We start from the raw sequence: 71,857 nt of genomic DNA, 5'->3' as shown, positions 1-71,857 counted from the left end.
TGGCTCTGTGCCTGTTGTACCTCCACCGGTACTCACCTGGTTAGCTGCGGGCTCATCAGCCAGGGATCACCATTCATGGATGTTTCACCCCTGAACCCAGAACATCTCCTGGTGGTGGGGCAGTGAAAGCTAACCTGTCTCAGGAGTTGCTGCCTCCCCACGTCTTGTCCCATCTTCTTAGCCTTCTCAGCCTCTTTGGAGAGTTCTGGCTTTGTGTAGCTCATTACCCCGTAGCCCTAACTCTTGGAGTAGATATATTGTTGAACTTCGTACAAAACCCCTTGTGCCACTGGTCAAAGCCTTGTGCTCCATCCGCCTTCCCTGCACTCTGCCACCAAGTCTCCATACTTTGCTTTCTTCCTTTAATGGATCTCAAGTTATCAGAAAAACAAGCTGAGCAAACATTGATGATTTTTAACATGAAACTGCTTTATTCAGTATTTTCGCCATATTTAATCACCAGGTCCATTTGTTTTGAAGAGGAGGAGACAGGAGGTCATTTGGCTCTCAGGAGAAACCTCCTGAACAATTACAGGAATCCTAATCAGGAGAAGCTGACTGCAGCAACAGCAACAACAACTCCCATGAACCCCACACTACTTCACAACTTCACCAAACTCCTTTTTTTTTGTTTTGTTTTTTTGTTTTGAATGAGAGACTCATACCGTCAGAAAATTGCATAATGTAACTTTAAACTGTCTGAGAAGTTTAGAGGAAGAATGTCTCTGGTGGAATTGTTTTTTTGTTTGTTTTACTTTTTCATTGTGCTGTTAGGGTGGTATTGGACAATTATAAAGTTGTAAAAATGGAAATAAGCAAGTAAATAACAAGTATCTCAAAACCACACAGAAAACAGGATTTGACTGTTCAGGTTCACTTCACACAGACTCCTCTCATCAGTCATACAGTGCTGGCTCCCTCTAGTGATTGCTGCAGGAATTGTCAACAACAATCAGGTTTGTCACGTACACTTAATGTTAAATTTTAACTGGTATTCAAGTTTCTCTCAGAATAAAGTGAAATTGTCAAATGCCAGCTGCTGATCCTGTGAGGACACTGTGGGGAAACTAGGAGGATTCAGTGAAGCAGACATTTTATTGGATAGAAATGACTCAGAGGAAACTGCATCAGTCAGGAGGTGATTTAATGTGGAAAAACAAGATATATTACATTCACAATTTTAAAAGCACAACATAAATGGAGCAAAATGTTCCCACATGGCTCATATCATCTTAAGTTTTCCTCTTTTATTGTTTTGCAGCATTGAACAACAGTGGAGGTAATGAGGCCTTTTTGATACTGATCAACAGAAATAGAGCCTGTAACCACCTTATGTGTCCAGCTGATCCATTGTATTTTGTGTAAATAAAATTTACCACCACAAATGTCTAGCTGCTGTTCGGTGAACATTCTCTACACTGCCATGACTAACCTCTGAATCATTTATCTACAGTATTTATTTGTGTTGTTGGTTGCTAAAACGTATTAACTAACATTTCCAGACAAAATACCAAAGACATTACCTCAGCATCCTTGGTGGTTGCTGACATGTTTTTTCCTTCTAATGTGTTTCTTACAAAAAGTCTATCAAATGCAAATATTTGCCTAATTTTACTGCCTAAGGACCAGTTATTAATGTTGTAATCCTGTTGAAAACCAGGATTGTAACTTTTTCTCTCCAAAATGTAAACTTTAGGACCAGTACTTGACTTTAAAGTAAACCTCTGTGGGTTTGAACAATGCTTTGGTTTCACTGTGCGGGTCATTTCCCAAGAACTACAACTGCAACATGTCTGATCTGGCCACTGTGACTCAAGATTACCAGAAATCAGCAGCTGGATTTCCTGCATGTAAATCTGCATGGATTTCACAATTACTGAACTCAATCACTGATGGATTTCCAAAGTATACTATCAGACAGTGGCATGAATGAAAGCTTTAGTTTTATAAAGGTATCATGTTGTATCCCACACACCAGCTGCAAGGGCACAAAAACAGCAGTCAAGTTATAAGTCACAGTGTATGTTACTTTATCAGTGTACACTTACAAAACAAAGCTATGCTTCAAATAACACCGTGTGCACATTCACCAACTTATCACCACCAGCATTATCTTAGTGACATATTACATTCAACAACTATTTGGAGGATGGTAACAAAATGTAAGTGGAGACACAGGACATAGGACTGATTGGATCCTCTTCTGTCTGGTTTAGGGTGAAGGTTTCTGTGTGACTCTGAGGCTGGTATCCACTAGAGTCTGTCTCTAAATGTGCCCCCAACTGAGGCTCAGGCCCTGGGTTACACTGCTGATCATCAGTCTGCATGACCAGGTTATATGATGGGTTAGGAAATACACCTTTGAATGGAGAAGATGGTAAACCTGACTGAGGTGGCATTGTTGTAGTGGGTAAAATGAGGGGTGGAGGGGTGCACTTTTTCAGGGGCTGGTTGTAGTAACCCTTTGGAGTTGGAGCAAAAACAAAAGGTGTGTTCTCATTGCTGACATAACCAGTCATCGGTGCTCCTGATTTACAGTACAGCTCTGCAATATCCAGGATATCTGCTTCACTGTGGTGACACTCAGCCACGTGAAGAGGACGACAACTATGCTCACCCTGGAAAACAGAGAAAATTACCTCACATTTCTAGAAAAGATAGGTGGTAGATGCATGTACAAAAATGATGATAACGGATGAACCAACATTGCAACATAGTATGAACCAATCAGAAACTAAATTTCCACTAAATTTTAATCCATTTTGTGTTGTACTTACACGAAACTGGAGGACTCACAACGGATGGAGTAAAACAAAAAGTAAAAAATCTACAGCCATGCTAGTGGCACTGTGAAGCTGTAGTAATGCTAATGCTGGCATGCTAATATCCTCACAATGACACTGCTAACATGCTGATGTTAAACATGTATAATGTTTATCATATTTACAGCATTAGTTTAGCATGTTAGCATATTTGCAATACTTGCTAAAAAGCTCTAAACACAACGTGCATCTGAGGCTGAGGAGAATGTTTTTGGTTCTGCAGGTATTTGGTCATAAACCAAAGCCCTGGACAAACTGACATTTCAAAGGATCATTAATGTACAATTCATCCTCTCAAAACTTCATGGTGCTGATAAAGAAAAGTGATGGGATAACCAAAGTTATGAGGATTCATCCTCTGGGGACCAAGCTAAAACCAAACATCTGTACAAAATCTTATGACAACTAATCCAGCTGTTGAGTTCTTTCAGTCTGAATCAAAGTCTGACAGTCAAACTGACAGACTGCCACAGAGCCACACTGCTATTGTGTGTAAAAAGAATGGTCAAAATCAAATCATTAGACGCAAAAGTATCATGTAACATGAGTGGAGATCAGTTATGGCATTGCAGCATTACACACATTTGTGTGAGGAAACTAAACTTGTGCATTAAGAGGCAGCTGTAGCGAGTAAAGAAGCAGTTACACATGTCCAAGTCTTTCAAACTCCACACCCCAAATTTCTAACAAAGCCCTCTGTCAAAAAGCTTCATAAAAATCTCAAACCCAATGTTATTTTTGAGCCACAGTGGACAGTATACAACTGCTAATGCTCCTGGTGATGCGTAAACTCATTTTTATGTGTATAATTAGTGGAGCACCTCTTAAGACACGGTTTTGAGAACATACCGGTGATGTCAACCACTTGTCCGTCAACATCGGCTTTGGGATTGGAGGATACACCGTCTGTTTGATGCTATTGGAGGTGAGAATACATGAAAATAAATCACAAACAAAGATGATAACAATATTTCACTCAGAGTAGCATCAGAAGCAAATTGCATAGAAAATCAATGTGCTGCTTTGCTTACCAAGCCCAGTTTCTGTAGCAAACCAAAGTGATGAGGGACAGGAGAGTAAAAACGGTGACCAGGGAGACGAAGACTGCCTTGATCAAGTTATCAGCTGGTGAGTGAAGACAAACAGCTCAGATGAGGAACAGGGGTTTACCAAATAAACTAAAAGTTCCTTTGTTTAAAAAAAGAAACAACATACTCTGCGAATTCAAGGTTCTAGTGGTGGATGTGGTGCCACACTCTCCCACCGCAGTCAGTGCCTTCACTGTGAATGAATAGGAACTGATCATCAAGTTTCCTGCTGTGAGGCTGGTGGCCTCAGGATTGCCTAAAACAAGAGAAACAGACTGCCATTACGACTGCACAAATAAATGTTGACAAACCTTTCAGGTCACCATGTAAAAGCAGAGAGGGCTTTTCTAAACCCTCAAAAATGTTCATTGGCATCAGCCTTAAACATCCTGTATTTATCCAGCTCAGATCTTTCATAGTATAACTTGTAGCCTATTATCTTGAAATAAGATGTCACAATACCTGTGCTCACATTGAAGACTTTGTTTTCGTTGTTGCTGTCTGACCAATACAGAATATAGCCATGGATGAAAGCACTCTGTTCTGTTAGAGGTATTGGATCCCAAGATACCTCAACATTTGAATCCTGGTGTTTCGTTTTCAATGGATTAAAGAGGTTGTCTTGTATTTCTGGAAAAGCAGAACATTGTTAAAACACCCCCCAAAAAATGCTATTTTGTGGTATTTATTAAAGAAACTGTATCCCACAGGATGTCTTACTTTTCTCTCTGATGTAGCCCTCTCTTCTTTCTAGCAGCACAGGAGCTCCCTGGGTGCAGGCATATACAGACAATGTGTATCTCAGTCCATCTTTGAAGTGTGCTGAGGTGGAGAAATAACAAGAGATGTACTGAAATACAAGGAGATGTAACGTTACATAGGCCCAACTGTTTTGCAGGCAAAGAATAAAACATACCTGAAAATATGCTGGCATTAGTTTGATGGGGAGGCACTTTGAGCCACTCCACACGGCAATGACCTGAGCTGGGACACCAGTCCACTATGTAGCCACAGCTAGCTGTGGGACTGGCAGACCAGGACAGGCTGAAGCCGCCGTTGCTGCCACTGATCCAAGAAGTGTTCACTCCGGTTGTTTCTGAAATGAAGGCAGGTAGATTTAACATAAACATATAACAGACAGGTGAGAAATTAAAGGGAAAAACCTGTAAAATGAGCAGAGGAAAAGGATGACAGTGAGTGATGAGCTGCTGTAGATGGAGTCAGCAGAACCACTTAAAAAAAAAACAACAAAAAAAAAACTAATATCAGTTTGCTATATTTTGAATATTTCCACAGCTTTATTTCAGCATCAACCAGCCCTTTCCTTTGGAGCTAAATTTTTTCAGCCATTGAACTACCGTATTCCCATGAACAAAAGCACCTACACTGACTCAAACAGCTGATCTGCGGAGTGACACGTAATATGATTTGCCTGTGTGCAGGAACATGGTAGTTCAACGAATCACAATCTTCCAAAGAAATAGAGTTTTTACTCTGGGTATTTTTTTTGAAGTGGCTAATATACCGTACATTTTTCTGCTGACTCCATCCACAGCAGTACATTGCTCAGCTTCTGTGCTGCACCAAAAATGGCTTTTCTAGCCAGATATGCCAGGTGGAGATTAAAACACAGCTGAAAGGAGTCGCAGCACACTGGTCTGAATCTACTGCAAGTAATACACTGACTATAGATAAGTACCTCACACAACCCCACGTCAAAGAACCCCAACTATCACTTTAACCACACCTCTAAAACCCACTAATTAGAACATTAGATTTTATTTGTTTACAAAAACCAAAGTGTAAAAATTACAACTCACTATTTCTCTTTTTTTCACCCCAGGACTGATACAATTGCACCAAAAATGGCTTTTCTAGCCAGACACTACAGGTGGAGAAGAAAACACCTCTAAAAGGAGTATTATGAGTGTAATAAATAAATTCATCAGGTGGCCAGACACATGACTTAAATTGAACACTAATGCTAGCAAGTTTTTCTTCTTGTAATCATTCTTCCTGCTCATATTAACCTTAACAACATCTCTTTCTATTGTGCTTCCAGTGTATGTAATGTTTTGTCCCCGATCGCTTACACTGGAAGCACAATCAAAAGGGTCTTTGCACAGCTAATATGAACAGGAGGAATGATGATGGCAAGAAAACCCTGTTTCAGTGTTTATATGGCCACTTGATTATTATTATAAATCAAACTTGAAAAACTGTGAACCTATCCTTTAAGGCCTGGATTCCTCCCTCAGTGTAATGTATACAGCTTTATCAGCTTCATACTTTGATTGAAACGGGGGATGGTGATGGTGGATGAAGATGAGCTGCCGTTTATATTCCTAGCTGTGACTGAGACAAGATACTCTTCAGTGGGGTCCAGACTGAGTGAGAGTTGGTGCTCGGTGTTAGCCACTGTGCTTCTGTTAAGTGCTTGCGTCTCTGTGGTCTTTGCCCAGGTCACTGTATAGTTTGTGATGTGTCCATGACTCTGGTTAGCCAGCAGCACCTGCAAAGGTAACACCATGGCTTTAGCTTACCTGGCACAGTGCACCAAAGGAGACCATGCCAGTTTGAAAGTTGTAATTAATGACTTCATTCATGGTTAATAAAATCATTTATTAATGCTTTGTAGATTACTTGCAAGTCATTAATTAGAGCAACTTTCTGTTTGCTGTGTTGTGAAAAATCCATCAGGCTCATGAGTTATTAACAGAGGGCAGAGAACGTCTTATTGTATAATGATAAAATGACAATGTAAACTTAAAAATGAAAATGCAATTCCACATTATTATTATAATTTTCCACATACAGTATGTATGTGTTATTTGACAAAAAATAAATGCAATAATCAAATTCGTTTTCATTTTCACATACTTCTATGGGCGTTCTGTGACCATGTTAAAATGAAAATGAAACAGCTGTTTGACACTTAATTTTGAAATGCCACTGTACAGTGGAAAATATTAAATTGTTAATTCACATTTGAAAATTAAAATGCAATATCAGCAATGTAATATAATTTTCAATTTTTGCAAACAATATTTAAGTCACAATTACAATGAAAATGCATTTTTTTTTAACAATCTGAAAATGAAAATGAAAACGGCATTTAATTTTCAAGGCTTCAACCTGCTCTACAGTAGAAAATATTCAAATGCAATAATCAAAACTCCAGTCTATTGCACATTTACATATCACCATGTTTTGTTTTGGGTTTTTTTTTAATGAAAATTAAAATGCAATCTGTCAGTTCTCTAGTAAAGGCAGGTCTTCAGTTTGCATGTTTATTATGACACCAAATAAGCTGTTACTGACTTACTTTCCATGTGATTAGAATCTGATTATCCTTCTTCTGCATCCACACATCAAGAGCATCTGGAACTGTGGGGCAAACAGACAATCAGTGTCCAGAAAATGTAAACACAATCTATTCAATTCTCACTATCAGTTGCCATTTTGGGTGACACATTATAATACAGTCTGCAATTCACAGTGTAACTTTGTTATATGAATCAGGTACCAATAAAATACTTAGTACTAACTTACCGGTTCCAACTGCTATTTCAATGAAGGTACAGTGGAAGAAAAGAGGAGCGTGGGGAACAAGGGAGTAGCAACTGGATGTTCATGAGAACTAATATTCTTGTAAATGCTCTACACCTACAGGGTATAGTACTGGGAAACAAAATGGGAAACTGGGAAACGAAACTCAATTAGGGGTAACTGGTGTTAACAACCTGGTTCTAATTGTGTATTCAAAGAGTAGAAAGAGTAGAAGGCCTCTTCCTGTCCACTCTCATTCCTGATGCGGTCCGGTTGTCTTAATAAAGTTAAAATATGCGACAGGAGGAGTATCCCACACTCCTCCTTCGCAGAGTAAATATGCCCCAACAACACAAGGCATCCAGACCACTCATACTGCTTGCCAATGATATTGGGACAGGACAAAAAAAAAAAAAAAAGAGTAGAAGGCAGAGAACATCCATGCACGATACTACAGCCCACCTCCCTAATTCTTAGGCTGCGTCCACACTGATATGTTTTCATTTTAAAACGGATACAGTCTCTGTTCATAAGAGCGTTTTAGCTCCAAATCAGAAATAATCTCTGTCCATACTCAAAACGCATGTCACATGACCATGCACACACACTGGGAACAAACAACAAGATCTGCTACTGTTCAGCTGGTTAGTTGCATAAAATACCACAAACACAAAACACCAAAGGCACTTGTAACGTGATGAAATACAGAATTTAACTGCACAACACCTGTGCCGTACATGTAGGTGTATCAAGCATAGCTAATCTTTAATGTTGGCATGTTTACAGGTGGGAGACTGAGCGTCTGGTGACCTGGTGCAGGCAGAACAACCTAGAGCTAAACGCTCTGAAGACAGTGGAAATGATAGTGGACTTCAGGAAGAGCCCAGCCCCACCCACCCCCATCACCCTGTGCGACTCCCCCGTGGCTACCGTGGAGCATTTCCGCTTCTTGGGAACCACAATCACAGAGGATCTCAAATGGGAGCTAAACATCAGCTCCCTCATCAAAAAAGCTCAGCAGAGGATGTATTTCCTGAGACAGCTGAAGAAGTTCAACCTGCCAAGGACTATGATGGTGAACTTCTACACCTCCATCATAGTCCATACTCACCTCCTCCATCACCATCTGGTACGCTGCTGCCACGGAGAGTGACAATAAACAGACTGCAGCGTATCATCCACTCTGCGGAGAAGGTGATTGGCTGCAATCTTCCGTCCCTCCAGGACCTGTACGCCTCAAGGACTCTGAGGCGTGCAAGGAAGATTGTAGCTGACTCCTCCCACCCTGGACACAAACTCTTTGAGACACTCCCCTCTGGCAGGAGGCTGCGGTCCTTCAGGACCAAAACCTCTCGCCACAAAAATATCTTCTTCCCATCTGCTATTAGCCTCATCAACAAGGCTAGAGAGCCCCACTGTAGCTGATCCCCCTGATCCCCAATTGCACCAATCACCAGAAAACATTCCTTGTATGTGAAAACATACTTGGCAATAAAACTGATTCTGATTCTGATGTTCATTGAGGAAACTGCAAATTATTCTTCTAATTCTTTTCATTACAAACTTAAATTGTGTTACTCAGTACTGTACCATGTAGGTACGGAGTATTTGCACAACTACCTATGGAATAATTTTTGTCTCCTTTCCCCAAAATGCCCAGGTGTTACTTCTTTGTTCCCCATAGTCTTGTTTTCTTCCACTGCACCCACATTTAAGCATCAAGCATCAAACTGGTAAATATTTTATTATACAAATATAGAGTGTAAATCACAGCCTGTTTTAGTGTTGCCAGAGTTTGTTGTTGGTGATTTTTAATACTTACTATCACCCTTTGTGTGGAAGTTAAATATTTTGCTCCAGTCACCCCATTTCCAGAAATGTGTTGTTCGACACCGTACTGTCACATCATACGTCCAGTTTGGTATCAAGTCAGTCAAAACTGCAGAAGTAAGGCCAACTCCATTGTTCTCACTCTGGGAACATGATATGGACAAAATGGTATCAGAGAAAGATTTTACACTAAAATCCCTGCTAGTGTCTCACCCTCCTTTCTTTGTCAACTCACTATGGTATTTTTTCCACCATGGCTAACATTTACTTGGCATGTTATAATGAGATTATTGTACTGTCGCTGCGCCCACTGCCACTCCAGGCTGACATTTCTGGCATTCACCAGAGAAGCTGTCACTCCCTCTGGAGCATACATGTGCACTGAAACACAAGACACAGGATAATCAGCTGAATTTAAGATATAGTAGAATATGTAATATACAGCAGGGCTTTCCAGTGCAGAATTTCACTTTCATACATATGCAGGTTGTTCAGTTTTTGCTTATTTCAGTTGCTGCTGATTCCATGACTATTCTTGGCTGTTTGAAATGAGACGTATTTATGAAGCACAGTGCATCTTTGTTAGGTCCCAAATACTAAAAATATTTCAAAATTCTTGATTATCTTCTAGTTGAGTCAGTTTCGCCCTGCATTGTATGCATACTGTAAGTTTAGTGTTATTTTAAATAGTAGTGTTCTTAAATTTCATCGAGTGCTGCTATAGATAAATGAAAGCGCATAAAGCTGTATAAATAGGCATATAAGCATTTCACAATTCAAAATTATTATAAAGCTGTACCTCTCTTAGTCAGGTCCGCCCAGTCTGTGAGCTCCACCTTCCCAATCTTATTTTGTGCTGTTAACGTCCACTTTCTCTCACCAGCACTGACTGGCACTTTTTGTGAGCATTTCCCCTGAAATCCATTTCCACATGGTCTGGAATACAAATTTCAAGAGAATGTAACTTTTAGTTTGAGGTATATAAATTGCTTAATTATTTCCCAGAGCATAAACTACCAGGACCACACCTCCAGTGTAGAAGCACAGAAAGGTAAAAAAAACAAAAAAAGAAAAGAATTTGTAAGGAAATGAACACTTCAATATTGGGAATTTTTAAACTGAATAACTACTGAATATTTTATTATTTATTTAAATGCCACTAAATTTATACAATTAGAATATTTTAATTTAAAAAATTAAAAAATCTTTTATCAATACGATAGCGAGCATGGTAAACATTAAACCTGCTAAACATTAGCATGTTAGCATTGTCACTGTGAGGATTTTAGCACACTGTTGTTAGCATTTAGCTCCTAAGTACAACCTCACAAAGCTGCTAGCATGGCTGTAGGTGCTTAGTGTAGTTTCAATAGTGGACAATTCATATTTTTTTGTCTAAATTCATGATCCCTTTGTTCATGCATAATTTGGAAAAAAATGTAGTTTTTTCAATGAATAGCCTGGAAATTCAGAGTAAGGTTTTTTTCAAGAAAAATATTTAAATGCTTTGAATTCAGTGATATTTAAATTTCAAAATTAAAGGAGAATTCATCACATTGTGTTTCCAGGTGTTGGGGAGCACTACTGTAACTGTGAAAACAGTTACAGTAGTTTAGTAGTTTAGTGTCTCCAGCGTGAGTGTGAAGATGACAAGTTTTAGAGAGAGGTGATCTAACCAAACCTCTGTATCCTGCTCCTCATCCTGCAATCTGCAGGCTCCAGGATACACACACCACCACTCGCATAACACACCCCAATCGGTGGTGTAGGTTCATAACAGTATACCTTCCAAGAAGCTGATAAGTTGTGGGTTTTGTCGGCATGGTTGGGTTTCCTACTGTCCAGTGACATTCAACTGATTCCAGATCCCGGGTTTCACACCGAAGATCCTTATCACGAGGGGGGTCTGAGTCATGGTGAGTATTAAAAAAAACAGTCAGTACTTATAACATTTATAGACATATTTCAAAGTCCAAAATCACAAAATTCAGCACAACGCTAAATCATACTCACAGCCAATAAAGGCACATGCCCCACCCACCAAGCCCAGCTGGACGGATTCACATTTTACATCAGTGCAGCTGTGATTTGATGGCTGGTTCAGGACGACAGTCATGGCATATGTCTGATTGGTGATCTTGGTAGTGTTCATGGTGCTTCTGCTGTACCCAGTCACATACAGTTTGTCGAAGTCTTGACCTGCTGGCAGAACACAGCAGAAGGTGGCTGTGCTGCCAACAATAAACACTCTGTCCCGTGGATAAACCTGTGCGTGTGGTGAGCTTTCTCCTCCTGTAAAGTAAAAATAATAGGATATAATAAGCATCTTAGTAAAATACCATGACTGTCAAATATGAAAGAATGATAGCCTGAATATTTCTCAAAATATGATCATCAGAAATGTAAGACAGAAGATGAATATTAACCTGGAAGCGTCTGTTCTTGTTTCCGTGGGCTTGTCTGGTTTTTGTATCGGGAGCTGAGTCTGACTGAATGGGAAGCGCACTCTAAAGCCAAATGGGACGTCCAGTTCCAGAAGTGAGTAGATCCTATCTGGTCAGGCGTCACAGCCACTTCATCCTAAAACATTTTAATAGTCAACAAATTAAAGGTGTGTCTGTTTGTCTGTTCCAGTTCAGGTTAATGTTATGGGAGTTAGCACCTGTGATGTAACACAAATCAACCCGTACATTATGTACTTGCTTGTCTGCTATGAGAACCACCAGCTCATAGATCAGCACGTCATGTACTGTGGAGCATGAAGGGTCGTCCTCCCATGTCAGCTGCATCGTCTGGTTAGAACTGGTAAGGGTCAGATTCTGAGGACCACACTGGAAAACACCTGAGGAATGAGCGCAGTGCATGTCAAAGTGTATTCCTCATCCACAGTGTTGAGGACGTCATCAGCTGCACAGCCAGAGTTACAGCAGCTACAGACCAAGACTGGTGCAGCTGATGCTCTACAGGGATGTTACCTGGCTGCATTTCATGTTTCACAGGCAGAAACTCATAGCTGGCATCAATTAACACTTTCTCTTCTTAAACCCAACCGGTTGAGGCAGACCTCAAGTGCCACTCTTTGTGGGAACTGTTGGTTTCTCTCTACAATAAAGTAAGGTCTCGACCTGACCCTGTAAAGATAATGTATATTATGATTTGGCGCTATACAAATAAAATTGAATTGAATAAGAAGTTGCCCTCAGAGGGAATGAGAATTCAGGACGAACTTTTGAACTTGACGAACCAGCACACAATAGAATTTGAGAGCTATGTTCTATTTTGAGGTGTTAACTAACAAGAAATTACTGATGAAGCACTTAAGAAATTATGTTTTAGATTGTTCTGAAAAGTAGCAGCTGTCTTTCCGCATTATTAATGTGGGTAAAAAGCAAGATAATGGCCCGGGTGTAATCAGAGGACTTTCTGTCTTTTAGCAGGAGAGGATGAGTTGATGAACAGATTCAAAAACAGGCAGTAATATGTGATTTTTAGATGTGATAGTGACATGGATTTATGGATGGCAGTGTCAGTCTGTTGGTGGGTCTGTTAGTCAGTCCAGGACTGACATATCTCTACTGGATGGACTGCCATGAAATTCTGTACAAACATGGTCCCTCTCATGTTCCCTGAGGACTTTGCCTCTCGCTCCACCAGCAAGATAACATTTACTAATGACCTTTCAAGTCTTCACTCATCCTGGATAATATCTCAACATTTATGAGATTGATTAGCACCAAATCTCATACAGGCGTTCACGGTTCCCACAGGATGTATCCTACTGACTTTGGCGATTCCCAGATATTTCCCCTACCACTATCACCACAAGGTCCACATTTGTCCTTCAGAGTGAAAAGCCTCAACACAGCCATGAGTGCGTGTGCACACATTCATGTTCCCCTCAGAAACAACTGTCATCACTCTCTGCGTCAACAATTCATCCATGCTAGCGTGCAGATGTTAGCATTTAGCTCAAAGTACTGCTATGCCTCATAGAGCTGTGAGCACAGTCAGAGGCCTCAGCTATTACTGGTGGAGATTTCTTTTTTTTTTTTTTTGGTTTGTTTAGTTTTTTGTGCTTTTTCCCATGACCTGATCTGCAGTCCTGACAATGATCAAAATGAGGTCAAATAATCTGTCCTTTATTCAACAAAGGTTGAATATCTATTGTATAGTGATATGGGGAACTTCACTTCCCTTGTACCCCCGGAAACTAATTTCTGGTTCTCAGGTGGTTTGTGATGACTGCACCTCCAGCAATTTAAGTAACATTGGATGTTGCTGCAAATTAAGCTTAAGTCTTGAAAATGAGTATGCTGTATTTATTCATATAATCAGGAGCACTTTGGCATTAGAAACAAAAAGAAACTTGTGTATAAAAAAAACAAATTATTATGACAGGAAATCGGCTGTATAAGCATTTTTACACTTACAATGTCATGTAGACAAGTTTAGAGACCACCTGTCATCTCTCAAATACACTAGGAAATACAACAACATCCTTATGCTCTTAATACAGGACAGTATCAGCTGTTCTTTCACTCTGAAGAACACCAGATAATCTTTGTATCTGACAGCTATTAGAGGTTAGTGGAGTATGTCTACTCACCAGTGTGTTGTCCATTTCCATCTTGTGTGCAGATCAGTGAGATCAGTAACAACCATGTGATCATTATAATCCTCCTTAAAATGACTGTTTGTAGTCAATTGTTGTTGTTTGTGGATGGAAAAAATGTCAGGAAGCCTTCACGGATTCAGCACATTCATCACTGAAAATACTTCGAAAAATATCTGCAAAACAGGCTGTGGAAATAAATTTCAGTCTGTTCAGTGTCACTCAAATAGTATATACTTTATCAAAGGGAGAAAGTCACAAAAAGAAATACTCACATAAGGAATCTTGATTTCTTGTTGCGGATCTTACACTGGGACAAAAAGTCAAAGTGTCAAGTTACTCCTCAGAACAACACTCCCTTCCTCGGTAGCCAATGGTAACATGCTCTGCTTGAGCTCATGATTGTGAAATCCATGTGGACCTCAGTGCAGGAAATGGAGAGTAAGCTTTCTGGTAATCATGAGTCACAGCCACAGCCAGATCGGACATGCCTGACTCTTTACAAGAACTAGTTCCAACATCTCCATGTGGTGGGCCCACAACAGGAGAGTAAAAGAATGCCCTTTGTTTGTTATGATAATGCATCATGGCTCACAGTCCCAATATTACCATGGTGAGAAATCAGGAACCTGTGCAACTTCCAGAAACCCTAAAAGAAAAAGGAAAATCAGTCTTTCCTCAAATTCTTTATAATACAGAAGAAGAGTTCTGTGATCCATATAGAGACAAAGCCATGTCCACATACAAACAAAACAACAAAAAGCTTTGAAAAGATTTAAAGTACACAATTTTTCCTCCTCAGTTTTTTTTTAACAGAGGGAAGTAGAAACAGAAGGGGAAGCTGAGGCCTTGCTGTTTTTAGTTTTAAATTTTGAAACAACAACTTCAAGGAAATAGAGGGTAACTCTATTTCCTTGAAGTTGTTGTTATTAATATCATCTCAAGCTGCCAGATGTTTTAATGCTAAAAGGTTCTGTGGTAAGTTGCAGAGCTGGCGAGGATGTGGCAGGTTGCAGCCAGTGAGGGTGTGGGTGGGATGGAGGAGTGGGTCAGGGACTGTTCAGGAATGGGCTGATGCTTCACACGCACAGCTGAGATCAGGGTGAGTTCTTCTGAAGCTGGCAGGCAGAGACACAGGGGGACTGAAGGGTCAGAGCTTGGTGCCAAAAGCTTCCTGTGGTGACATGTATGTGTCACACACCATGAAACCATAGACTGTATATAATCACCACGTGTTTATGTTTACAGGAGTGTCCACTTCACATGAGAGATTCCTGCATCTGTTTTGGTGTTTGATTTGTTCACTGGTTTGAAGTGAAACAGGCTCAGACTCCTTTAACATTTAGCTGCCATTACTGCGGTGGCGCCTCACCTGTAGATCTGAACACTGGAATATAAAGGATTTCATTTCTTTGAATCATTTTGGTTATTTTAGTTGTGTTAAAAACCCAATTCCATTAACACAAAGTGTATAATAAACAATATTTAAACTTTTCAATTAGATTTGTGTGACGAGGTCAGTTTTATTGTGCATGTTTTGATTTCCAAATTTTGTTATTTTGCATGTTGTGGTGTTTTGTGTGTTTGTTTACAGAGATTTATTAGTTTGGATTATAATGAGTTGTATGTAGTGTTTCTTTTTTCTGACTGACCTTGAACTACACACAGACTCACCAGCAGCGGATTTAATTAGCAATGAGCCACAGGTGGGGGCGATCGCATTTTGCAGCCCTTTTATATAGGAAGCGGCCGTAAAGGAGAGAGAGGGAAAACGGAAAAGGACCCGAGCCAGCAGCAGCAGGAGACGCCACCGCTGCGAGAGCCACCTGAAACGCAGTAGCCGCGTCGGTTCGGCGGGACGACTCCAGCCGGGAAAAGGGATGATCGAGCGCCGGATCGTGGGACCCGAGGAACGGAGTACGGACTGCAGGTGGAGAGGAGGGTGACTTCCAGCACCGGTCAGAGTCGAGGGGAAGCGCCGTGGGCTTTCAGCTAAGTACCCTTTCGATCTCTTTTTAACGGACTAAGGATTTTAAACAAGACTCGCCTCTGGTTTTAGCTTATTTTATCTGACCACTGATCCCGAGTGTTTCTTCTTCTGTCTCCTGTGCATGAGGTCTGGAGGCCTGAGGCCTGCTCCACCCTCCACCTGTCGCTTCAGCTGGTTGGAGAAGGAGAAGATCCAGAGACTGTGAGATCCTTGGGTGAGACTTTGGGCTGGATTATTATTATTATTATTATTATTATTATTATTATTATTATTATTATTATTTAATATTTTTTTATTTATTTTTTTTAATAAAAAATTTTATGTACACTCTGGATTGGACTCTTGGTTTTTAACTCTGCTCAACCCTGATTTTAAATTAAGAACCTGCGTTGTTAGAGTCCCAGGCTCTCAAACCTAGGTGGCGTTGTCGGTTTTTTTTTTTTTTTTTTTTTTAATTACTAATCTTTTAATATTTATGACTTAGACTTCCTTTTAGCCTCGCCACATTTGGTCCAGTTGTAACTGCCTAGTTGTAAGTGTAAAATCTACTAGTTATGAGACACCTCAGGGAATCAGAATCAAACTCAGAAAAACCTTCATGAAACAGAAATTGCTTTGTTACAATTGAACACAGTTAGGACAGATGGGGCAAAGAAGTAAAAATAGAATTTAAAAACTACAATAAATAGTAATGATGATAAATACAGTCAGTGAGTAGAAAATGTGCAGAAAGTAATGTGGTAGGTAGAATCACCATGTCTCTAACATCAGCATACAGAAGGTTCAGGGTCCTGTCTTCCCTGGTGGTCCAGTCCACAAACTGAGTGGAAGTAGGGAGAATCTTGTCCCAGTTAGAAATTTCAACTGGATTCTCCACAGAACACACTACACAAGACAAAGGATGTTCCAGATGGGTATCAAATACTAACAGATGTGCAACCTGCAAGAATGACACACCAGATAATTATCTGCATGCTTTTTGGCACTGAACGCCGGTCAACAATTTCTGGCAGAGGATTTGTGAAGACCTATCCACACACCTCGGACATCCCATCCCTACCTCTCCCTCGCTTTGCCTGCTTGGTGACCTCACTAAGAGGAAAAAAGAAATTTAAGCTGGAACGCCTCCTGAGGTCAGATTTCAGACTCAGAAAGTCAGAAGAACCTCAACAGCCCCAACGTCAAAATCCTAGATGGCTGCTCCATGCGTCAACACAAGTGAAAGCTGTAGTGATGTATTGTTTACTAGCACGACTGAGTCATTTGTCTCATCAGTCGTACACACAGTCCTGTCCAACTTCTATCTGTGGACTTGTTGCTCCATCCTCTGAGGTAAATGGAACGCAGCATTAATGAGGATGTAGCCTCACGGCTTAGAGCTCTTTTTTGTTACAGTTGAAATTTTTCAGGACCCAAATGCAGACAGAGGCCGGTGAGTGCTATGAAGGTGCTATAATAAAAGAGACTGTGCAAAACTTAGAGGTAGGCAGCAGGAAACTAAACATGGGTGATACAAACAGAAGATCCAACTCTGGTCGCAAAACAGAAGCTTGAGGGGAACTGAGCTGGAATAAAGCCAGAGAAAACACATGCATCTCATGGAAACAGAACAAGTAACTTCATTTACATATTTAACCCAGGGGCCAGTGGACAGGGAGGAGGAATGGGGCTGGGGATCATGGGAATATAGCAGAAGCACTGGAGCAGGAGGCCACAGGCAGAACAGAAACTAGACAGAAGAATACTCAGTACATGACGTCAGCAGACTGGTGGCCCAGCTGGTAAAACACATACCATAAAGGCTTAGTCCTAACCACAGCGACCTGGGTTTAAGTCCAAAGTGTGGCTTTTTGCTGCATGTCACCCTCTCTCCCTGGCTTCCCTGTCTCTCTCTCACTGTGGCTATCAAAAGAAAGAAAAGATATGACTGATAACCAACATTATAGCCCAGGCTTTTATTTGCTTTGTCACTGAACTCAACTGGCCTATATTTGGGACAGGCATCTACATGGGACAGGCCTTTAAATCCTTTCACACAAAACTCAAGCACAGCAAAGATGGAAATGCTATCAAACTGATTAATTAAACCAGTATGAATATTACTTGTTTAAATATTACCAGGCTATCAAATAACATTACAAATCATTCATTTGATCCAGGTCAGAGAGACAGCGCATTTAGGCTAAACCCCCACACAGAGTGAGAGAGTGAGTGAGAGAGAGAACCATATCAAAATCCCGGCAGCTAACCTTAAAAAGGATGAAAGGTTACCATAGTTATCTAAATCTTTATTTGCAGCGTCGTTCTCTCTCTTGCAACAATATATCCAAAGAACCTGGCTTTTATTTGATAGACTGTGCAGTCACACCACGCCACTAAAAGGGACTCAGCCTTTAATTGGGACTCTGCTTCTAATTTAAGTTTTACTGTAATATGACAATGCACAATTTCAAACAGCCACATAAGTAACCATATCAATCTACCTTGTATAATTCATAAACATAGCCTACACATTTAAATTATATTATTTTTCTAGCTTAGGGAGAAAGTATCTCCGCTCTTTATTTCACCACAGTGAAGGTGGCAACCCTATTCAGAGGGTGTCTGAATAGGGTCATCTTTGCCTCCATCTATATTAGCTTTTCTGAATAAAGCCTCTATATTTCCAGATTATGTCTGCTCTCTGTCTCTTCTTCCATCTTCAGACAAATTATTGGAGCTATTCACCATAACAAGTGTTTGCCATCAATTCTACCTTTTCTGTTTTATGTGAATGGTAAATGGACTGCACTTACTGTTTATAGTTTTAAAGTCTTCTCGACCACTCAAAGCACTTTACAATGGAAGCAATATTCACACACACACACACACACACACACACACACACACACACACTAACACACACACTCATACAGAGCTATTTTTGCACACATAGTGCTTTTCTGCCATACACTCACTCACAATACATCAAGGGCAATACAGGGTTTAGTATCTTGCCCAAGGACACTGGGAATCAAACCACTGACCTTCCAGTTAGTGGTTTACCTCCTGAGCCACAGCCGCTTCAACCGCCTCAGCATCTGAAACTGTATCCTTCACCTTTTATCTGTTGCACCTCTATCTCTTTTTACAACACTTCACACCCCCAGTAAGCTACACTCTGATTACCTCCACAGCTACAACCTTCTGGCTTCACTCCCTCTCCTGATAATTCAAACACCTTGTAGGTTTTGGTCTGAATTCTCCTACATTATATCTCAGAAATCCAAAATACAACAACTCCTTTGGAGGCTCCTTTTCCTCAGTTTCTATCTATCTCTACTCCCCTTGTGATTCTTTTCACACTCTTCGCTGCACTATTCCTCGACCTCAATATCTCCACTAGTTCCCTCATATTAACACAGGGGAAACCATAGCAATCACCCCCTCACAACCATTTAACTTTTTCCCCAACACTGTATGGTATCTTTCACGGTCAGATGTATCAAGAGTGAGAATTTCTGTAGTAGCTAATGATTTGCTAAGATATCACTATGTTCTGATTTTACTTGGAGAGGCATCTGACTTTTAATTCATTATTAAGTACATACACTATATTGCCAAAAGTATTCACTCACCCATCCAAATATTTGAAATCAGGTGTCCCAATCACCTCCATGGCCACAGGTGTATAAAATCAAGCACCTAGGCATGCAGACTGTTTCTACGAACATTAGTGAAAGAATGGGTTGCTCTCAGGAGCTCAGTGAATTCCAGTGTGGTACTGTGATAGGATGCCACCTGTGCAAGTCCAACAAGTTGCTCCTAAATATTCCACAGTCAACTGTCAGTGGTATTATAACAAAGTGGAAGCGATTGGGAAGGACAGCAACTCAGCCATGAAGTGGTAGGCCACATAAACTGACGGAGCGGGGTCAGGGGATGCTGAGGCGCGTAGTGCGCAGAGGTCGCTGACTTTCTGCAGAGTCAATCGCTACAGACCTCCAACCTTCATGTGGCCTTCAGATTAACTCAAGAACAGTGCGTAGAGAGCTTCATGGAATGGGTTTCCATGGCCGAGCAGCTGCATCCAAGCTATACATCACCAAGTGCAATGCAAAGCGTTGGATGCAGTGGTGTAAAGCACGCCGCCACTGGACTCTAGAGCAGTGGAGACGCGTTCTATGGAGTGACGAATCGCGCTTCTCCATCAGGCAATCTGATGGACGAGTCTGGGTTTGGCGGTTGTCAGGAGAACAGTACTTGTCTGACTGCATTGTGCCAAGTGTAAAGTTTGGTGGAGGGGGGATTATGGTGTGGGGTTGTTTTTCAGGAGCTGGGCTTGGCCCCTTACTTCCAGTGAAAGGAACTCTGAATGCTTCAGCATACCAAGAGATTTTGGACAATTCCATGCTCCCAACTTTATGGGAACAGTTTGGAGATGGCCCCTTCCTCCTCCAACATGACTGTGCACCAGTGCAAAAATCAAGGTCCATAAAGACATGGATGAGAGAGTTCGGTGTGAATCAACTTGACTGGCCTTGCACAGATCCTGACCTCAACCCGATAGAACACCTTTGGGATGAATTAGAGCGGAGACTGAGAGCCAGGTCTTCTCGTCCAACATCAGTGTGTGACCTCACAAATATGTTTCTGGAAGAATGGTCACAAATTCCCATAAACACACTCTTGAACATTGTGGACATCCTTCCCAGAAGAGTTGGAGCTGTTATAGCTGCAAAGGGTGGACTAAGAATGGGATGTCACTTAAGTTCATATGCGAGGCAAGGCAGGTGAGCGAATACTTTTGGCAATATAGTGTATGTGTCTGTGGTTTTTTGGTTTTGATACTGCCTAACAGGCCACACATCCACACTAATGTTTGAGGTCTGTGGATATTTGCAAGAGAACATGTTTGAAGGAAGTTAAGTTGTGCGGAGAACCAGAACCTGAAGGATTTACAACTGCTACCACTGAACCAGCAGGACCTGGCTGCAGGTTCTCAGTGTCCCGCCTCTGAGTCCTGGGCCACAAGCTTCAACCAGGAATTAATACATGAAGGCATACTTCATTAATACCAATTCATATGACTCAGTTTGTTAATCAGATAGACTCTTTATCAGTTGCTGATGTAGTAAACATTAATTCATGACTTAGTTCTGGAAAAATTAACACATTAACTCATCACAATCTGTGCATTAGTAAAGCATTAATGAATGCATACTAGTGCACCAGTATTGTAAAGAGTTACAGATGTTTTCATAAAAATATCCCACTACATATCTGACTTACGATGGTTAGCTGAAATCATCTTTACATTATAATTATGTGAAGCCTCTGATCAAAACTAATCACTTTGAAATAAAACAATGCTCCAGTAACCCATATGGTCTATAAAACACAAAATCTTTTTATGAACCTAGTTTATTGACATTTAATGAACCAACTCTGTGAATGTTTTAGACAGTGATGGAGGCAAGTTTTTGAGCACAGGGTCTGTGTCAAACAGATTTACGTTCACTTTATTGTGTTGTGTAACTTTTACTTGCGCAACACAATAAAACATACGCACTTGATGCATACACACAGTAAAACTTTTAGTCATAATGAACCTGTATTTAATATTTATACCCTTGTGAACTTGACAGCAGAAGAAAACATTAAAAAAAACTGAAACTATGACATTTTGACTTGTAAAACACAATATATATGATGATGAAATCTGTTGGCCGGCCTGTTATATACTGGCGATGCCAGAAAGTAACTGTAATGTACTCAGACAGACATGCTTAACATGTGCAGGTAGAGGTGTTACAATCATCACCTTACATATCAGTAAAAACATTTTATTGATTTTGATCATTTTACAGGAGGCCTAGACAGTGGAAAAGAAAGACGACAGAGGTGTGCCTATCAATGTTTTAAAAAAAGCATCTGATGAGGTCACAAAGAAGGGTAAGCCAGTCCGAGTCAGTTGTGAAGGCACATGGGATCTGCCACATAACACTGAGCAGATATTGTAAATCACTGCAGAAGCTGAGAGAGCAGGGGTCAAGTGATCTTCCCAGTGTAGCTTACCAGAGCAGCAGCAAACCCTAACCCCAACCCACTGTAGTAGAGTGTTCATTAAGCATACACACCGTTAGGAAAGTTTGTTCTAGTAGACCAATTTGCACAAATGCACGTGGGCGCACACAGTATTGTACACACACACAGACCGTTACATGTCTTGTGGTTAATTCCATCAGACAAAATATACATCTTCTACTGTGAGGCTCAACTTGTTGTAATGATGTGAAAATTAAACAGACACCTAATTCACACATTCACATTTTCAGTCCTAATCAACCTGAATTAAATATTTATACCTTGTGAACTTGACAGCAGAGGAAAACACAACTGAAATCAAAATGTGATTATGAATTTGAATTTTTTTATTATTTAAAATGTGGGAGGGAACCGGAGCACCCGGAGTAAACCCATGCTAGCACGGGGACGGTGTTGAGCACTGAGACACCGTGCAGGCCTGGACATTTCTCACTGCGGACATTTTGACTTGTAAACCACAAAAGATTTACAGCGGGCTGACAGTTTATCAGGGACAGGGGGGTTGTTAGTTGCCCTTGATGCACCACGTGAAGGGCTTGATTAAAGCCTTCCCCACAGATGAGAAAAACCGGGCAACTTTGGACTTCTTGGTTGGACTGAGGATGGCATTCAGGTGGATCTCTAGATACCTCACAAGAGCATCATCAAAAGATGTGTCGTCTGATGCTACGGCGGCCTCCAGTAGTTTTTCTGGAGAGCCAAACTCCTTGTGAAGGTCTTTAGTCAGGGCCTTGTTGATTTTCCTCAGCTTGTCCTTGGATTTTCCAAGAGAAGAGCCACGGTTGTTGACCTGATCCTGTGCTGCGTCTGACAGACGCTTGGTGATGGCGTTGATGTCGACTGCCTGTTGGGACCCGTCAGTTTTGCTCGGGACTTTTGTGAGGAGCCTCAGGAGAAGAGCAGTCATGAGGTGGTTGGTCATCTCATCTGATGTAGAAGAGGAGCTATCAGTTGACTCTGCTAAGAGCCCCTTACCTAGCTCCTCAGGGGTTAACACTGGACTGGGGGGACATCCTTCAGGACTGGGGGGACATCCATCAGAAGTGGAGGGACGTCCTTCGGGACTAGGGGAAGAAACTGCTGGAGGCTCAGAGTGTTTCTCAGGAGATTCTCCTGGAGCCAACTTGGGTGAGGTCAACTCACGACCATCAACATGGTCACAGACATTGAGGCCATCCTCTCTGAAGGATTCAGATGGTGCAGCCTCAGGAGGTGGTGTCTGACTTAAATAAGAAGGTGTTGGGATCTGCTGGTCTCTGGCTTCAGGGGACTCCAGCCTCATGATGTCCTCCTCTTCTGGTGTGGACAGCATCTTTGTGATTACATCCTGGATGTCAGTTAGTGCACCAGACACCTCCTCACTGTAGTTGGTTTTCTCTGATGGTTCTTTGTCCATCCACAGTAGCACCTTCTGTAAGAACTTCTCCACTGAGTCCTCTGTAATGGCGTACAGAACCTCAGGAGAAAACGGTGACCGAGTGGCCTTCCTGGTTAATTCAGGGATGACAGAGTCTGAAAGACATCTGTCCGTTGAAACCATGGGAATTTGATCTGTCAGGCCAGCCATCAGATGTTCGTACAGTTTATCAATCAGTTCCTCTGAGAACTTTCTGATCTCGTCACTGGCCTTGATGTTCTCCAGTGTTTTGCTGGCTGCAGGATGCTCTGGCTGGTGTAACTTGTGAAACAGGCTGTCAACATCCGTTTTTATGACCTCTGAATTAACTGTAGACTTCTTGGTCCTCATGCTGACCTCTGACACCATGCTGGTTGGACTGGGAGTTTCAGGTGTAGGCCTGGGAGACTCTGGAACAGCTCCTGGCATCAGACATTCATCTTCAGTGAGTGTCAGCTGAGGGAACCATGCACCCTGCTTGAGCCTCACCAGGAACTCTAAGCGTCTTGTCCTAAACTTGCTCTTCAGCTCTGCCACCATTTTTACATATTGTTCTTGGGCAAACCTTGAAAATCTGTATTTGTGGTAGATCTGGATGGAGTCGGTGGTGTCGTCTGAAGGCCTGGCTTGTGAGGCAAAAAACTCTCTCACCTTGTTGAAAATTAACCTCATATCAAAATGAGGTGTTGGAGAGATGCTTTTCTCACTGCATCCAGCAACATATTCAAAGTTGTCATAATGCAGATCTTCTTATATAACTTGGACAATATCAGACGCTGCATCCTGAGCGTCCAGAGAGATGTCAGACCGGGGAGAATCATCACCCTCTTCTTCCATGTCTGGTGTCTTGTTGGACCATTTCAGGAAAATGTCAGTCACAGCTTTAGTGGCAGACGGGACGGAAATCTTTGATTTTACACTCTGAGGTGTTTCACATTTCTCTGGTTCTTCTATTTCAAGGACCTCTGGTGTTGACTCGTAGCTTTTGTATGAGGAAGACTCTGTGATTTTTGGCTGCCAACACTCTCCCAGGCACTGGAACTTCAGTCTATCTGAATATCTTCTCAGACATTTGGTAGCGTGAGACACCATTTGACCAAGAGATCTGATGTTGGACACGGAGCCACTGACAAAAACAGCCGGCTGTGACGGCCAAACAGGGCTGTTGATGGCTGTGTTGGTTTGCGTTGGAATGCGTTTTTTTTCGTTTTTTTCCCGACAAATAAGATTCAAACTGATTGAAAATCTCATATGATCACTAATTTATTATCCATCTCCCCAAATAAAGCGTGAGTTCAGGTGTGATCAGTGTGAGGCGTCAGCAGCTTATTTTGTCGGAGACACAGATGCAACAGTTGGGCGATGCTGTGATTTCACGTCAGTATCTAAAGATTCATTCGTGTCATTGAATGAGTTGAACGCGTCTGTTATTCACACCGACAGATGAACGGACGTCGGCACAGTCCGCGGGAAACCTGTGCGCTCATGACGCACAGGAGTCAACAGCAGACCCACCCTGACGCTGACCGGTTCATGCTGTCAGTCAGAGAAAGGCAATGTCCACTTTCCTACTTAGTTTTCACAAGACGAAACACAACCTACATTGTCTAAGGTAAAAACTTAGCGGTTGTGCTTTGTTCATTTTTCTGCTCTGGCCACATTATCTCCATTTGACCATTGTTGTCTGTTGCCATGTGTATGGGAGTGGGGAAAGAGAGAACACGCAAAAAAAAAAAAAAAAGAAAAGAAAAGCCCAGAGTCCGGAGGTGTTTTTAACTGTAGGATGATACTCAGACAGACATGCTTAACATGTGCAGGTAGAGATGCTTTGTTCTCTGTGGTAAGCTTAGTTCTTGTAGACTCATTTCTTTCTCTCTGTCTCTATATCTTTCCACCTCTGCCCACCTGCTGCTTTCTCCTCCAGCACAACATGGACTTTCCCTACTTTGGATGGACTGATTCATTCTACACTGTTATATGTAACTGCTATAGTCACATGTTTCCTGGGACCAGAGCAGCGACATTGAATCAAACCTGAAGCTGCTGGCGAAGGATAAACGTAAATACAGTACGATTGTAATTCACGTCGGCACTAATGACACCCGATTACACCAATCGGAGATCACTAAGATTAATGTGGAGTCGGTGTGTACTTATGCTAGAACGATGTCGGACTCCGTAGTGTTCTCTGGGCCCCTCCCCAACCTGACCAGCGGGGACATGTACAGCCGCTTGTCATCGTTCAGCCGCCGGTTATCGAGGTGGTGTTCCGCTAACGATGTGGGTTTGTTGATAACTGGCAGACTTTCTGGGGAAGACCTGGTCTGATTAGACGGGACGGCATACATCCCACGCTGGATGGAGCTGCGCTCTTATCTAGAAACTTCACTGAGTTTATTAGAAAGCCAAAGCCAGGACAAACCAGAGCTGAGACCAGGAGGCAGAGCCGCAGTCTTACACTCTTCTCTGCGCCTCTTAGAGCAGTCGCCTGCCATTCACCCCCTAAAAACTGTGTCTGTCCCCCGACCACCTACATTTAAATATAATAAATCAAAAGTGAACAGAGGAGGAGTTAGACATGAAAACCTAATAAAAATGAACACAACTGTTAGTCCAGAACCAAATAACAGGAAAATTAAATGTGGATTATTGAATATCAGATCACTCTCATCTAAATCTCTACTTGTCAATGATCTGATAACTGATCATAACATTGATCTGCTCTGTCTGACTGAAACCTGGCTGCAGCAGGATGAATATGTTAGTTTAAATGAATCAACACCCCCCACTCATGTTAACGTTCATATCCCTCGAAGCACAGGCCGAGGAGGAGGGGGGGCAGCCATTTATCACTCAAATTTATTAATAAATCCTAAGCCTATGGTTAATCATAATTCATTTGAAAGCCTTATTCTTAGTCTGTCACACCCAAACTGGAAAACACAAAAACCAGTCCTACTAGTTACTGTATATCGTCCACCTGCCCCTTACTCTGAGTTCTTATCTGAGTTCTCAGAGTTTTATCTGAGTTAGTTCTCAGCACAGATTAAGTTATCATGGTGGGTGATTTTAACATTCATGTAGATGTTGAAAGTGACAGCCTGAGTATTGCATTTAATTCATTATTAGACTCAATTGGCTTCTCTCAGCATGTTAATGAACCCACTCACTCTTTTAACCATACCCTTGATCTGGTTCTGACTTATGGGACTGACATTGAATATCTAACAGTATTTCCCAGAAACCCTCTTTTATCTGACCATTTTCTGTTATCATTTGAGTTTTCAGTCATGGACTACACAGCATCTGGGAAAAAAGTCCATTACAGCAGGTGTCTCTCTGACAATACCGTTAGCAAATTTAAAGAAAGAATCCCATCAGTACTTAGCCCACTGCCATGTATCAATGCAGTAGGGAACAGCTCCCTTAACTTCACATCCACACAGGTTGATGATCTTGTTGACAGTACTGTAGCCTCACTGCGTGCAACTCTAGATACTGTGGCCCCTCTGAGGAAGAAGGTAGTGAGTCAGAGAAGGCTAGCTCCATGGTACAACTCAGAAACACGAGTTTTAAAGCAAAATTCAAGGAAGCAAGAAAGAAGGTGGCGTTCTACTAACCTGGATGAATCTCTAAAGGCTTGGAAAGACAGCTTATTGGCGTATAAAAAAAAGTCTCCGTAAAGCCAGAACATCCTATTATTCATCATTGATAGAAGAAAACAAGAATAATCCCAGGTTTCTGTTCAGCACTGTAGCCAGGCTGACAGACAGCCACAGCTCTGTTGACCCATCTATACCTTTAGCCCTCAGTTCTAATGACTTTATGAGCTTCTTTACAGATAAAATTGTCTCTGTTAGAGAAAAAATTCACCATCTCCTCCCCACAGCTGGTTCAGATGTACTGTCCAGTTCAGCAGCCTCAGAGTCCACTGTAACTGGCTTATATTTTGACTGTTTTTCTCCTGTACATCTCTCTGAGCTCGCTTCAACAGTTTCTTCATCTAAACCATCGACTTGTCTTCTAGACCCCGTTCCAACAAGGCTGCTCAAAGAAGTTTTTCCTTTAATTGACAACTCTATATTAAGTCTGATTAACTTATCTTTATCAACTGGTTATGTACCGCAGGCTTTTAAAGTTGCAGTAATTAAACCTCTACTTAAAAAGCCTACTCTTGATCCAGATGTTTTAGCCAATTATAGACCTATATCCAACCTCCCCTTTATTTCCAAAATCCTTGAGAAGGTTGTTGCAAACCAGTTATGTGATTATTTGCACAGGAATGGTTTGTTTGAAGATTTTCAGTCAGGTTTTAGAGTCCATCACAGCACAGAAACAGCTCTGGTTAAGGTTACCAACAATCTCCTCATAGCCTCAGACAATGGACTTGTCTCTATACTTGTCCTGCTAGATCTTAGTGCCGCATTTGACACCATCGATCATAAGATTCTATTACAGAGACTAGAGCATATGGTCGGCATTAAAGGAACCGCACTAAGCTGGTTTAAGTCATATCTGTCAGATAGACTCCAGTTTGTTCATGTTAATAATGACTCTTCTATCATCACAAAAGTCAGTCATGGAGTTCCACAAGGTTCTGTGCTAGGACCAATGCTCTTCAGTCTATATATGCTTCCTCTGGGAAACATTATTAGGAGGCACCAGATAAATTTCCATTGTTACGCAGATGACACCCAGCTGTACTTATCCATGAAGCCAGGTGAGACTAACCAGGTAGCCCAACTTCAGGTGTGTCTTAAGGACATAAAAACCTGGATGACCAGTAATTTCTTACTCTTAAATTCAGAACTGAAGTTATTGTAATTGGCCCAAAACACCTCAGAGATACACTATGTGATAATATACTGACTCTGGATGACATTACCTTGGCCTCCAGTGCTACAGTCAGAAACCTTGGTGTCATTTTTGACCAGGACTTGTCTTTTACTTCACACATAAAGCGAGTCTCCAGGACAGCCTTCTTCCACCTGCGCAATATTGCTAAAATCAGACCCATTCTGTGTCTAAAAGATGCTGAAAAGCTAGTTCATGCATTTGTTACCTCAAGACTGGACTACTGTAACTCTTTATTGTCAGGATGTCCCAAAAATTCAGTAAAAAGCCTCCAACTGATCCAAAATGCGGCAGCACGAGTACTGACAGGAACTAGGAAACGAGATCACATCTCTCCTGTGTTAGCCTCTCTACACTGGCTCCCTGTAAAATCCAGGATAGAATTTAAATCCTCCTCCTCACCTACAAAGCCATTAATGGTCAGGCACCATCGTACCTTGGAGAGCTTATACTTCCCTATTTTCCCAATAGGACACTTCGCTCTCTAAATGCAGGTTAACTTGTGGTTCCCAGAGTTTGTAAGAGTAGAATGGGGGGCAGAGCCTCCAGCTATCAGGCTCCTCTCCTGTGGAACCAGCTCCCAGTGTGGGTTCGGGAGGCAGACCCCCTCTCTACCTTTAAGATCAGCCTTAAAACTGTCCTGTTTAGTAAAGCTTATAGTTAGGGCTGGCTCGGGTATGTCCTGACCCATCCCTTAGTTATGCTGCTATAGAGCTAGACTGCTGGGGGATTCCCATGATTCACTGGGCTCTCTCTCTCTCTCTCTCTATCGATTACTTTATGCCATTAACTTTGTATTTTTTTTTCTCTCCCGTAGTTTGTGCTTCTCCTCTCTCTCCCTCTCTCTGTCCTCATTCTGCAGGTCTCTCTGCCTCGGGAGCAGCAGGATCCAGATCCACCACTACTCATCTTTACTATTAACCACTGTTACCTGTCATCATTATTATTGATAACACCATTACCTACACAGCTGTTGCTGGTCTCTCTCTCTCTCTCTTCTCTCCTCTCTCCTCCCCCCACCCCCTCTTTTTATCTTCTCCTAAACCCAACCGGTCGAGGCAGACGGCCGCCCACCCCGAGCCCGGTTCTGTTGGAGGTTTCTTCCTGTTAAAAGGGAGTTTTTCCTCCCCCCTGTCGCCAAGCGCTTGCTCGTTGTGGGAACTGTTGGGTTTTTCTCTGTAACAAAGTAAGGTCTTGACCTTACCCTGTAAAGTGCCTTGAGATAATGTATATTATGATTTGGCGCTATACAAATAAAATTGAATTGAATTGAATTGTTTTGTAATTTGTTACATTAATTTTCATGAATTCAGTTTTTGTCTATATGAAGTGGATTCTCATATGAGATGTGCACAAAATAGATCTGAAGCCCTCAAAGACCAGAGTTACAAATGATCCACCTTTAATCTTAGACAAGGCAAAAACTTGTCTACTGAAGATTGAACAATGTATATAACAGAACCTACAATTGAGGAACTAGAAATTGCAATGAACAGAGCTCATCAACCACATTGCCAAACTCAGTTCTGTACAGACCCATGGTTTCCTGGAATTCAGGAAACTAGAAAAGATCAATTTATGTCTATGTTGGGTTTATGTATGTGCTTTAGAAACATACAGTATCAGGTACTTGGTAATGTTGTACTACTCACCTGAAAACTGATCGATTATTGGCGCTATGTGTTGTTTTGTTTAAGGTTGTGTAACTGGAGCCCTGGAGGAAGAGCCCCTGTTCTGACAAAGCTAATAGGATCCTACTAAAAACAGCCAGCAATATGTACAACTGTGAAAACATGTGTTTAGTAGCTTCAGCATCCAGAGGCACTTTGTTAAGAGAAAACAACCCTGATGATGTCATCAGGATTATCTCAGTTTGGGGTTGAAATTTAAATTTATAACAGAAAACCTGTGCGAGAACCTGGGGCTGTGGAGTCTGAGTGGGTGTTTACACACCATGCAGGGTCTGGCAAAAAGATGAAATCTAACCACATTATAGGAAATGATTTATGGTCAACAGCTGTGTTTTCTCAGAACCTGACCAATAAAAGGGACTGAAAATCAGGATGTTTCCTGATATGTATTTCAATTAGTAGGAAGTAATGACCAATTTAAACACCAATCACCGAAAAAGACTAATTGTGGGATTTGATCCTGACTTTGGTGACTCCTAGTGGAAGTATGAAACAAGTCACTGTGCCAAACATCACAGAAGAATGTGATGCTGCAGAGCCCGCTGGGTGTGTGGTGGAAACTAAAAATATATGTAGCAATCAGATGAATAAACCAAGACTGTGGACTACTGCACACTGAGTGAAGCAATCTGTGTGCACAGAAAAATTGTAAAATTGCTCTTTAACAACATGTGAATGGAAGAGATGAGACTGATACTGAAACTGAAGTAGGATCAGAGCGATACAAGATAATACAATTTGTTATGTAATCTTAGTACCCACTAAATGAAAGTCTTGAATATTAATATATCTTATTATAGAGTGATCATCAACCAAACATATAAGTTGTATAGTAACAATAAAAAAAAGTTATATTAGTGTACAGCACCATGGCTAACATGATGAGACTTCACTTTTTACAAAATTACACTCTCCTGGTCCTATCCTCAACACCACATGCATATTCTGGAAGGTAAAAAAAAAACAGTGAGCTAATAATTTGTTCACACAGGTTGTTAACAGCAGATGCAGTTTGTGTATTTGTACAGGGAATTTATTATTCTTCATGGACTGATGGATTGCTAAACCGAGTGAATTCATTGTTGTACTGTATGAGTTCAATTACAATCAAAATGCCATCGTACTCTTATATCAGAAAAATCCACACAATAATCCACACTGACCATTTACACTGTGATAAAACACAATGTCACTTAATGCAGTAGGTTTTAGACAACAGAGGTCTGAGGCACACAGGCAAATCTCTTCTCAAATCAGGTGATTTGTTGATAATAAAATATTCATACACATCCACTAACAAGATCATTTCTGTTGTAAACAGCTGCTTGATTCTGGATAATTATGTATCGGTGTAACACAACAGTCTGTAAAAAAATGTGTGAATCATAATTACTTGATTTAATGTGTGTTTGCATTTTAACAGGAGGGAGTGGCACCTCCAAGCGAGTGCACAGCAAGTGCACAGCAGGCACCACAGCATCACTTAAAGTGCATGATGATGATCGATAACAGATCATGGTCTCATGGTCAGGATCCAAATGTCAGACTAGCCCTGTAGCATCCACTTCATCTATGAAGAGATCAGTAAAGTCTGGAGGAGCCTCACAGTTTGGCTCTAGGAGTTTGTTCCAGCAGCGTCCTCATGTCTAACAGTGCATTCTCCATGGCCTGGGCCAGATGAGCTGCATTTGTTTCTTCACACGTGTTGAAAGATGACACAGCGAAGTTGATGTGATTGTTCATGGGGTTGTAACACACGCCGTATCCATTAGTTACAACTGGACCAAAACACATGACGCAGTCTGTCTTGGACGGTACCTGGTGAAGACATGGGAATGAAGAGGTTAGTTTGCAAAGTTTTAGTTAAACTGCTGATGTGCTTTAATAAAAATGTTTAACCCTCAACAAGAATGTTCCTTACTAGATATATTCAAAACAAAACTGTCATCACAAATAAAGCATTAAATTAAGACCCCTTTCCACTGGTCAAAAAACCTGCTAAAGACACGCTGACATTGCTGGTATTGATCCACTCCGGCTCTGATCAGCAGTGATGTCAACACAACACCTGGGTGAACACGCTAATCTTCACCCCTTTGCTGCTGTAACATCTTTGAGAGCATAGACACTATAGACAGACCTGTCGCCTACCTGGCACAGTCCTGTTAAACCAGAAACACTGTGGCCACCCTGCATACGAAACAGTGATGAAAGAGTGTATTTACAATATTCACTCAGCAATCAGCAAGCGGAGGCACATAGAAACACCTGTTTATAGCTTTCAGGTCTCATTCTCACTGACTGTCCAAAAATCCAATATAGTATTATAGTATATAATATAGGTGAAACTATGGTGTGGCAAATTAAAGTGAATATTAATTTAATACTACAAATAATGGTGATAACAAGTTAATACATTCATGGGGAAAAAAAGCCAAATATCATCTTGACACTGGCAAAGGCAGATGGTGTTGGTGATCACTCTGATGACTGTCAATCACTGAGATCTTCATCCATCTGCACAGTGCCAACATCTGTTAAAATGCACTGGTTTTATTCCACTCAGAGTAGCAACAAGAAAAAATTCAAACTGTTTTGTGTAACAAAAGATATGTCTTGAGATTTAAGAATAAGACAATTGGTAATTTGAATTGTGATTTATGGTGCAATTACCAGAGAAATGACACCAACACTACACTAACTGTGGTAATTAACTATCAAACCTAAACAGTGCACATTGTGCTGTGCTGAAGGGTTGTGTGCTCTGTGACAGTTGCTGTATTAAACCTGTTGGCTCCTCGCTGCTGGGCTGCATATGCACAACAAAAAAAAATCATCATTCAGTGAATATCAACTAAACCAATTGCTGATGTTTTGCTGCATGTTGCACCTAAAAGTGGCCTATAGGCAAAGTTGTTGCACTGCTGCAGGTCACAGTTCTTTAATATGCTGGATGGTAGATACATATTTAAACAGAGGACTTCTTGTTTACCCTTCTTCATGAGTTTTTTTCTGCAAATATGACATTTTGAAGTTGTTTTGTTGACTCTGGAAAGTGTGAATCACTCTGTTATGCTTCTTAACAACAGTGTTGCTGAGCTATCACACGTCTGTGATGTCATCAGAGAACGTGAATGACTGATTCAATAAGGGATTTGTTGGAAAACTGAGCTCCACAGATGTGGGTATTTTACCAATTTGGAACTGGAACTAGTTCTCCTGACCCATCTCCCGCTTCAACTCTGGCACATACCTGACTTGTAGACAGCTGGTAGTGTAAGGCTTTAGCGTAGGCAGTGTCATTGAAGATGTCAGGCATGGAGAGCTTTTCATCCAAAGCCTGCATTTTAAGGCCCAGGAGGTGTCTGTCTATGGCCTGGCCACTGATTGCCTGCAAAGAGAGAGAGAACTCATTATTCTGAAATGTTAGTCACCACATTTGAACAACTGATGAATAAGAGAAATGTTATTTTATATTTTTCTTAATGTCTGTAATGAGCAGTGGTGGATTAATCCACACTTGGTGCTGTAATGAGTATTAAGGGCAGCTGGAAGGTGTGAGGGACTGAGTCAAACTATACTACAGTGTGTGTGTTTATGTTAATGAAGACACATCAGCCAGTGCAATACTGTGACTCAGTGATGTGTTTTAACAGCTTTTGGACAACTGCATCAGCTCAGAGGAATAAGATAGATCCAGCTTTGAATACACACACAACACTAGGTAGTGGGTTATATTCATTGTTGGTTCAGATCTGCATGTGGGATTATTGACAATAAGAAAACTACAGAATCATTGGACAAATACTCACCATGTTAGTGTACGACCTGTGTGCTTTTACAGCTTTCTCCATGAGATCAACCTTCTGTGCGTTCTGTGAAAAACAGGAAGAAGACAGGAACGCCACAACGCATCTTACAGCAGGTCACTGTTTAACAGTCTTCAAATGTATTTCAGCAGTTGACTGTCTATGTAACAATGACATTCCCCAACTTTAAAATAATAAACAGTACTCATCATACAGTGGCACCAAAAAGTGAGTGAACCCCTTGGAGAGATCTGATTTCATATAAACATTTGTCTTTGAATATGTTGAAATCTTCATCACAATCTATTTGAATTAATAACACAAATTACTGTGTTGTTCTACATTCACAGTGTAGCTTGGAAAAAATTTAATAATTAAAAAAAAATAAATAAATAAAAAGCTAAGTGGAGGAGTCAGCAAACCTGGAGTCCAGTCACTGAAACCAGACTGACTTATAAAAACCACTTGAGTTTTTTAATCACAGAAACATCTGCTGATGTGAACCAGCCTCACAACAAAAACCTCAGAGACTCAGGATGAAGAATAGTTGATTATCATAAGGGTCATAGAGTCATATCAAACAGTTTAGATCTTCATCAGTCCACAGTCAGACAAACTGTCTACAGATGGAGATGATTCAGTTCTGTGGCTACCCAGAAGTGGACGAACCTCAGATTAACAACTTAAAGGAATCATTGGAGCTGGTTCACATCTCTGTTCATGAGTTGACAACACAGATCATGGAGCATTTTGACCATGGCAGGAGACCACAAAGGAAGACACTACTGAGGTTGAATTATTTGGGAGGAGCTCTGCAGACCAGCATGAAAACATCATCCTAAAGATGAAGTACAGTGGAGGGAGCATCATGATGCTTTGCTGCCTCTGGACCTGGACAGCTCTAGATCATCGAGGGGAAAATGAATTCCTCTTATCTCTTGCAGGATAATGTCAGGGTGGCTGTCCACCTGCTGAAGCTCAGGAGAAACTAGTGATGGGTGACCTTAACCCAGTAGAGATGCTGTGAAATGAGCTGAAGAGAGCCATCTACACCAGACATCCTAACAATATGTCTGAGCTGAAGCAGTTCTGTAAGCAAGAGTGGTCCAAACCTCCCCCTGAACATTGAACAGCTCTGATCAGCAGCTACTGGAAGAGCTGGTTTCAGGTTATTGGAGCCAAAGGAAGTTCAACTAGTTATTAAACCCAAGGGTTCACTTCCTTTATCCACCAGCACTGTGCATTTTTATTGTGTGTGTTGAATAAAGACACAAACAGTTATAACTGATTGTGTTATTAGCTTAAGCACACTGTGTTTGTCTACACTTGTGACTTGGATGAAGATCAGATCTCAGATCACATTTTATGACCAATTAAAGCAGAAAGCCAGGTCATTCCCACTGTACATTATCTCTTTCTCTGGCTCCATCTCTGGTTTTAACTTTTCTTAACTGTGTGTGCTGTTCCCTGACACAGCCGTTAATTTTCTTTGACTGTGGGTCACTGAGATTTAAACTGATTGATTAACCCCCCCCCGCGCCTTTTCATGTCTGGGTTATAAACTAAGTTCATCATTTTACTGCCAAAATGGCTGCGCTTACTCATGCCTTCAATCTATTAGACTTTTTCCTCTCATCACACCTGTTTGCTTGGGTCATCAAAGGCTTTGACAAAGGCAGCTGAGGCATTTGAGGCTGAGCGGATCGTATCTGTCCGGCCCAGTCGGAACATACGCAGAGAGGCACTTTCATATGTGGCACAGCACCGCCGGTACATCCTGCAGAGACAAGGGCAGAGACAGTGAGAAAACCCTGATGAGACTCAGTGTCAGTGGGGCCATTGTGCGCGTGAAGCTGTACATAGAAACATTACATCCAATTTCTAAAAATGATCATAATGTAAGAGTAGTTGCGCAAACCATTTTAAGTGTTAGTATTTGATCTCATTTCCCAAATTTACAGAAAAGACCCTCAGAGGCCTGATGACCTAGTTTAAGGTTTGCTGTGTTACATCAGAGAGGTAGAGGACACACACTCTCAACGCTCCCAACACAAAAGTAATATGAAAAAGAATTATGAAACAGAAACATGGTAAAAAGATAAGGGAATTATCCTACAGCTTCCACCTTGTATGCTTCAATATATAAACATTTATAGTATACTGCATACAATAAACTGTGTAGTCTGTCAGTGGTCTGATCATGACACGCTGTACATGAACCTGTGGTGGTGCAATCACATCAAAATTCTCCCCTTTCACTCTGACCTGGGGTGAGACACCTTTGGTTCCAGCTTTGAACTGACCCGCCTCCCTCTTTTCACACGGGACAATCTGACTGAACTTTATTGTGAAATCTGAGTCCAGCTGGTTTGAGAGAGAGGGTGGAGCTGACCTCTAAATGTTTATATTTTTGTTTTCTGACTGTAGGTGAAAAGAATATTATTAGCAGAGAAGAAGCTGTGTGGATGCAGTGAGTAAACACAGAGAGAGATGTGAACATTTGATTAAATGCTGTTTCATTAGCAACTTTGTGGGCTGCTGCTGCACACCCCACCAGCAGATATTTTCAGGCAAATTTTGACTGATGTGATGGAGCCGTGACAGATTATCACTCATCTGTCACAGGCATGTCAACGGAATAGACACACTGTGTTTTAATCAGTCCAGCTGTGTGTACACCCAAAGGAGATTGTGTGCGGATCGCTGCATGTAACATGTTGGAGCATTAGGTTATTATGTCATCCACAAGGACCTTGAGGCGTGCAAGGAAGATTGTAGCTGACTCCTCCCACCCTGGACACAAACTTTTTGTGACACTCCCCTCTGGCAGGAGGCTGCGGTCCTTCAGGACCAAAACCTCTTGCCACAAAAATAGCTTCTTCCCATCTGCTATTAGCCTTATCAACAAGGCTAGAGAGCCCCACTGTTGCTGATCCCCGTGATCCTCAATTGCACCAATCACCAGAAAAAATTTCTTGTACGTGAAAACATACTTGGCAATAAAACGGATTCTGATTCTGATTCTGATCCAAAGTCCAAAGACTAAAAAGCCTCCATACGAAGACCGTCCATCTCCACATGACTTCTCAGCATCTCACCTGTAGTAGGCCAGCTGTAGTGCTATCTGTATGAAGGCATCAGGGCTCATCTTGTGGGCCTTTGGGACATTTTTCCCAAAGTGGTCAAATACTATCACCCTCATATCCAGGTCCTGGGCTAGTCTGTGGTGGGAGAAATGTCAGGAGAGTGAGACACGGTGTATTGCTACGCCTGACAGGATATACTAAAACAGGATACAGGATACACTCTCCTGTGTGTCGTTATAGAAGCTGCCCTCACATGTTCATACTCTGCTTGGCCTCCTCAATGTCCTTCTTGATCTCAGGCGTGATGTTGAAGTGTAGTTTCTTGGGTGAGGGCAAAGGCACCATGGGAGGCTGCACCGTCTCAGGCTTCCTCCTGTTACCACACACAAGAGAAAAGAAAGGACACAAGAGATGGAACAAAAACAAATGGGTGACCATTAACTGTACTTAATAAGTCATAGTTTTCTGTCTGCTGTCAACCAGTCCATGCTGGTAGCAGGATGCTGTGAGTCTCTGTGTACTCTGTCTTAGTGCTCACTGTAAAATGATATAATAATGGTTTTAATAAGAAACACTAACACCACAGAGCCTCAGTAATCTTTGACCTACTTACGTGTATTCAACAACATGGTCGATCAAGGCCACAATTGGTGGGCCTTCAGCTGGGGCATGCTCGTAGTTGGCACCACACGTTCCATCTTCTCCAACAATAAACTGAAGGAAGGACCAGAGACTTTCAGAGAACTAAAGCAAACAAACATTTACATCCAGCATAGAGAAATGTTGACATGGTTAAGGCAGCTGAAGTCCAAAACACATGTCAAGTTTTCATTAGCAAATAAAGCTCATCATAATGACTAAATAAATGCTGACTCTGTGAATCACCACATCAATGTTGTGAAGGATGTTGTGTGTCTCTGTGACTCTGATGTGATGTTGGGGCCTGTATGGGTCTCCAAAGGAAATTTAGTTTTAGGCAAGCGGCTGGACAAACACTGTATTTACATGCACTGAAGTGACCAGGTTACTCAGAGTAACCAGACACCTGAAGCAAATTCAACATGTCCAGGACAATCTGATGGAAAGGCATGAAAGAATCCTAATAGGGTCCCCTTGTATTGGACTATTGTGCAAAAACCAAGTTCAGTTTAGTGCATCATCCTTCATAAACCTCTAACAACAACATGCAGCTCTTCCTGTGGGATGGACCAATGAGTCTGCACTGGCACTTCAAAATTTCTAATGTATACATTCATAAAGGAATCTCACAAAAGCAGGGCTGGCCTGAATAAGACAAACAAACCACACCATGATTAAAATGTTGACATATAAAGACAAACAATAAGGCACGCTCACAATCACACCTATGGGCAATTTATAATCTTCAATTAACCTAATGTGCATGTCTTTGGACTGTGGGAGGAAGCTTGAGTACCCAGAGGGAACTCACACATACACAGGAAGAACATGCAAACTCCACACAGAAAGGCCCCAGGTTCGACATACTGAAGTAAGCCTGGTTTAAATGGAAATATTGATTTATGAAGTGCAGCTCCTGTGACTTAGGACTAAATCATAGATGTGTCAGTGAATCCAAATCCTTAACATTGAGCCACACCTCACATTTATAAATGAGTAAAAAGTAAAAGCAAGTCAGAACTAAAGGAAACACACTTCAGACAGGGCTCTGAAAGAGCTGAAGCCTGAGCCTGTATAGAAAGTGGTATTTTTTAAATGCAATTGTTTGGAAATACAGACAAGCCTTATGTCCTGTTACTAATAACTGCTTATTCACTAAGGAAAGTGTGTGTGTGTGTGTGTGTGTGTGTGTGTGTGTGTGTGTGTGTGTGAGAAACGTCTCTGTGTGTCACCTGCAGCGTCTTGTCAAACCAGCGGTTGCCACTGTTCCACTGTGTGCCTCCTCCGTGCAGCATCTGGACAGCAGCAGAGCTGCGGTACATCTCATCAGACGCTCCAGGGATCGCTCCATCCAAACACAATGTAAAGATGCTTCTTTGGATGGCAGACACAGATTCTTTGTTGGTCTTATCTGAGCACACGCAAAGAACACACACGCAGAGCAAACGTGCTGTTATGAAGTCAGACTGCAAAAGTTACAAATATAAGCATCTAGTCACTTTTATATACTTCATTTATTCATAGTTCCCTTATTAGACAAGTACGTTACGATTTATTTCAATTTTTTTTAAAGAGTCCTGGAGTATCACTCTTACTGGTGCCCTATGCACGCTGCTTTTCAACAATTTGATCAGACTCCTGCCTCTTTTAGCTCAGCGTCAGTGGTCTGTTAGCTCACCCTTGATGAGGTTGGCGTAGGCCTTGCCCCAGGAGTCGCGATGCTGGGTGGTCAGGATGCCAACGGGCTCAACGTTAGATGTTGGTATTGAGGAACTGCAGATTCTCTCTAGCTGAACAGAGAGCTGATCGACTGTCAGTGGAGTCCCGTCACTGTTGTACACGTCCAGCATAAAGAACTGAGTCCAAGTGAAGAGAAGACAAGCTAGTCAGGCTTCTCTCTTGACAACTGTTGGTTTCTGAGATAAAGCAACGACTGTAGCTAGTTAGCTACAGTAGTTCATTAATACTGATTCAATGCTGAGTTGGAAAACTATTTATGGCCAGCTACAGCCAAGACAAATCCCAAATCTCAAAACAGACCTGACAAATTATGAGCATAATGTCTGAGGACCTGGGGATTAGTGGGGTATTCAGATATATCTGGGCTTCACTCAGGTTTGCTGGTTCACTTTAAGGCAGGACAGATCACCATAGCAACCAGAGGGGCACAACTAACCAGTTCCATTATAGGTTCAGCTCAGAAAATCAAATCAACACATGTCAATATTGATCAAGTGATATATAATAAAGAGCACATCTTAATAAATAATAGCAGAAATGTTTTTACAGGTGCCCACTCTGGGATTAAAACAAATACAGAGATTATAGTTTCTCACACTAACAGTCTAATGATGGGTGATTATCCTGTAGCTTAGACCTGAACAACGATTTCTTCTCATCCCACCTTTTTGAACAGACTATGTGTCGATGTTCCTCTCTGCTTTGGTGATTAATTCTATGACTTATTCAAAATAGTTTGTTCTTCATGAGACAAAACCTCTGGTTATCACCACAGTAGTCAATCTAGACTACTGAACAAGAGCCAGACCAGGCTGAACCTGCTTTGTGATACAGGTCCCTGGTCCCAGAAGAACTTAGATTCAGACTTAGATGTGGCTTGGACCAGTGTTCCTCACCTGAAAGTTGTGAACTACAACAATGTGTTTGGGGGGCGGTGAGCTCTTGGCATGGTTCACCACTGAGTCTCTCTTCAGCCCAGGGATACGACAGGATGACAGCACTTCATAATACTGATTCATACACAGGGGCTTCCCCCCCAGGTACTCCACCGGTAGCGACTCACTGCAAAAGATACAAGCTCTGCCATTACACACGAACCTCGAAGATACAGGGTTTGATGCACACACAGTACTATAATAACCACCAGCTATAACTGTAGAGGATTGTAATAGTTTTTTAAAAAGATACATACAACTTACAACAACACAGAGAAACGTGATTTTATATTTCATTAGGAAATTTAAAAAGCTTGACAATTTTCTCAGCCAGTAGAAGAAACATGTGACAGTTCAAACCGTAAATGCATCAAATTCATCTGCGTCTTTTGGCCTTGATTGTACATGATGATGTAAAGGTAACCAAGTATCTTCAGGAGGACAGAGTTTGTCCTAAACTACAGTCCATTGTTACATCATTAAATTTCACATCCCACAATATATGGATTCACTCCAAGAGGACAGTAACTAATAAAAGCTCAGTACTTACTTGTCAATCATCATCTTAAAGTCCAAAACGCCTGCAATCAGTTTAGCAGCAAACCTAAACACAGAGAACATGATAAATCATTTAAATGGTAACTTGCAGGTTTAATAATGTAAACACAGTAAATGATTCAAATATTCCTGAAAACATCACTTTTAAAAAGCTGTTTAATGGAAAAATACGTGTGGTAATATATTTTGATATAGAGTTCAACAAGCAATTCGACATGCTGTATTAAACTGCAGTTGTTGTATATATTGTTAAATCAACAATAACGTGCACTTGTGATTATCAAACCATTTATGTAACCAGCTGTATGCAAAAGTTTGGGCTGAATGATATATTTTGTTGATTTTTGAGGTGAAAAGAACTGAAAGTCACTACATCTTCAGGTTGTCACTGATCGCCATCAAACAACTGATCTGTGTGTGATCACCTTATCTGTCCCTGCTTATTACTGAAGTTCATGCGAGGCAAAACCAAGCCAGGACTTGAATGGACCACCACAGGCATCCGGTACTCAAGATAAGCAACCTGCACCCACCACTCTGACAACTACAACGACACAGAAACACATAAACAGACAGAGTTAATCAAAGTTGAGCCACTGGCTGAAAATGAAGTTCAGTAAAAGGAAATAAAAGTCACTGGAGTTTGAAATTAACTTGCATAGTGAATGAAAGCAAATAGGTGTGTAAAGGAAGCATTGCGTCATATTTCTACAGCATAACACTTTTTATTAATCCATAGCTGTTGGTCTAGATGAGCTCACCCAGTTCTCAGTGTTGCGTGCTCTCTTTTCCAGGCTTTTCTGCAGTCTCTCTCCAACCCCTCCTGCTTTCTGAAACTCCTGCACCAGCTCTTTAGTGTACTTCAGCTCATCCGCCTCCACAATGGGCTCCAGCGCCATGATGTAGCGCTCACAGGTCTGCTGGAGTGGGGGGACAGGCAGCCGGGGCAGGCCCTGCTGGTGGGTAAGGTATCTGCCAGCAACCCGAGTCGCTGATACAGGCTTCACCAAGTGGTTTGGTTTCATTAAGCCACAGGGTTTTGCCATCCCCACCTTTACCTGAGAGACAAATATATATGCATACATATATATTAAATACATGTGTGTACTGTAAGAGTGTGCTGTTATTTCCCCAGTCAACTATGAAAAATAACACTTCCTGACTTCCTGTCTGGTCTTTAATAGCATTATTTTTCAAAGCCAGCTATTTTGTTTCCAGAGGCAGCAGCTGTTGTGATTTTTTTTTTCATCTGTAACAAAAATGATTTCTTCAGTTTGCCAAAAGTAAAACAAAACTCTTCAATAGTTTGATAAATGCAGGTCAGTGATGTAATCCTGCTGAGTCTGATTTTTTAATGGCATTTTTAAAAATTCAATAAGGGAACTTTTTGGTTTTTAAATCTGCTAAACAATGAACTTATTTTTAAGCTTGTCATTGATCTGTCATTGTGACCCCATCTAAAACCTCAGGTGTAGCCTTTGGTGGTAATTCTCAGAATATATGATACAGTGGCCCTGAGGCTCAAAACACAACATTTCACATTAGGATAAAAGCAGGGACAATTCCTGCTCATTATTGGACAGAATCCAAGTCAGTAAGACAGCAATGATAACACCCTGATTTAAGCCTGTGGTGGTCAACAGCCTAGAGGTGGAGCAAGTGAGCTCCTTCAAATACCATGAAACTGTTCTGAATCAAGCCTTCACCTTTTCAGAGTATGTTGATTACATTTTTTAAAAACTGACAACAAAGACTCTTTATGTTACACAACCTGAGGGGGTCTGAGGTTAATCGACACTTCTTGAACAGAACTCCCTCATCAAAGGTGTTCTTTTCTTTAGCGTTGCATCCTGGTTTGGATTGCTGACCGTCAAAAAAAAAGGTCAAAATCTCCAGCGTAGTCCAATTTAGCAGTGTAATATCAGGCTGTAAACAACACCCGTTAGCTTGTCACCATGACAAAGCAGCTGCAAGGTTGACAGACAAAATGTTACAGGTCTCATGCCAGCCCCTGAATCATCACTTTCAGACTGCGGGAAAATGATATAGAATAGGCCCACTGTGCAAAGATAAACATCTATAAATAAAAAAAAACCAACAACAACATCTATAAAAGAGGGTTTCATCCCACTGGTCACACATCACTTAAATTCACCCAGACACCCTTCACAAATTGTGCTTTTATTAATCCATACAGTTTGGGGAACTTTATGTAACTGTTATAATGCTCTACAACAAATAAATAAATATTTGATCCTTCATGAAATTGTTACGTTATTGTATCGATCAACTTATTTCTTTTTTTTCTTTTTTTTAACATGACAACATTTATTCTCAAACTGCTGTCGTGTTAAATGATACTTCGTCTGTCCACTTCTTGCATGTTACTCCAGGTTTTTTGGCGTCCATCATCAGCTGGTCATGGTGTTGTACCGTTTGTTATTGCATCTCACTCCTTCCTTTCAAACTCTGTTTAAAATTGCCCCGTTTGTGTCATTATACATGTTAAATAAAGTCAGTCAGCAGTCTGTGCGGGTAACACTGATGTGTAACCTGAACTGACTTAGGTGCTGTCCAACAGTGACTAAGAACTGTTGTCCCTAATTTCCCCTAAAGTGAAATACTATTGTGTTTTTGTTATGTTGTCGTTCTGTCAAAAATGTTTTGCACCTCTGACATATATCGTCGGTAGAGGGCAGTGTGTACTCATTTTCCACTCGACCACAGCAGGTAGAGACCTGTCAACAGAGGTACAACGAAATAAAGGACTTCGAGAGAAAGAACATTAAAAATATCCAGATGCTAACAGTTATTTCCCAGTGGACGTTCGACTGAAGTGTTTCATTTGAATGACCCAACTGTAATGTATTTAACGACAGGATGTTCAAAAAAACAAACAAAAAAAACACTTGTTTTTCATGTTCAGTAACATATGTTACTGTTGAAGCTAAACAATAACTTTCAGAGATGTGTCAGTCAAGGAAACAGCTGAGCACATTTACAGTTTTATTTTTGACGCTGTGTGATATTACATTTTTTCAGATGAGATACGTCTGTTTGCCGAATAGCAAGATCAATATGACGACGAATAACATGACAAACTTTAGGTTGATAAACTTTCTACAGTTCATTTTACAGAAACTTAACGCTAGGCCAATTAAAGGTGAATAATATAGGCTCGGCCAAGCTTGCCCTTAGTGTCTTTTAGCTATATTTAATCTTGGCTCAGTATAAAATCACCTTTGACCCAGTTGGGTTAGCTAATCGTTAACGACCGCTACTTCGGTTCATTACGAGCTAGCTAACTTTGCTAACAGCTAGCTAGCAAACATTCCTCTACCACCTAAGGCGCATCGCAGTATTAAACTGACTCCTCATCATCATCATTAAGATTGTCTCATGTCGGCGACAGTAGGTACCGAGTCGACGTCTCTTATCTTTTCAGTCAGCTAAATTGGCTTGTGTAAAGTGTAATGCAAGCACAGACAGCAATAGGTGCGTTACTTACCATAGCTCTGCTGCAAATGCCCCACATTTTGCATTCAAAGTAACGCCCACAGACTCAGGTCAGGTCCCTCAGAGCTCCAGGTCCACTATAGCGGGTTAGCCGAGTCTCCACCTGCGGTTTGTCAGGCCCACCGGAGACAGACCTCGAAGCACCTCTGCGCAGCACAGCTGCTCAACACACTGGCTGCGTAAAGTTACTCAGCTGTATAAATTGGGTGTCTGCGTGCCATAAAGAATGGGTGTGACTGAGAGTCTTGATATGTACACACATTTTAATAATGGACACTGAGAGGAACAGTGTTATAGTATAAATATATATCATATTACATCGTTCTGATCGAGAGACTAAATGGGAACAATAGGGGGCAGGGGTCTGCATAATGAGTTATTTAATATTTGATACTTTTTGGTGCATTTTGTGATGGCACCCTCGTATATAAAATTATTAAAGTAAATAAAATGCATGACTTTTATTTGTGTTAATATGCATCCGCAGAAAGAAAGAGACTGAGAGTGACAATGTTTATTTTTTGTAAGCTACACAACAGAAGCCGAGCTGTCGTTTACTTGTCCATCAACAGTCGGCAGTAAGGAGTCATGGCTCTTTTAAATCAGCCTAAAACCCACGAAGAAGACTGTCAAGCCTCGCCATGGCGGAAACCGAACAGCAGTCAGGTAAAGCGCAGCTGAATGTTTCTGCTCAGCACTGGAAACCTCTGTCTTGCTTGTGCTCTGTTGTGTTAAAAGCTAATATTGTTAGCAGGTACATCATACTACTGCATGGGACATTTAATGACTTCACTTTAGAAAAGCCTCGGATGCACATCACCACTGTTCTCAAGCAAGGCTATCATATACATTTTGTATAGGTTAGTTACCTTTGTCCATGTCATATCTTTGTACGCCAACTTGCACTCAAGTGTTGTTTTGTTAGCAGTCGCTGTCAACTTCCTGCAAAACCTAGAGGTGCCTGTTTTACTGTCAGAGTTTAGCTAGCACGTACAGAGAATTTGCAGGTAACGGGCTCCAGGTTCCATCGCTGCCTTTTACTCATTTACTAAGATCATAATCAGGATAAACTGATTTGTCTTTAACTTTAAAAGTTAAACAGAGGAATTATTACACTCCCGCACTTTACAAACTCAAACCAACCATGCACAAACGTTGATATGGCGAGTGTAGCTAAGTGTTAGCCAAGCTGAACATTCTGGTAAAGGGGCTACTCCGGCAATTTAACTGTCACAACAGGCAGATTTAAACATGAGTTGCCGAAATGAAGCAGCAGCAGCTAAGCTTGGATCTACTGAATAGTTAGTTGCCACTTTGGGTCATGCTTCATAAATACTGAATCCTACATTTCCCACAATGCAATTCAAAAGCAACTTTTAAACTTATGACATAAATCCCGTCTTACATTAGGCTGTAACACAGGACTGATAAAGTTATAAGTATGTAGTCAGAACAGAAAGTACATAACATTTGTATATTATTTATTACATGAATAGTATTGGTTTTGAAACAGACAGTGTCTATTTGCTGAATTTTATCTATTGTTTCAAAATAAAGTGCAGCTGTTTCAAACGCTTTTCAAATTCCTGTGCAAATTTAATAACCCTACTGTGCATAACCCAAATACACTATAAAACAGTACCTTTCTGCATATAAAATATAGCTTACTGTAGTTAAGATAAATTATATAAATTATAATGAGACTGTAGCCTAAAACAGTGTTGTCTTAATTACAAATGCAATAACATCAGTAGCTCAAATGGGCTAGTAAGCCACTGCTTGGTGGTTGTTTCAGTGCATTTCAAAATTTTTTTTACAGGCCTGAAGGCTGTCAATGCTGAAATGATAGCAGGGTTTGAAAATTAATCTATTCATAAAGTGTGTGTATATGCAACAACAAGTAACTGAGGCTGCCTCTGTTTTGTGTGTTGGCTCTGCACCACCTGGAAAAGTAATTTCCCATATTTGTTTTGTCCAAAATCAAATTCACTTTCTCTGAAAAGTGATATAAAAGGTCAAAGTTGTTGAACCCCACATGCAGTAGACCAGTCTTTAAAATGCAGACTGTGGTCCTCATCTTAGCCCTATATGGTACAGTGTTTTCCTCCCCTTTTCTTCCTCTTCTTCCCTCTCTTTGCTGCCAGCAACATTGGTAATCCTTCCAAAGCTTTTTGATCCATATTGGTCACTGTAACTGTGATCCCTATGAGCGGTTTCCACTACATTTGGAAAACTTAATAGCTACTATCCAACGGGCATTATCTCTGAATAGTGTTTTAATTTTTTTTTTTTTAGGATCCACTCCTGAGGATGAAGCACCTGAACTCACCTTCATGGTGCCCAAGAAAGAAATCAGCATGGTGCCTGACATGGGCAAGTGGAAACGATCTCAAGTAGGTACCTGCCTGTGGCTGTGTACACAATTTTCACAGTCCTAAAGGTTTTTGTCTTACTTGCCATGTTGTGTACAAAAGGCTCCAAACTGCATAAATAAGAGGGTTAGAAATTTCATGCAGGCATTAGTGTGATACTGAGACTGGAGCCAGTACACAATTCTCAGATCAGCCTGTAATACCCACTGGTTTGTGACAGATTAGAAGTGAATTTGGCATCAAATTCATCCCTCATCAACTAAAATATCCCAGGCATTGTTCACACTTGTAGTTTGCTTCCTGTACCTATATAAAGGGTTTCTTATCATGTATGGTTGGGGAGTAACTTACACAGTGAAACATTGTTTATTGCACTGAAGAGTAGTCTGATTATTTTACCTAATTTCTTTTCAATACATTTGTCTCAATGTGAACAATCCCAGTTTTGTAAAAATATTAGTTTTAATACTGTATCATTGTACAGACTTTAGTTGATGTGGTGCATCTGACCACACGTCCTCATAAATTACAGTTTTCAGCACATCTCTCCTTCTTCCAGGCATATGCTGATTACATGGGTTTCATTCTGACTCTGAATGAAGGTGTGAAAGGAAAGAAGCTGACGTGTGAATATAAAGTGTCTGAGGTATGTTGTCCGTCTTATCTGGGGGATCGAGGATGGCTTCACCTTCACAAAAACAAAACATACATTCCCAAATTTATATGGAACATAGTGAAGAAAATCATGCAAAATATAAAAAGCTGCCAACTCAGCGTGAGAGTCTGCTGAATGTACCTGCCCCTGAGCTACATGTGTTGATTTCTATGTTTCTTTTTTAAACTCTCATGTTATGATGATGTTTATTGGTATGAAGGTCAGTAACAGTGTTGCTACAGTCACTGGCGTCTTGTGTGACAGACAGTGGAGAAGTTGTTAGATCTTTTGGAGACTCTGGACCGATGGATAAACGAGACCCCTCCTGTTGATCAGCCTTCACGCTTTGGTAATAAGGCCTACAGAACCTGGTACGCCAAACTAGACCAGGTAAGTACTCACACTCACTCACCCACTTTGGTCCTGTTCACACCTGATCCAATCTCTCGTAGACAGTTTGAAGTGCAGGTGTGAATTCTCCCAAGACATATTGAGATCTGATCGCTCAGACCACATTCAGAGGTGGTTTTGCCACATGTGGCCTTATTCTTATCACAGCGAGTACACGAATACCTCCTGGGCCACATGGAAGAACCACCTATTCAACTGACATCCTCTGTGTAAACAGGAGTAGGTATTCATCTATTCACCAATGGCTTCCTATTATAGTGCAACAACAGGCAACAGCAACAAACATGAAAATGGATTCGTGTAGATGGAATACACAGGAAACATGCTGTGTTTGAGATGCCCATAGATACAAGTACATCAAACATCTTGGGCAGTTTGGTTTGTCTGGTATACACCAAGGAATAGAGCCAGTCTTCCTCTGAGGACTGCCTTCCTCTGATTAAAAACAACAAGGTGAAGTAAGTAGAGATTATGTATGTGTTTTAGAGCCCGGAAGTGAGATCTGATCACAAGTGGCCACTCGAGACGCATTTTAATACCAGGTGTGAACTACAACGTATTTAAAGCTGTCCACCTGTGACCTGATCACTTGAGACACATGTTAATGCCAGGTGTGAACAGGGTCAGTCATGCATACAACCATATGTTCTCTATGTAGAAAGTGATGGTGTGTGTGTGTGTGTGTGTGTGTGTGTGTGTGTGTGTGTGTGTGTGTGTGTGTGTGTGTGTGTGTGTGTGTGTGTGTGTGTGTGTGTGTGTGTGTGTGTGTGTGTGTGTGTGTGTGTGTGTGTGTGTGTGTAGGAAGCAGAGGCCTTGGTGTCAACAGTGGTCCCTGCTGATAAATGTGCAGCAGTTCCAGAGATAGCTGTCTATCTGAAAGAGTCTGTGGGGAACTCCACCAGGATAGACTATGGAACAGGTAACAGTGTCGTGTGTCCGTGTTTTATTTCAGTCCATCACTGTAGTTCTACACAAAACAATCAGTTACAACAGAGGTTGGATAATTTGACTCTTTTACTTTTTAGTTTAATGAAACTATCTCAGAAGTTAAAAAAAACAACAAATGTTTAATAACATGACATAAAGCTAATGGGTCAGTTCACCAAAACAAGTGTTATTTTTTCATGCAAGTTTAATTTGTGTTGGTGTTTAAATCTCTGCCTCCACCAGGGATGGGTTTCAATAGCATCTTCTCAAATCTGAATCAATTTCCAGATCTACTTACCAAACCAAATCCTATCCTATCCTATCAAATCCCTTATCAAATCTTCAAGTAGTTTATTGAGTGGTAACATCTGTTAGTTTTTACTTGTTAGGACAGCAAATTAAAAAAAATGTGACCAGTTTTGTGAAACATGAACAACATTGAAGAATCTGGCTTCTTCTAATCAGGTTTTTTTGTGCACTTGGTAAATTTGACTTTGATTTATGGAACAACTATTAGACAAGTGTGACAGTGATGCCAATATAGAAACTACAGTAATTAACTATCAAACCTAAACCATGGACATTGTTTTGAATAGTTTTCATTTTCAGTGTTCTGTGACACACATCAGCTGAGCTGCAGCTGCAGGAGCCATAGAAGAAGAAAGTAAAAACAACACAGTGAAAGTAATAAAGTAGTAATTCTACTTTATCAACAAATAATCACTGTTATTTTGCACATTTTGTACATTTAACGTTATCTGAAGGTCGAACTTGTTGCACTGCTGCAGGTCACAAAACACAGTGTAGCACTGAGGCTGAGACCAAGTGCTCATTATATAAAGTAGCACAAGTTGTTACTTTAACATGTTGGATTGTAGATATTTAAACAAAGGACTTTTGTTCACGTTACGTTTTGCAGCTGTTGCATTGACTTTGGAAAGTTTATGCTGGTCCGTCATTTTTGTTGTTTAAAACAGTGTTTGTTTAAATCATCAGTCATCTTTTTTTTTTTTGCCTGTAGTGTCAGAGATAGTCAAAAGACTAACTAAACAAAATGGGAATGAAAGATTCAATAGGGATTTGTTGGCAGATCTTAACGAATCCAAGTGTTTTAGCAACTTGGAACTGGATCCAAAATAGACCTGGCTAATTAAACCCTCCCCTCACCTCCACCCAATACAATGCAGGTGAATAGAATTTAGTTTGTGATGCTCACAGCACAGAAAATTGTGTTTTTAAAAAATTCAACAGCAGCATCTCTCTTCAGAGTCAGTGTCCCTGTCACTGTAAATACTTCACAGAACACACTGGAGAACTGTAAGAACTGAGAACAGTTGTGGTTCTCATGATGCTGTGTTGAGGGACTTTGTTAGCTCCTCCTTCAGAGCAGGTTGTCTACCAGCAGAGGAGGAACTGTGAGTGTTGATTGGTTGAACATGAGCCAATGCTGCACCGGCAACCATCAACAACGGCTCAGACAAGTGGACTGCATAATCTAAACTCACACATCTCCTTTTCAACCTTATTATTCATCGTTGTCATTGAAACGTTTTTTGTCGTATGTCGCACAGAATATTTTTTTTCAGTAACTGTAACAGATTACATCACCCTGGTTCCCTTGACAAAAAGCTGATGGGATTTTTACGTTGGCTTTTTGGATTACTGTAGAAAATGAGCTCTGTGATTAACAAATGTTTCTGATCCTGACACGTTTTGTTCAGCAGGATAATCTTCACTAATGACTCCACTTTATGATGTTTGAAGCCTGAATACAATCAGCAGCAGTAAAAAGCTCATGTTAGGCTATAAACCAGCTACACCACAGTCACATGACTTCATTGTCACCACCACTAAACTTCAACTGGAAAAAGATTTACATTTAATGTCCCAGACGACCTCTGTAGTCTCATTTAGACACTTGTTAGCAACCGGCCTTTTTTAAGAGATGTAAAAGCTTAAAGAAATCAGGACTATTTACTGATGTATTTTATGTTGTAGAAGAAAACATGAAAATGTCTGAGCTTGTGTTAAGCACAGACATTATTTTAGTCATCTAACCAAAAACCCATTAAAAAAACCCAGAGACATGGGGTTTAAATGCATTTTTATGGCTCATTCCTGCAGCACTTCATGCTGTTGAATTTTAAAAATACTGTTCAATGCTGTGGGCTACAGACACTGGTTGTAATTTAGGTAGAGTGCCTTTTCGCCAAACATAATTATTTTATAATTTATATCTAAATTTAACCATTTCTGATCCATTGCCTAATCCCAGCGTCACAGTTTAGGAAGCCAATCACAGCCCTTCTGTCCATAAATCCCATGATGAGAGGGATCTGTCATCATGACTGGAAAGTCACTTTTTATGCTACACATAAAAGTGTGATCTCTCTACAAATTGACACCAGGTTTATCAGACTAGAGACATACAACACAGATTATATAATGTTCGACCACAGGGAGGTGCAATCACACACCACTCCACTATTTCTGTACAGAGAGGCTTCATTCAGATCTTTACAAGGGCATGGCTGAGGAAAAAGACTTAACGGTCTATTTAAAGGACTAAATGTTTTTAAAATGTCTTTTTTTGGGGGGGGGGGGGGGGGGGGGGGGGTTTCATGATCAGTAAACACATTGAAAATAAAGTTGTAAAGGTTTAAAAAATATAAAGCAGGACTATCATTTATTGAAAGAGTCAAGATTTGATCTGCACAAAGATCATGTTGATGTTTGAAGATGGTTCTGTGTGTTTTTTTCTTCTCAGGTCATGAAGCTGCTTTTGCTGCCTTCCTCTGCTGTCTCTGTAAGGTTGGAGCTCTCAGGGTCGACGATCAGATGGCCATTGTTTTTAAGGTTTTTGACAGGTGAGCTGTTGCTGCTGTGGCCTTCTCCATGTTCAGCAGTACCACGCAGAGAATGTGATTGCTGTTGGTTGGTTGTTTCACCACTTGAGTCCAGACTTTTATTCACCCTCTGCCATGTATCTGAATACAAAGTGTGAGATGTATCTCTTATATATAGTCCTCAAAAACTATCCAACAATTTAAAAGAGCTATTTTTCTACAGCTACATAGCCAACGTTAGCAGTGACAGCTGTTTACTTACAAATCTGCTGGGATACATGAACGTTGCCGCCATATTGGATCAGGCAAGACTGCCCTGTAAATAAATAGGAATAAATGGAAGAGCTGTGTTTTTTCTGGATAAAAATGTATTTCACTGAGTCGTTTTCTATATTCAAGGCTTGATTATCTCATGGAAATCTACAGTTACTTATAATCGCAACAGTTTAGGCTGTAATCATTGCTTTCCATAAGGAGGAGTGTGTATCAATGCTGGGTTTACATTAAGTGAATTACTGAGTGGACAATGATTCATCATCATAAGGACTTGTTGCCTGCAAGTTGATTTACTTGACCAAACCTCTGAGTCGTCTGATGTGAACTCTTCAATAGAAGGGATTCAACTTGAGTAATCTGAGTTAAGTTGGTTAAACTTAATTTTGATTGCTGAGCTAGAATCAGTGAAGAATCTTAAATATTCCTTCTTCATTTTACATCCATTTTAAATGTTTCTGAATCCCCAAACTTTCATTTTATTCCCCAGGATTACATGAAAATATTAGAGATTTTCAATGTGGTCTCAGAATTGTATGTATGTTTCAGGTATCTCTCAGTGATGAGGAAGCTGCAGAGGACCTACAGAATGGAGCCAGCTGGAAGCCAGGGTGTGTGGGGACTGGATGACTTCCAGTTTCTGCCCTTCATATGGGGCAGCTCCCAGTTTATAGGTAAGAGCCTCACGACAGTAGATCAGTAAAAACTATAAAAACAAAGAAGCATGACAGAGCCACCTGTATCTGAGGGAGACATGTAGAGTAACTCAGGCTGGGACATACAGGGACATGATGCTGGTGCCAAAATGGGGAATGAAATGGAGTCAAATCCATTTAGACAAAGAGTGTCATTTGTATGAAAATGTGAAAGGAGCCTGAGTTGTACATTACTGCAGGTAACAGAAGTAACTAGGACTGAACAATTCCCATATTGTATAAAGGTAGATGTCCATGTGTTTTTTTAATTAATTAATTAATCGATTAATTATTAATCTAATTAGAAAGCAGGTCTAGGTTCTGTATTAATACTGTGAAAGTATCAAAGCCTCAGTCCACAGAGAAATGCACACAGCCTGTATTCAGAAACTGAGCCTTAAAACCAGCTGTCAGGACTTTTGGAACTTTGTGATGTGACAACAAAGCAGTCACTGCCACGCCCCAAGCCCCGCCCACCTGGACCCACCATCCAACTGCTATATTTTTATTCAGTCACTCAGAAAACAGTCAGCCTGATTGGCTGTTTTCTGAGAGAAGCCTGAGAGAGGAGATGTAAAACCACAAATATATCTTCTTATGTATTAAAACTTCAAATAAACGCAGGAGAAATGTAAACTATGGGACCCTTAAATGTTTTATGTCGATTTTTTTTTTTTTTTTTTTTTTTTTTATGTGAATTTAAAAGAATATAATTTATTGCAAGAGCAGTCTTAACAGGCTGCACATGTGACAGTTTGAGTCAGCGGGGGTGGGTTTCATACTATAATGAAAACTGTCACCAGCAGATTTACTCAGCTGTAATTTAACATCAGTTCTGTGAGTCAGCAAGACAACACTTGGCTGTTGCCTCATTAATAAGCTTCTTGCATCTATACATTTATGCTTGGAAAAAATAAAGACTGAGTAAAGAATCATTTTCCACATAAACAATGTAGGCGATCAACTCTAATCAATTTCAAAATTCTTCAATCTGAATATTACAGATTGTTGTCAATTATACAACTCATGTAATATAATAAATAAATTGATTTGTCAATTTTTATATAGAAAACAAGGAAACTGTATGTCAAGGCTGAGTTCTCTCAAATTATATTATAATTATTAATTATGTCAATTATAATATTAGTAATTAGAAAATATAATGATAACTTTTAAAAAAAGAGAAGTGGGAGGATATCAATTAGTAACTACAATATGTTATTGTGTTTATATACATTTAGAAACAACACAACTGCTTAATTTTTGGTAAAAATGTATCTTGTTGACACCACAGATACTGTTGTCAAACTTCTGGAAAATAATTGCATAGTGCAACTGGTCCTCACGATCATCATCATGTACTGTTTACATTTTGTACCATAATACTTCTGGGACAGACACTAACACTATTTTCAACTTTTACTGAGAAACTGCTAAAATAGGTATAGAGGTGGAGCTGCCTCTGGTTTAATTCGATGATGCACATATTGTATGCGTTACCATACCAATAGGGTTGTCACGATACCAGAATTTCAGTAGTCGATACCAATACCTGTGATTTTCCACGATTCTCGATACTAATTCGATACCACAATTTAAAAAAAAAAAAAAAAAAAAAAAAAAAAAAAAAAACCCCAGGGCGGCCCGATGGCGGAGTGGTTAGAGCGCGTACCACATGAGCGGATGCTCTTAGCAGCTGAGCGCCGGTTCGACTCCCGACCCGACTCCTTCCTGTGTGTCATTTCCCCTCTCTCTCTGCCTTTCCTTTCCTGTCACTCTCTGCTGTCCTGTCAATAAAGGCAAAAAAATGTCTTTAAAAAAAAAAAACAGAACCCATATACTTTTAAATTCACATATTTATTGAAAAGTGCTTTAAACTGTCAAGTATTTAACACCACTATAAAAACAAGCAATACTGTGCTTTATGGTAATAAATAACAACAATATTCAACTATTTACATTCAAAAAAGAACAGCAGTGGCATGGAGCCTTCAAGTATATAAAACAAACAATATTCTTCTTCTTATAAATATGCAGATAAATAACAAAACACATAACTAAAACCTCTAACACCAGGCGCTGTTTGCATGTCGGCTTGTTTGTGTCTAGAATTGCTCCGTATTCATCCGCCTCCAATGCAAAATATTTCCACTTGCGACTCTTCGTACCTGTTTTGTCAACGAGCCGACGTGTTGTGCTTCCACTCCCACTTGATGAAGTCATTGTTATTATCTCAGGTTTTCTTCTTCAGCGCCGCTGACTGCTCTGTGCTGCTCACACGCGGACACTGCCCCCGTCACTTCCGCCAAGAATCGACAGGGCTCGCCGCGGGAAAGTTGAATATTCGGTTCTGACGGTACCAGAAAAAGCAGGTATCGATGTATTTTTTGCGTGTTGGTATCGAATTGGTACCGGAAGTATCGGTTCTTGTGACAACCCTACATACCAACTTACAGCGTACAGATCAGGAGATCGCCTTCTCAGCAGTTCAAGATCAGTAAATGGATTTAATAGTTGTTTTGAATTCATGTTTTTCATCCACACCAGGGCTCAGTGTCACACTGGTCTGAACAAACAGGACCAAACAGGTTCAGTGTGAAAGCACCTTTATAGGTCCCTCTCTAAGGATCTTAGGCTACATGAGCAGGTCACATGAAATTAACTGAAGCTCTGCAGTGTGGGTGGGTATTAGGAAATGCTGTAAAAAAATAATGCTCAAAGGCAACATAGCCAACATTGGTGTTAACAGCTGTTTTCTTGCCAGTCTTAAAGAAACGTTGAAGTTTAGCATCAAACTTCAGTCCTTTACTTGCTAAGAGCCGTCTCCAGTGGTGGAAAGCAACCCTCTTGATTTGCTTCTCACTTCTTTTCTTCTACTGCAGTTAGCATGCTAGCCAGCGAGCTCCGGTCCGATTGGACCATCTTATCACTCCCCGATACCAAGTCACTGTAGCGTCCAGTCTGCCCTGAAGAAGTAATGCTGCTCTGATGGCGTAACATTATAACCTCTTGCCTTGTAAATGCAACGATGGCTGAAGCTGTTGGCAGGACTGGTAAGTAAACAGCTGTTAATGTTAATGTTTTGTTGTGCAGCAATAACAAAACTTACAAATAGCTTTTTCAGCAGAATCTAAAACAGTTTAGGTGAACTAAGATAGGTCTGTGGGGACTTTTCATACATCTTCCCACTATCATGTCAAAATTTCAATTTGGCACTGCACTATTTTATCTACAAGTATATTGATCCACAGAATAATGAAAACAGGAGATTTTTAAAGGTTATATTTGCTCTGTGTTCTCTGTTTCTGGGGAAGCAGAAGTATCAATAAGATATAAGAGATCTGTACTGTACTGATGAAATGTCACTGCAGTAGAACTGTTTATCATGTGCAGTGGTGAAAGGTTCAGATCAAATCAAGTTTTATTTATATAGCACTGAATCACAACAGAAGTTATCTCAAGGCACTTTCCAATTGGAGGAGGTCGAGACCTTCTGTATAAAGTATAGGAAAGAAAGAGACCCAACAAACCATGTGACTTGGATAAAGTGCAAATCCCTGCATCTCTACAATGCTGGAGTTAGTGGGTCTGAGCTCATGTAATGGGAAGGTGAATAGAGACACCTGCTGGTGAACATGTGCACTTACACCTTCATCTCGCTCCAGATCACCCAACACTGGAGCCTCGCCACTTCATCGATGAGAGGGTGGTGAATGAGCATCACCAAGACTACATGTTTCTGGAGTGCATCAAGTTTATAAATGAGGTGGGACAATGAAACACAACTCACACACTCACAGTTATCACCTTTGTTACATTTTCACCTGCTTTTGTTTTTGTTTAAACAAACTAAATTGTACACACATTTATGGGCTCAAGTTTGGGTCAGTAAGAGTTTGAGCTTGTGAAGTGATGTTCACAAATAATTCCAAAGTTTGTAAAGGTAAATCAACCTTTATAAAATATCTGCATCTGCACATCTGCATGAGAAAGTTCAAGTTTGTACATGTGTAGAGAAGAGTGTCTTTGTAAAAAAGAAAAAAGATTTGTATGTTTTATAATGAAGAAAAAAAAAAGAGAGAGACTACATGAATAAAATCTCTGACACATGATGTCAGTGGTGAGGTTAAAGAAGATGAAAACAGCTTTTGTACAATTGCACAGTAAATTAAATGTTTTCTACATCATTATGAAATATAATTAAACCCAACTGGGTCACAGAAGAGCCCACGCCATCGTCCATCTTGAAAATATACTACACAATCATGATCTGCAGCAGAGATGAAGCTAATGGAGCCACCTGTGATTGGACTCTGCTCTGGTGTTGGACTGTCATTGTCCAATCAGATTCAGGTGTAAAAACAAGGTCAGAATTCGAACTTATAACTTAAGCGTCTCTTCACAGTGTCTTTGTGTAAAGCACTAACTTGAATTCCTCATCCAGATTTATTTCACAGGTGTCAATGGTTAATTTACAACTACAAACTTTGGAATTATTCGTGAACATCACTTTACCACATCAAACATTTTCTTTTTTTTCATTTTCTTTTTATTGAGCATCAACAATATTGTACATAGATAAACATACAGAAGGATCACAATGCTCCTATTTATATAATATAATACCCCCCCTCCCCACGAACATGTTGGGACACCAGTCCAAAAAGAGAAAAAAAAAGAAAAAAGAAAGCACATACATGAGTTTGCCAACACTGAGGCTGTGCACAAAGCAAGAAGACAAGGTTCACATGGATTTGATCACAATCATAAATACAGGATGGACGCTAAGTGGTCATTAAGTGGGCACAGTTTTAAGTTTACCTAAATGCTTCAACACCGGATCCCAGACAGAAAAGAATTTGTCCCTAGACCCCCTAAGAGTATATTTCATCTTCTCTAATTGTATGAATTGTGTCAGGTCACTAAACCACACAGATACTTTGGGTGGATTTTTTGATTTCCAATGTAATAATATTCTTCTACGTGCAAGCAGCGTCGTAAAAGCAATTATGTTTTTGTAACTTTTCCTTAATGTTGTATGTCTCCTATCTGTGGTACCAAATATGGCCATAGCTGCGTTGGGTTGAAGATCAATATTCAATGCTTCTGACAACGTTTTAAAAATGGTAGACCAGTAAGTTGCCAGGGCTGGACATGACCAAAACATATGTGTTAGATCACATCAAACATTTTCTGACCCTAATTTAGCCCATACATATTCACCTGTATCCTGTACATGCCCATTCTTTGGCTTTACTCTGTATCATACATCCAACATGCACACTGCATATACAGAAAACCGCTGATAGTTAGTATGCAGCTGTGGGGCGGCTGTAGCTACAGGCTGTGGCTGTGTGGCTGTGGAGCGGGTCGTCCACCAATCAGAAGGTCGGTGGTTCGATCTCCTCCAGGTCACTGGTCGAAGTGTCCTTGGGCGAGATACTGTTTGATGTATGATGTATGACTGTGTTACCGTATTTATCATACGAACTATACTAAAGGTACTGGGGGTTGTTGATACTGCTGCTATAATATCTCTCTCTATGTAATTGTGGATGGACTGTTGTGCTGACACAGACTGATTGTGTCCTTCATTAATATTCTCAGGTCATCAAACTGTTGACCACAGTTTCCCACACTTTTTACTGACGTCTTTGCCATAGGTCTAAATCAAGTGGCAACCCGTCTTGACTTCACCCATTTGTTTGTGAGCTGCTGTTTTGTAATTTGTGTGTCGCCACCTTGGTTTTTCAAAACCAGGAGAGACCATATTTGGACAAGAAGGTGGAGCTGAGGAGGAGTGAGGGGTGGATCTGACCTGCTCTGTCCTCTATCCTGATTGTCAGGCGGGTCGCTGTGTATACTACAGTCTGTCAATCACATGGTAGCCCCACCCTAATGCATACCCTGCTTTATCATCAATTTTCCCCTAAATGGACCATAATTTAAAAAAATGAACATCAAGTTGTATTGAAGAAGAAACTAGTGATTCAAGTAGAGAGAGTCGCTGGTGGTAATTAGATAGAATGTAGCTTTAAGGCTCTTCAGCACTGGCTTCACTTTTCATGTCCATTTTTTACAGTCTGTGGTCTAAATGCAGATGTCACTTTAGTCACTGCCAGTTTAGCAGTCTTTGGCTACGTCCACACGACTACGTCTTCATTTTAAAACGAATGAAGACGATCTCTGTCCAGACTAGGTGGCCAATGAGACCCAATCAGGGAGCAACTGTGGGTGTCACTGTCAATGTCTCCAAAGGTCTCTTTTTTTTCCATCCACACTACAACACAACCCTGGAGTTTTCAAACTAAAACAGGTTCAGCAGTCTTTCTAAAAGCCTCCGTGTTAGGGGACGTAGCCTTTGACTGAAGCTTCGCAACAATAAACCCTCATTCAAAGTCACTTAGATCTTTTCTTTTGATACAAAATCAGACTGAGCTGGACCTGCTCAGCGTTTTTATACCTGCCACAGAACATGACGGGATGTTAATTGCCTAACACCATTACCTACACAGCTGTTCCTGGTCTTTCTCTCTCTCTTTTCTCTTTTCTCCTCCCCCCCCCCCCCCCCCCCCCTTTTTTTTTTTATCTCCTCCTAAACCCAACCGGTCGAGGCAGACGGCCGCCCACCCTGAGCCCAGTTCTGTTGGAGGTTTCTTCCTGTTAAAAGGGAGTTTTTCCTCCCCCCTGTTTACCAAGCGCTTGCTCTTTGTGGGAACTGTTGGGTTTTCTCTGTAACAAAGTAAGGTCTTGACCTTACCCTGTAAAGTGCCTTGAGATAATGTATATTATGATTTGGCGCTATACAAATAAAATTGAATTGAATTGAATTGAATTAATCGTATCATGCAAGGAACCTGTGTGGGAGCGTCTGCATTTGTTATGTGTCTCCACTCATTTATTCAGTTTTTCCTTTAACACGTCAACCGTATGTATATTTAACATATATAAGGGTCATACTGTTGGAATGAAAGATACAGGCCACAGCTGAATGGGGTTTTGTGCAGGAAAAGGAAGATGGGAAGAGGTTGATGGATTCTGTTGGTAGAGTCTAAGCAGAACCCTGCGCTTTGTTTTTGGTTAATGGAGGAAAAGGAGGGATAGGAAGTGGGGGAGGGCTTTGGTGGAGCAGCTACATCCTTTTCCTCCTTCCCACTGAGACACACCACCTCCTTCCCTCTCTTTCCTCCTCCTCCTCCTCTTCCTGATGCTTGACCTCTCCCTTCGTTTCACGTTCATGAAAGGATGCTGCTGTTGTGTCAAGAAGGGTGCACGTGGTTCTCCTCATCCATTCCTCATGGCTTTTATTTTTTATGACTTTGCTCTGCCGTTTTTTGTTTGTTTGTTTGTTTGTTTTTTTTTGTTTTCTTTTTTGTGTGTTTTGCTGATTTAACTTTTATCTTTGGTGTGACTGTTTTTGAGCTGCAATGGTGAATCAAGCAAGAGAAAATTAATTGGCCAATATTCTGATAATCAGTTGATTTAGGTAATTTGTCCCAGAAAATGCCAAAACGTTCTCTGGTTGTAGCTTCTCTAACATGAGGATTTGTTGCTTTTGTCTGTTTTTATATAAATCTATACCAAATATATAACAAGACGTTTAAAGGTGTCGTCGTGGGCTCTGGAAGTTGACAGATTAACCACTAATTAAAATAACAAATAAACTGTAAATGAAAAGTGAGTTGAGGATATTTAAAAAAAAAAATAGGAGTATTTAGGCCTACATAACCATTTTGCGGTGCTGTTATTTTTAAATAACTACGTCCGTTAGGGTATATATGTTTTCATGATTTCCCACTGTCACAAAAGCCATTTCATTAATGAACAATGGCATAATTAGCTATGAACATTTTTTATTATCCCCTGCTGATATGCATCTGTCACTCATGGAACATTCTTCTCTCTTCACTCCTGTTTGTTCAGTGCTGTTGTCATTTTCCCACCAGCCTTGCTTTTCAGCGCAGTGCTGCTGCTTTTCCTGGCTCCTCATTCTCCTCATGCTTATCCCCACTGTCTTCTTGATGCTCATTGTTCCTGTCTTCCACTCCTGTAACTACCTTGTCTTCATCGCTGCTGCTCTCATTGTCCTCAGGAAAACACATAGCTTTGCCTTTCACCTAGCATCAACCTCAGAAAGATATGTGTGTAAATTGTCCAATCGTCTATATCACAACATATATGACTTTTTTATACATCAATGATTAAAATAATATAAATAATATATATCTATTATCAAGTGTAAATGAAATGAGAGTTAGCGTGTTCTCCCAGAAAACATAGTGGGCAACAGGAAGCAGTAACTTTGGCTCTGATATCAGTAGACAGGCCAGTAAAAGGTCGTAAAAAGATCTGAGGCATGAACACTTTGTGTGGACACTGTGATGACAGCACACTCACTGTGACTCACAGAGGAGTGGCATGGCTCCTTTACCAAATACCACCATGCGATAGTTCTCTTATCATAGACTGTATAGAAAAAAATGGACGTAGACCCCCTGATTCTGAAATCTCTGGCTCCAATAGGCTCCCTTTCTATAAGCACCAACTTCTCAAAGTCAATAATTTTTTTTTTTCCATGACTCAGTGTGATGTCAGCTAAATTCACTTTGAATTTGAAAATAATTTCCTAATTAATTTTAGGTCTCTGAAGTGACTGATTGACAACAAGCTGTTTGGGCTGCCAGCTCTCTACACTGAAGTCCGTGTAACGTGTGATTGAGCCGACGTGTAAACGGAGCTGGTCATTGTCGCTGAGCGAGTGGGCGTGTGATTCTCTGGGTATTGTCTGAAGTTTATGAGTGAGTTAGAAGTCTGAATGAAATCATTCACCTGTGGTTTATAAACTTATTTCAGTTTTAAAATCTTTTAGGCAGGTTTGTCGATATTGTTATAGTATTTCAAATTATCTTATTTATACCAACAGAGTGACATGATTTCTCAGACTTATTCTGTTCTCGTCTAAAATCTGAATTATATCAACTTTTTTCACCAACCGTTTAAGAAATTGAGTTTTTTTTACATGAAAGTTAGTCAGATTCTCCCTGAAAACACTGGTCATGACCCAGTTTACTAAGTCTGTTTTTTTGCAAGTTTAAAATTTTGCACCTACGCTTTGCTCTTTCTGATTCAAACAGCTGATCTGCAGCGTAATACAATTTAGCTGCGCTTGTGCTTTCAACGGTTGAGAAACTGTAGTTCCAAGGGAAAGAGCTGTTTGACAGAAAGATAAAGTGGTGAAAATATTCCAAATAAAGTGCACTCTGAAACTAATATTGGCTTTTTTCTGTGGCCATAACATGTTTTTGTGGCTGGCCCCATCGCTTAGCTTCTGTGACGGTGCTTACAGAGGCTTCTCTACAATCAGAGGGCACTGATCCAAATCTACTGCAGGTAATACACTGACTTTAGATAAGTACCTCAAACAACCCATGTCAAATATCCCAAACTATCACTTAAATCCAGTTTTGAAGAACTTAAAAATCCAGACTCGTGTCAGATCGTAAAGAAATTAAATCAAGCTAACTCACCTACTCATTTCAAAGAACAGGGCCCAGGTGGAACAGACAAATCTGACGACATCGCCGACCAACAACAGACAGTGCTGTGTTGACATGTGAAACTTTTGACAAGTTCAGTTGGTTCATTTGTTAATTTTGGTGTAAATTAATGACAAATGTTGGTGGAAACCTAACTGTTAACTCCCGATTGCTAGTGAGTCAGTGCCTCAAGATTCTCTCTGTTTCCCCTCTATTGTTGCGTTTCCTCTGCCGCTCATCACTGCACACCATTTAGTTAAATAAAGAGTTCTTCAAAATAAAGTTCTCCTAGCTGAGAAACAAGCTAACAGTCATTTTGCAAACTCGTCAGCTTTATAGCTTAGCTCGGTCTCTTACGGGACAATAATAACCTTTTTTCATCAGAATTAGCAGGTATAAGCGATTTTTCTTTTTTATGATTAGTGATTAACTCCTATCACACTGCTAGAGGACACACACAATGTCACCACACACAGTCACAGAGCACAGACGCAGATGCAGAGGAGAAAGAGAGTGAGCTGCTGTGCAAACTGGTACAATAGATCCATCACATCTCATCCCCAGGTTGGTGCTCTGTAAGTGTCGAAGCCTTGATGTGAGACGCTGTGATTGTTTTTTCTTAAAACTTATTTCGGGGCTGCAGCTCACTCTGTCTGCCCTAAGCGCGGTGTAGCCATGGTGTTTCTGCTTTAACAACACCATGCTGGGCAGGTGTGTTTACAGTGTGCGTGCTCTAAAAGATATTACAGCACAGAAGAGGGGTGAAAATCAGCGTGTTCACTTGGGACTTGTGTTTACATCAATCCTGATCGGAGCTGGAGCTGATAAATGCCTTGTCTACTGTGGAGTAATTTGACCTGGGACTGAATGTAGATTGGACCCATTTCCATTGCCAGCAAAAGCTTTAAGCTGTAAGCAGGTTTTTTGACCAGTGGAAAAAAAGGCTTAAGTTAAGTAATATTTCTGTTCTATCGACGGTAACCAAGGAGACTGGCTTCACTATTATTTCTTGTTGTGAACAGTATTACCTTGTGGCGCACATCAGTACGTCGTCGACTATGCCGTCAATAACAGTGAGTCAGCTGAATCAAAGTATATTCAGGATATTACAGATCGCTTCCTCTATTTTGGACTCTTCAGCTCCCCTCAAAGGTTAACACTGTGTAGTTCAACGCACTTTTGTGGGTCGCTGCATGCCAAGGGATCCTCTGATCGCAGTGTTTCTATAGGAATGACCAACTTTGCTGTTTAAAATGCTGCTGTGACCGAGCCCTAACCTGCACACGCACTCCAAACCACTAATATATTTAAATGGACAAGATTCACAGTTACACCTCCGTCAGGTCAAACACTTTGTTTTGACCGGAAGCCTGACGCTCTGCTTTGCCTTTAAGCCTCTGAGCACGTACAGCCAAGTATTTTCCTCCCATTCACACACATGGATACTTTAAACTCCTTTCCTTTTTTTATTCACACACAAGGCTCTAGTGTGCGTGTGTGTGCGTCGTGTGAGTCACTTCCTTCACCACATGCTGCTGTGAATCACTCCTTCCTCCAGGGAATACGGGCTGTCTCCACCCCCCTTTCCTCCCTCTTCCATGCCCTTCCCCCATGTGTTCTCATGTGAGGCCCTGGAAAGTGTCTGGAGCAGTGTGTGTGTGGGAGAGTCGGGGGGGTTTGAGGGGGATGGAAGGGGGCTAGAGGGAGGGGGGCTAGGGGGAGGGTGGGGGGGTGGAAAAAGGAGAGGTTGTTAGATTGATGCCCGAGGGTCTGGTTTGGGTTCCTCAGCCTCTTGGGAGAAAATGGTGGGAAAACAGTCTGAAGTCCTCACTTCATTCATACATTTATAAATTCATACATTTGTTTTTGTCAGTCGTACTTGTTACAGTACATGTCTGCCTGTTGTTTTCCTGCATAGTTTTCCTATTAGTTGTCTGTCTGTTCGCTAGAATGTATTATTGTTACTCAGGTGACTGCAGGAACAATCAGCCTTTTGTTCTGCATGGTCTTGACTATATCACTGAAAGCAGTGTAATTAGTGTAAAATCAAACAATGTAATCAGTAACTTTTGTGCCTGCTAGAGGCCAGAAAACCAAAGCAATCAGCTGAAAGATGCTATAAAACTTGATAAAACTGAGGGCAACTGCAGAGTCTGGTGACTCAGTGGGTTCGTCTCCACCAGTAACTTTCTCATACATGTTGTCACATGTTTAATTATTGATACAGAAATATTGGTTATACCAGCTGTAAGGTCTCAAATCTCCACAAATCAGTCCAGACTTACTCTAGTCTGCCATGAATATCCATCATGATTGTAACTGATTAAACTCAGGCTGACCAAAGCTTCATCAATGAAGAAGCCAAAAACTATTTAAAGCTACTTTTCCAGCCCAGCAAGTGATTTTGGACATATCACTTTAATGATGGTTTCCAGAGGACTAAATGAACCTTGTGATGCAAGTTTAGAAGTTAAGCATCATTTTGTGACTTTAGCCTGCACACAGACATAAACGGCGCCTGCTGACAGGTAACAATTATCAACCAAAATCCAAAATCAGTTTGAGTTTTCATTTGGAAATGTGTCATTAGGTTCAGCTTCTGTACCTTTTGTTACAGTCTGGATGAGTTTCACTGAACATGTCTCACTTGTCCCACTTTCACCGTGGCTTCCTCACTTTGTCTCTGTTTTGTAGATGAAGACGGGTCCGTTTGCTGAACACTCCAACCAGCTGTGGAACATCAGCGCTGTTCCTTCCTGGTCCAAAGTCAACCAGGGCCTGATCAGAATGTACAAGGCCGAGGTACGCCTTCTTCCTTCCCTGTCATTCTCACTGATTAGTCCAGTTTTTCATGGATTAATCGACCCAGTAAATAGTTTGGGACTTGCATGTTTCAAAGCGTCAGTGAAAAGATCAGACATATCATCTTACATAGAAAACCACAAAATCTTAACTGCACAGATACAAAGAAAATAAATCGTTTGTGCTCTCATTTGCAATTGCTGAACGGCACAAATTTTGCAATAGACACAAAGGCGCTGTGTGAATTTTAAGTCCCCTGCAGAAGTAAGTCCACTGATCACAGCAGTGGTGTCAAAATAAACTGATTTCAGACTGAAGAATCACTGATGCCACAACCAGAACTCCACCAGGTGATACTGAGAGGTAGGAACATCTCTCAGTATTACTCAGTACAGTTCAACAGCATCACAAATTGCAGCATCCAAAATGACCATTAAAATAAAAGGACACCTTCCTCAAACAGATACAGTTAAAACTGAACAGGACGAGTTAGTGCAGGCATGTTGTGTTGCTGCGGTAGGTTTATCTAGGTGTAGCTACTAAACTGTCAAGTGAGCGTGTGTCAGAACAATTCTTTTGAATTTGGTTCAGTATTTTCTGATCTGGTATCTGACAAATAGGGTCTGTTGTTGTTATTGTTTTATTATTATTGTTATTATTATTATTATTATTATTGTTATCATCAAAATACAGCAATGATGTGGAAATTAGATGATGATTAGATAATTGAATTCAGTCTTGATGTGTTAATGAGATAACGATCACATTTTGAACGGGCACTAAACTAGTAAACTAGCAAAACGCTCTGTCTGACTCCCGGTGGAGAGAGGCAGGAAAGGGTTAAGAGAGGAAAGGAGAGAATGGAATTGCGTGTGTTTGTGTGTGTGTGTGTGTGTGTGAGCCAGCGAGCGGTTAGGGGTGGGGTTGGGGGGATGTCTAAGCCTGTTCTTTCCCCGCCTGCATGGCCACATCCTGTGTTTTCCAGAGCGGCCTGTGAGTCTTCCCAAAGAGCTGAGGGGCCAAGCTGTCTGCAACCCCCCCCCCCCCCCCCCCCCCCACACACACACACACACACACACACACACACACACACACACACACACACACATACATACACACTCCCCCACCCCCCTCCTTTGCCATTCCCTTCATTAAATCCTCCCCTCTTTCGGTCCCGACCTTCCTCCAAGCCTGGAGCAACCATCAGCAGACTTGCATTCCTCTCTCCCTTTCCCTGGCCCCACACAGGGTTTGAGGCAGAGAGTTGTACGAGACCTAGAGAAAAGGAGAACCCACAGTTTTTTGTCTGAGAGACGAGTTGATTCTGGGGTCCAGTCGCCTGTTTGGAACTGAATGTGTGAAATGACGAGCATGCTCAGCGAAACAATGGTAAATGGACTAGTTATAAATGGAACAGTTTATCTTGTCCATACTTTCAATAAAAACCAGCCACCCACCTCTCACCTACAAAGTACATCTTAAATGCTTCTGCTGACATGCTTTAGGTATTATAAATAATAAGCACTCTAATGGGAATTAAATGTTCTTTACTTATTTCAAGGAAAATAAGGGCTGTAATAAGCACATAACAGAGATTTTGAAAAATGTGCATCTTTAATTAATTAATTAATTTTAGAAAAATTACACAAAAAGTGTAGCATTAGTTTCCCCTTTTCTTCTTTTTTGTTGACCCCATTTCACATCTTAATCATGTTTATAATGAACAATCTCAACACATCTGAACAGTTGAACAGCTTGAACACCTCCTTCACAGAGCAGCCGGAATGGGTCCTAAAACAGAGATGAGTTAGTTACCTCTGGTCCCCTCATCCTGAAGCCTCTGGGTGTTTTGAATGGCTTTTGATTAGATGACTGAAATAAGGTCCGTGGTTAACATGAGCTCAAGACATTTTCATGTGTTAATCTACGTCAGACAGTAAATACCTCAGGCCTGATTTCTTTAAGCTTTTACATCTCTGAAAAAAGGCTGGTTGCTAACAAGCAGCTCAATGAGACTACAGAGGTTGTCGGGGACGTTAAATGTCATCACTCCAAACGTGAAAACTGATCTTCTCACCAGTCCACCTTTCACAGCGTTGTTCTGTTTACTCTTGCGCTCTGACAAACTACTGTATAACTAACTTTGAAAGGAAAGGCTTGTGTAGAAGAGGTAAGTTTAGCTGTGGTGACGCTGAAGTCATGTGACTGTGGTGTAGTTCATTTATTGCCTAACATTAGCTTTTTACTTCTGCTGATTGTATTTAGGCTTCAAACATCATGAAGTTGTGTTCATTGGTGAAGTTTTCTTTTGTCTGAGTTTATTTTCAGTAGTAATCCAAAAGCCAATGTAAAAGTCCGATTGGCTTTTTGTGGAGGGAACCGGGTGATGCTAACACCCTGGTTACCCTACAAAAATACATCATCCCTGCAGCACTCTATACCCCACTCCACCACTTTCCTCTCTTATTTCTCTAGTGTCTCTCATGTCGTCTCTCCTCTGTGAGTGTACCTCACTCACTGACGCGAGTTGCGATGATTGGCTGAGTGGTATCACATGACCGGGCCATTCTGCAAGAGAAGCTGCGCCAGTTCAAATAGAAACACTCCATCAAAATGTCTCAATAATTTAGAGCTTACAGGTCCAGGGTGTTGTCTGGACCTGGGTCTGGACCTGGGTCTGGACCTGCGTCTGGACCTGAACTGGACTTGGACCACAGCCTGCCTATGAGTGACTTGCAATAAATTCGACCCCTGTTTAATCTTGTCGGGATTGTGCTTAAAGGTGTTCTTTTTTTGTTCTGTAATTTTGTAGGCCTTGTGGTGGCGCTGTACTAGATTGCGTTATACTCAGACAGTAAGTGTTTAGAATGGGTTGTACTGCAGAGTAAACAATCTGTTTCCTGTTTACACTGGCTCGCTCATGCTCAGTGCCATGTATGCCTTTTCACGTGTGATAGTATTGACAGAGATCGTTTCTGCTACGGAGCTAAAACGGTCATCTGGGCAGAGATCATTTTCCTTTTTTAAAAAACGTTTTTAGATGAAAATGTATTCGTGTTGACACAGCCTTAGCTGGCTGGGCTACTGAGTTTTCAGTAAGGCTAAACCTCCACCTGTAAGTGACGGAGCAATGTCCTGTTATTGTCAAATGATAATACTTAATGTTACACCACTGCCTTTAGTATGTATCTTAATATTGCTTTATAAGAAACAACATTATTTAACATTTTAACATACGATTATCTCAGTTTCTGTCTGGGTCTCCGTGAGGTGTCTCTTCAGGTTTCTGGTTTTGACGCTTGAATTTTAATTTTTTTTCTTGGCTGCATTATATTTGAAGTGAGTCCACCCAAATCCCGCTGTTGCCCACTTCCCATCGCCATATGTATCCCACAGCCATAGTGTCAAAGGCACAGTGGCTAGGTCCAAGCTGGCACCGTTAGCAGAGCGTTCATGGGTGACCTGCTGGTGTGCGGTCACTGGGAAGAAGATTCAGGCAGGCAGGCAGGCAGGAAATGTGCAGCGCAGCCATCCAGTGAGGGAAAGACATCTGAATTCTGTTGTTGGGGAAAAAAAGGCCTGTAATTTCATCTACAAATAATAATATGGAGAGATTTCCTGACTGTTTTTATTTTTAAACTCAGTTTTGATCACCTTATTTCAGTTTGATATCGTCAGCTATTGTTTAATCATGTCAGTTTTGTTAATATCTCCTATCGTTAAAAACAGCTCACAAAATTAAAGTCTCATTTTTTTTAAAAGGGTGAAAAACTTCCTGGGCACTGCAGTTTTCAGCAACTGTTAGTCAAACAGGAGGAAATGGTGCATTTGTTGGGAACTATTTTTAGTGGTGGATTCATTTACATTCAGTGCTCTAGTGAGTACTTGGTGCAGCAGGATGGTGTATGTGGGATTGTGTTGAAATGAATGACAATGTGTGTGTTCATGGTAATGAAGGAACATATCATCCAGTGCAACAGTGTGTCTTAATGTATGTTTAATTGTTTTTGGACAATAATTGAGCTCTAGGAGATATATCGGTATCAGTTCAAACATTCATCTTTGGCTGTGGGTGTTTTCATGGGATTTGTTGACAATAAGACAAATATACACACCACAGGATAACCAGACATATCCTGTGAACAACATGGTATTCTTGAGAAAATGGTCAACAGTGATTAAAAGTATATGACATAGTGAAGTCATTAAAGATAGAGAGCACAAAAGATTGAACAGAAGCAGGCATAAACTTTATTCAGCAACGTTAATTCATCTACATTTAAAACAGGCCAGTTTCACCTTTTCACTCACAGGCACATGGATGTTTTACAGATTTAACTGATTAGATATCAAAAAACCTCAAAAAGTTCATGGAGGCACGTTCTTCCACCCCAGATCTGCCGTGATGATCATGACCGAATGACACCGCACACACAAACTGTTCAATTCCACAGTGTTCCTCCAACACAGTCTCCCAACCCCCTGCCCAGACACCCAAACCCCCACCCCTGCTCCCCAAAACTGGGTCTGTGTCAGTATGCACAAAGGACCATCCCTGGTCAGCGGCCATTTTGAACATGTTCAAAGTGAAAGGCTTGTCAGACCAGTTAACCACAACTCTCCCTTTAGGTCAAGGTTAACTCTCTCGGTTTGGGCTTTGGTGTCGCTCCGGTTCAAGGTGTTCTGTTTTGGTCTTTGCTCTGTTTTGCTATATGATCTGAATATGAATTATTTGACAGTGAATAATCAGATCCAGGTGGCCACAACACACTGGAATTTCAAAAAATGCTTTAGTTACACCCACAAAGCTAAAGAAAAATGTCAGTTTAATACAACTTGGCCAACGTTTCTTTCAATTATGCTAACATTGTACTCAACAGAGTTAAGACACGTGAGCTGCCAGACAATCAGGCAGGTGGGAAACAACCCGATGCTATGTGCAGATTATCTAAACCATTTCATGTGGAGGTAAAACTGAAAAAAAATGGGTGGAAAAAAACTTGGTTGTGTGAATCTTAAGGATGGTTTGACTGACGCACGAATTCTGTTCTTTTACATTTCTTTGTTGATCCAACACTACGAACCTACAAGGGGCACGCTTTTGGACAGTTAAATTCTGTATTTTAACACTACAAGCTGCCTTTGCTATTCCTCCGTGTAGTAACTACCCAACTGGAGAGTAGACAGTCTGCTTCCTGTTTACACCGCATGCACATACCCAGTGTTTGATAATGGTCATGTGATATGCGTTTCCAGGTGTGTTAGTATGCATGGAGATTTCTGAGCTAAAACGGTCGTCATGTAGTTGTGTGGTTGAAGCCTTAGCGGTTAGCTTGCCAGCTACAGTAGTTCACCAGCTGTTCCTAAGCACAAAGTCCCAGAGCTTCTAGAAGTAGTGTATGTTTTGTTAAGACATGCTGATCAGTTCTGCAATAACAAGGCCTCAGTTGTAATTTTGTGCTTGGTTGTTGTGTTTTTTTCTTGTCAGTAAAAAAAATCCCTCTTTCTTTTCTTCTCCCATTTCCAGTGTTTGGAGAAGTTCCCTGTGATCCAGCACTTCAGATTTGGTAGCCTGCTGTCCATCCAGCCAGTGAACCCCTGACTCTAATGGAGGAATGCCTCACACGCAGTGGAAAGACCAAAATCCCAACAGTCGGAACCAACATTTTCCCCTTTCTCTGGCATCCTCATGTGCAAACACAACAGTAGCAAAAATCAACCACATGTAGTCTGACATGCATTCCCACATGTGCACGTGTGTGGTTGTGAAGGCTTAAGTCATCCACAACAAAATGCAGAGCATGTTGTGGTTGTGATTTTGGAGCATCCTCTTTTTTTAGAATTGTGCTCATTAAACCTCAATGCTTGAATTTACCTCAAAGTTTGGATCCTCCTAAGCAGTAGGCTCGATCACAGAATGAGATGATACAAGTAAGACTTTGTGTGAAAAGCTTTTGTTTCTTGTTCAGTCTTTGTTTCTTCCCTGCTTTTGCCTTTAAGGTGAGAAGTTTTATTGCACCCATATCTTAATTGCCTACTTTATTTTTTATCACTTCAGTTGTGGTAAACACTGTAAATTGATAAACCATACTTGAATAAATTCTTGTGGTTGTGCTGTGCAGCTTTTTTCCTCAAAATTCTCAACCCAATTGGAATATTGTAATTTTTTACTCCAGATTTGACTCCAGTTTGAAAAGACAGTGTTAAATACCGGATGTGTTTCTATTGGCACGTTTTCAAGATCACTTCATGTGTTTCTTAATTTAATTAAAGAAAACATATTTTTGTGTTACTCATTTAATAACTCATTTAATACATTTCAGTTTTCTCATCTTTTATTTCTTTTCCTCATCATGTACCTGAATTTTGTTCTATGTTCCTATCTTGCATTAAAACCACCATGTGTAAAATGTGAACATTTCCCGCTTTGCAACAACCATGGTTGATGTGATAAAAGACAGCAAGGCTTGCTTCTGATTTAAAAGATGCTATAAATACATTCTAAAAAAAAAAATCATTGTGGCTTTAAATGGGAAATTGTCAGTGTTGAAAATGCATTCACATTCATTCACATAAACATGACCAAGATAAAGAGAAGAATTACGCACTGCAGAGCTTCAAGTCCGGCTGTCTAAACACCAGCAGCCAAAAACATAACACATTTAGCAGTGTCTGTGGACCTGAGAGTTCACATGAATTTAGATTATTAAAAACATCTTTTTGTTTTTTGAAGCAAAACAGTCCATGATTAATATGAGAGGTGGTCATGACACAGTCTCTGAGATATTAGATGACAGAATATTACAACCTGCAGCAGGTGATGTTGCACTGCTGGTGTAACAAGTTGATCCTGAACAGAAGCAGCTGCCAGGTTGAGAGAGAGAACTCAGTTGCTTTGCTTTAATATGCCAATAAAAATTATGAAACATGAATTATATGTTTTATGGTAGTTTATTATGCTATTATATTTAAACTCACTTTGTAAATCAGATTCTGTATCCTTGCCATTTCTTCACTACCAATGGAGCCAGTTGGGACAAGAGCGAAAACATCTTCAAGGAAAACCTTCCCTGTGATTCTTTCAGTGAAGAGATACTGTCCAGTTATGTTATAACTGCACCATCTACACTAGTAGTCG

At 40.8% G+C, this 71,857-nt stretch overlaps 3 protein-coding genes and 1 long non-coding RNA gene across 4 annotated transcripts; 1 reads left to right on the top strand and 3 right to left on the bottom strand.

The window, feature by feature from the left end:
• Nucleotides 1-1,127: 1,127 nt before the first annotated feature.
• LOC139611601 (leukemia inhibitory factor receptor-like) lies at nt 1,128-14,314 on the bottom strand. The gene is made up of 18 exons (XM_071466397.1): nt 14,177-14,314; nt 13,896-14,089; nt 11,980-12,131; nt 11,716-11,869; nt 11,303-11,581; nt 11,075-11,195; nt 10,089-10,225; nt 9,525-9,670; nt 9,282-9,432; nt 7,236-7,297; nt 6,200-6,422; nt 4,827-5,006; nt 4,631-4,732; nt 4,373-4,540; nt 4,038-4,166; nt 3,854-3,947; nt 3,672-3,738; nt 1,128-2,618 (listed from the first exon to the last, which is right to left on the bottom strand). The coding sequence occupies exons 2-18, from the start codon at nt 13,957-13,959 to the stop codon at nt 2,139-2,141; spliced, it is 2,709 nt and encodes a 902-aa protein (XP_071322498.1). The 5' UTR covers nt 13,960-14,089; nt 14,177-14,314; the 3' UTR covers nt 1,128-2,138.
• A 16,616-nt stretch (nt 14,315-30,930) lies between these two features.
• On the bottom strand, nt 30,931-44,392 carry crata (carnitine O-acetyltransferase a). Its single transcript, XM_071465470.1, has 14 exons — nt 44,195-44,392; nt 41,448-41,744; nt 41,112-41,230; nt 40,679-40,732; nt 40,090-40,255; nt 39,132-39,309; nt 38,686-38,864; nt 37,428-37,528; nt 37,068-37,187; nt 36,827-36,949; nt 35,370-35,505; nt 33,732-33,794; nt 33,173-33,310; nt 30,931-31,737 (listed from the first exon to the last, which is right to left on the bottom strand). The coding sequence occupies exons 1-14, from the start codon at nt 44,219-44,221 to the stop codon at nt 31,522-31,524; spliced, it is 1,917 nt and encodes a 638-aa protein (XP_071321571.1). The 5' UTR covers nt 44,222-44,392; the 3' UTR covers nt 30,931-31,521.
• A 328-nt stretch (nt 44,393-44,720) lies between these two features.
• On the top strand, nt 44,721-71,651 carry ptpa (protein phosphatase 2 phosphatase activator). The gene is made up of 10 exons (XM_071465471.1): nt 44,721-44,868; nt 46,498-46,595; nt 47,134-47,220; nt 47,494-47,619; nt 48,442-48,559; nt 51,335-51,434; nt 52,236-52,360; nt 56,047-56,147; nt 64,612-64,719; nt 70,247-71,651. The coding sequence occupies exons 1-10, from the start codon at nt 44,844-44,846 to the stop codon at nt 70,319-70,321; spliced, it is 963 nt and encodes a 320-aa protein (XP_071321572.1). The 5' UTR covers nt 44,721-44,843; the 3' UTR covers nt 70,322-71,651.
• Nucleotides 51,177-55,057, bottom strand: LOC139611121 (uncharacterized). The gene is made up of 4 exons (XR_011686262.1): nt 54,550-55,057; nt 54,054-54,168; nt 51,676-51,729; nt 51,177-51,554 (listed from the first exon to the last, which is right to left on the bottom strand). It is a non-coding gene; the product is annotated as an uncharacterized lncRNA (long non-coding RNA).
• Nucleotides 71,652-71,857: the final 206 nt, after the last annotated feature.

The sequence above is a fragment of the Trachinotus anak genome, unplaced genomic scaffold (genome assembly GCF_046630095.1).
Source record: "Trachinotus anak isolate AG129_WGS33_773 ecotype Australia unplaced genomic scaffold, CSIRO_AGI_Tana_v1 ptg000028l, whole genome shotgun sequence".
NCBI lineage: Eukaryota > Metazoa > Chordata > Actinopteri > Carangiformes > Carangidae > Trachinotus > Trachinotus anak.
This window is presented reverse-complemented; position numbering and strand designations above follow the sequence as displayed.

What these genes read in the sequence shown, in the direction of transcription:
- ptpa (XM_071465471.1), top strand. Translation starts at nt 44,844, where the DNA reads ATGGCGGAAACCGAACAGCAGTCAG. An exon ending in GGAAACCGAACAGCAGTCAG is followed by an intron (nt 44,869 to 46,497) that starts GTAAAGCGCAGC and finishes TTTTTTTTTTAG; the next exon opens with GATCCACTCCTGAGGATGAA. An exon ending in CAGGATAGACTATGGAACAG is followed by an intron (nt 48,560 to 51,334) that starts GTAACAGTGTCG and finishes TTTTCTTCTCAG; the next exon opens with GTCATGAAGCTGCTTTTGCT.
- LOC139611601 (XM_071466397.1), bottom strand. Translation starts at nt 13,959, where the DNA reads ATGATCACATGGTTGTTACTGATCTCACTGATCTGCACACAAGATGGA. An exon ending in ACAAGAACAGACGCTTCCAG is followed by an intron (nt 11,582 to 11,715) that starts GTTAATATTCAT and finishes TTTACTTTACAG; the next exon opens with GAGGAGAAAGCTCACCACAC. An exon ending in GGCGGACCTGACTAAGAGAG is followed by an intron (nt 9,671 to 10,088) that starts GTACAGCTTTAT and finishes CTTGTGTTTCAG; the next exon opens with TGCACATGTATGCTCCAGAG.
- crata (XM_071465470.1), bottom strand. Translation starts at nt 44,221, where the DNA reads ATGTGGGGCATTTGCAGCAGAGCTATG. An exon ending in CTACGCCAACCTCATCAAGG is followed by an intron (nt 38,865 to 39,131) that starts GTGAGCTAACAG and finishes GCGTGTGCTCAG; the next exon opens with ATAAGACCAACAAAGAATCT. An exon ending in ACCAGCTGTCTACAAGTCAG is followed by an intron (nt 31,738 to 33,172) that starts GTATGTGCCAGA and finishes TGTCTTCACCAG; the next exon opens with GTACCGTCCAAGACAGACTG.